The 72,089-nt window shown below is 38.1% G+C and overlaps 1 pseudogene; it reads right to left on the reverse strand.

The window, feature by feature from the left end:
* Window positions 1-1,535: 1,535 nt before the first annotated feature.
* Window positions 1,536-35,468, reverse strand: LOC129640861 (protein LTV1 homolog; annotated as a pseudogene).
* Between the last annotated feature and the right edge of the window lie 36,621 nt (window positions 35,469-72,089).

Raw genomic sequence — 72,089 nt, forward strand, 5'->3', positions numbered from 1 at the left:
TGTTTTTCTTTCTGGCTTACTTCACTCTGTATAATAGGCTCCAGTTTCATCCACCTCATTAGAACTGACTCAAATGCATTCTTTTTAATGGCTGAGTATATGTACCACAGCTTTCTTATCCATTCATCTGCTGATGGACATCTAGGTTGCTTCCATGTCCTGGCTATTATAAACAGTGCTGCGATGAACATTGGGGTACATGTGTCTCTTTCCCTTCTGGTTTCCTCAGTGTGTATGCCCAGCAGTGGGATTGCTGGATCATAAGGCAGTTCTATTCCCAGTTTTTTAAGGAATCTCCACACTGTTCTCCATAGTGGCTGTACTAGTTTGCATTCCCACCAACAGTGTAAGAGGGTTCCCTTTTCTCCACATCCTCTCCAGCATTTATTATTTGTAGACTTTTGGATTGCAGCCATTCTGACTGGCGTGAAATGGTACCTCATAGTGGTTTTGATTTGCATTTCTCTGATAATGAGTGATGTTGAGCATCTTTTCATGTGTTTGTTAGCCATCTGTATGTCTTCTTTGGAGAAATATCTATTTAGTTCTTTGGCCCATTTTTTGATTGGGTCATTTATTTTTCTGGAATTGAGCTGTAGGAGTTGCTTGTATATTTTTGAGATTAGTTATTTGTCAGTTGCTTCATTTGCTATTATTTTCTCACATTCTGAAGATTTCTAAAGTATATCCAATTTCTAGAATTAGATTGTTCCACAGGCAGCCCTGTTAAATTATTTTTCTCAGATTTTGTTGTTTACATTCAGAATTGTTTCTTTACCTTAAGAAGGTGAAATGTTCTTTTATGACAGCTTCCTCCAGTTTTAGTTGTTCATTAATAAAATCTATCACTCTTCCCTTGGTGAAATAATAGTTTGGGTCACTGATGTCTAAACCTATGATCAGATTCTATGCACCAAAGACAGGCTGTGTTACAGTGGTGAGAGGGCAATGCTTGAGGCCATAGGCAAAGCTGTATGGCTCCTGAAGTGAACCCTTTCACAGATTTCTTTCAGAGATTTCTCCTTGGCCCTGAATATAGTGTAAATCAGAATAAGAATGAAAAGTATTCAGGGCAGCTGATCTAATTTGCCCATCAAGGGCCTGACCTAGGAATCTAAAACTAGAACTCCATCCATTACTATTGAGCCTCTATCGAACTTTGTGGTCTTTGGGTTTTTCTGCAAGCCATGATGATGTTTTCCAATAATTTATCAACACATTTCACATTTATGAAGTCATTTTAGCACTGATGTAAATTTATAGCACAACATTAAATTTAATTAAACATTTAAAACAATAAGAATAAACATTAAATAAACATTAAAAATTTGACACTATGTATGTGATGGTCTGCAGGGGAAACTTGTTCAACAGTTTTATAATTGAGCTATAAAATTAGTTCAAATACTATACTTGTTTTATCAGTACCTGTCAATAAAAATGGCAGAGTCTTGTCATTTGAACATTGCAAATCATCATTGAACGTAATGAGGCATCCCTAGTAGGGGGTGTGCTTTTTCCTAAAAGTCCCATTTTCATAACTTCGGGCCCTTAATATTTAACTGCAGCAGCTCTTTTTCCTGCCTTCTCCAGTTTGCAGGATGATTTGTTAGCTAGTTTCTCCACCCTCTGTTCTTTTATAACTTGATTTCTTGTTCTTTTATTTGCTTTGCTTTCATTTTCAGAATGTGAGTGAGTTGGTACCTCAGGCAGATCACTGCCATTAATCGTCTGCACTTATTAACTTGCTTTGCTTTGAGTCTTTTCTTTGATAAATCATTGAGAGGTATTCCTGTTTTATTAAATATTTGAATTTGTTTGGGCTTTGGTTACCTGACAAACTAAGAATGGTTAAATTTGAGCATGTGCTACAAATTAATTCACAGTCCTGCTTCTCTTGCTGCTGGTAAACTACAGAAAACATTTCTTCCTCCTCAGACTCATCAATCTCATTTACTGGCAGACCTTCATCCTCAGAGTCTTAGGTGTATTCAGCTTTACACAATTCTCTACCTTCTCTTTCATGTAACCATTTGCTTTCTACACTAATGGAACCCTCCAAATTGGCATGATCCAGAGCTCCAACCATTCTTGGAGTCCAGAATGAAGCAGGGCAAAGGCTAATAGAGTTTTGCCAAGAGAATGCACTGGTCATAGCAAAGACCCTCTTCCAACAACACAAGAGAAGATTCTACACATGGACATCACCAGATGGTCGATACTGAAATCAGACTGATTACATTCTTTGTAGCCAAAGATGGAGAAGCTGTATATAGTCAGCAAAAACAAGACCAGGAGCTGACCGTGACTGAGATTATGCAATCCTTATTGCCAAATTCAGACTTAAATGGAAGAAAGTGGGGAAAATCACTGAACCATTCAGGTATGACCTAAATAAAATCCCTTACGATTATTCAGTAGAAGTGAGAAATAGATTCAAGGGATTAGATCTGATAGAGGGAGTGCCTGAGGAACTATGGATGGAGGTTTGTGACACTGTACACGAGGCAGGGGTCAAGACCATCCCCAAGAAAAAGAAATGCAAAAAGACAAAATGGTTGTCTGTGGAGGCCTTACAAATAGCTGTGAAAAGAAGAGACGTGAAAGGCAAAGGAGAAAAGGAAAGATATACCCATTTGAATGTAGAGTTCCAAAGAACAGCAAGAAGAGATAAGAAAGCCTTCCTCAGCAATCAATGCAAAGAAATAGAGGAAAACAATAGAATGGGAACTACTAGAGATCTCTTCAAGAAAATTAGAGATACCAAGGGAACATTTCATGCAAAGGTGGGCACAATCAAGGACAGAAATGGTATGGACCTAACAGAAGCAGAAGATATTAAGAAGAGGTAGCAAGAATACACAGAAAATCTATACAAAAAAGATCTTCATGACCCAGAAAATCACAATGGTGTGATCACTCACCTAGAGCCAGACATTCTGGAATGTGAAGTCAAGTGGGCCTTAGGAAGCATCACTACGAATAAAGCTAGTGGAGGTGATGGAATTCCAGTTGAGCTATTTCAAATCCTAAAAGATGATGCTGTGAAAGTGTTGCATTCAGTATGTCAGCAAATTTGGAAAACTCAGCAGTGGCCACAGGATTGGAAAAGTTCAGTTTTCATTCCAATCCCAAAGAAAGGTAATGCCAGAGAATGCTCAAACTAAAGCACAGTTGCACTCATCTCACACACTAGTAAAGTAATGCTCAAAATTCTCCAAGCCAGGCTTCAGCAGTGTGTGAACCATGAATTTCCAGATGTTCAAACTGGTTTTAGAAAAGACAGAGGAACAGAGATCAAATTGCCAACACCCACTGGATCATCAGAAAAGCTAGAGAGTTCCAGAAAAACATCTATTTCTGCTTTATTGACTATGCTAAAGCTTTTGACAATGTGAATTACCACAAACTGTGGAAAATTCTTAAAGAGATGGGAATACCAGACCACCTGACCTGCCTCTTGAGAAATCTGTATGCAGGTCAGGGAGCAATAGTTAGAACTGGATATGGAACAAGACTGATTCCAAATAGGGAAAGGAGTACACCAAGGCTGTATATTGCACCCTGCATTTTTAAATTATATGCAGAGTACATCATGAGAAATGCCGGGCTGGATGAATCACAAGCTGAAATCAAGATTTCCAGGAAAAATATCAATAACCTCAGATATGTGGATGACACCACCCTGTTGACAGAAAGCAAAGAAGAACTAAAGAGCCTCTTTATAAAAGTGAAAGAGGAGAGTGAAAATGAAATGTTGGCTTAAAGCTCAACATTCAGAAAACTAAGATCATGGCATCTGGCCCCATCACCTCATGGCAAATAGACAGCGAAATAGTGGAAACAGTGAAGGACTTTTTTCTGGGGGCTCCAAAATCACTGCAGATGCTGATTGCAGCCATGGAATTAAAAGATGCTTGCTCCTTGAAAGAAAAGTTATGACCAACCTGCTGCTGCTGCTAAGTTGCTAGTCATGTCCGACTTTGTGTGACCCCATAGACGGCAGCCCACCAGGCTCCACCGTCCCTGGGATTCTCCAGGCAAGAACATTGGAGTGGGTTGCCATTTCCTTCTCCAATGCATGAAAGTGAAAAATGAAAAGTGAAAGTGAAGTAGCTCAGTCGTGTCTGACTCCTAGCAACCGCATGGACTGCAGCCCACCAGGCTCCATCCATGGGATTTTCCAGGCAAGAGTACTGAAGTGGGGTGCCATTGCCTTCTCCCATGACCAACCTAGACAGCATATTAAAAAGTAGAGACATTACTTTGTCTGTCTATTCAAAGCTATGGTTTTTCCAGTAGTCATGTATGGATGTGAGAGTTGGACTATAAAGAAAGCTGAGCACTGAAGAATTGATGGTTTTGAACTGTGGTGTTGGAGAAGACTCTTGAGAGTCCCTTGGACTGCAAGGAGATCCAACCAGTCCATCCCAAAGGAAATCAGTCCTGAATATTCATTGGAAGGACTGATGTTGAAGCAGAAATTCCAATACTTTGGCCACCTGATATGAAGAATTGACTCATTCGTAAAGACCCTGATGCTGGGAGGGATTGGGGGCAGGAGGAGAAGGGGACGACAGAGGATGAGATGGCTGGATGGCATCACTGACTCGATGGACATGGGTTTGAGTAAACTCTTGGAGTTGGTGATGAACAGGGAGGCCTGGTATGCTGCAGTCCATGGGGTGGCAAAGAGTTGGACAGTACTGAACGACTGAACTGATCTGAGAGCTCCAATCTTACCATTGTAACTGCTCATAATACTCAAACTGCTCATGCTGCCTATTTCTTCTCATGACTGAGAAAGTCATAGAATTCTATACAAGGTGACTTTTTATTTTTTCTTCTTAAAAAATCAAAACAAAACAAAACAAGGAAAAAACCAGCATCCTTTGACTTCATGAGGTTTGTCCTGACAGCCAGATTATCTTCATTTGAGATTGGCATTTATAAATCAGTCATCATTTCTCCCTATCTCTTTTCTTCCCATCCATATCTTTCCACTTGCTGACATTTTCATCTTCAGATTTCTTTCTATTCATTCCCTCTTCCTCTCTTGTTCCTCATTAATCTGAAGGATAAAGTCACCTTCACATAGACTTTCTGGGTAACAGAGTTGAAATCATCACCAAGAGCCACAACAATGTCAGGATCTAAATCCAGATGAGAACCCAAAATAGGAGCTGGTTTTGTTACCAATTAATAACTTCCTTACATTCTGTTTTAAACTCTGATGAAGGCAAATTAATTCCAGGGCCTAGAATTATCAAAGTCTCCTCTTTCTCCTCTCTCTTGTTATGTGTACTGAAGGTAATTTGGATTTAAGTATGTAGGGCCCAGATGCTTCTTTCAAATGCTGTAGGTGGTCATAATCATCATCAAAGCAGTCTTCATAACTTCCTCTGTTTTGTTCACATTCTTCATCATTTATTTTCTTTGGAGGCAACAGAACCCTCTGGGGTGATTTTACATCTGTTTGCTAAAGACTCTGACTTGAATGGACCATGTGAAAAAGACACACTTTTCCTCTCTGTAAAGGACTTTTTGCCCCCATTCTGTTGAGGTGTGGGGCTAATATCAGGAACAGTGACCTGAGGGTCCCAGAGCAGGTGACCCAGCTTGGAAGTGGACAAAGCCCAGATAGTACATTTCAAGGCCATATCACACATCTGTTCTTGAGCTTCAAAGTGTAGGCCTGAAGAATTGGCTCAGAAACACAATAAAAGCTACAAATATTCCATGCAGGAAGGTCTAAAAACACCTAATCCCTACCTCCTACACTTGCAGGGTTAGCCAAAGCCATCAGGAGTCCTAAGTTAACTGACTGTGTACCCCACTCAAGCTTAAAAGTCCACACAGCCCACAAAGCCCATAAAGCTCCAGCCTTGACCCAAACACCGATTTCCCCTGCTATTTTGTTCCCTCCTTCATCCATTTCTTATTTATTTCTCAAGGTTCCCTGTCCATTCACCAAGATGTTGGCATCTGAGTGATTTTTCCACTCCAGTTTGAATTATAGAACAGGAAGTGGGAATGACCATTTGTTAGCATTCTTCATGTTCCAACCAAATTACGTGAGGGTAGTTGTAGATACATGTTTTCACTTCATTTTATAGGCACTGACATATATTTCTTAATTTTTAAAGTTTTCTATAGAGATAACAATCTGAGAATTGGTTGAGAATGTTTGAGAATAATGAAAAAAAGAAGAATCTTTGGTTTGATTTGGAAACAAATATTATAATTTAAAATATAATGTAGTCCATAAAAATGTGTTGATATACATGTTTAAATAACTGATTGTGAAATGATTATTGTATAAGCAGATAGAAAATTTTATTGCTATAAATACAAGTCAGTGTATTAAGAGCAAGAAGTTAGTATTATGAAATTCTAAGATTTGTTTTATACACACACACACACACAATATTCTTCTTTCTTATGTTGAGATAAACCTTGAGTTTATCATGCTTTTCTTTTTGTACTTTGAAGATGTTGCTGCACTTATCTTCTAGCTTGCGTTGTTTTCTGCAAGAAATCTGTCACTATCTTTATGTTTATATATTATCTGTGTACTCAGGTTCCTTTTAAGATTTTTCTCTTTAGCTGCTGCTGCTGCTGCTAAGTCGCTTCAGTCGTGTCCAACTCTGTGCGACCCCATAGATGGTGGCCCACCAGGCTCCCCCATCCCTGGGATTCTCCAGGCAAGAACAAGCACTAGTTTTAAATAATTTTGTTATAGTATGCCTTGATGTAATTTTTTTCTTTTTTTCTTGCATATTCCTTGTTCTTGGGGTTTTCTAAGTTTCTTGGATCTGTGAGTTTATGATTTTAATCAAATTTAGTACATTTTCAGCTGCTACTGCTTTATAAATATTCCCACCTCCCACCCACCCTTTTGGAGACTCCAGTTACATGCATATTTGGCTGCCTTTAGTCATCTCACAGTTAATGGATACTCTACTAATGTTTTCCATCTTTTTTTCTCTATATGTTTCATTTTAGATAGTTTCTGTTGTGGTAGCTTCAAGTTTATTTTTACTTTATTTTCAGTTTGTAATTTATTAATTTCATCTCATATGCTTTTCCTCTTAGACATTGTAATATTAATCTCTAGACATTCCATTTGGGTTACATTTATATCTTCTATATTTTACTTATTTTCAAACTTTTCTCTTACTGCTTGAACATATGGAATACAGTTGTAACTGGTTTAATGTCCTTGTCTACTAATTTTATCATCTGTGTTGGTTATGATTGATTTTTTATCATTATAGATTATATTTTCCTACCTCTTTGTATGCCTGGTAATTTTTCAGTTTGATAAAAGACATTATGAATTTTACCCTGGGTGTTTAATGTTCAATGTTTTTGTTTTCTATTAAGGTATTCTTGAGCTTGTTTTAGGATAGAGTTAGCTGGAAAATATTTGATCCTATATGGATCTTGCTTTCAAGCTTTGTTAGGTGAAACTAGAGTTGTATTTAGTCTAGAGCTAACTCACCCCCATTGGTGAGGCAGGATCCTTCTTAATACTCTGAACTAAGAGTATAATGAAATTTTACACTTTGATGGCTGTGGTGGTTTAGTTGCTAAGTCATGTCTGGCTCTTTGTGACCCCATGGACTGTAGCCCACCAGCGTCCTCTGTCCATAGGATTTCCAGGCAGGAGTACTGGTGTGGGTTGCCATTCCCTTCTCCAGGGGATCTTCCCAACCTAGAGATTGAACCTGGGTCTCCTGCGCTGCAGGCAGATTCTTTACCACCTGAGCCACCAGGGAAGCCCTGATGGCTGAGACAGACATTCCTGACCCTGCTTGGCTGCTCACACTGGTCCCACTAATCTTTCTTCTCTTGACCTCAGGTAGTTTCCTCACTATGTATGTACTGATCAGGAGTCCACTAATACACAACAAAGACTTCTGCAGATCTCAGTCTGCACATCTCAAGAGTTCTCTCTTTGTCCCTTCCAGTACTCTGTGATGAAAATTTTAGTATCTTAATTTTCCTGGACACCTAGCTCTGTCTCATAACTTAAGGAGATACCTGGGCTCCATCTGACATTCCTCTCCCTGTGCAATACATCGGAAGTGTTCTTTCAGGCAGTAAACTAGTAATCAAAGGGCTTACTTGAACTTTAACTTTTCCCTGTCTTTCATTTCCTGATATCCAATGTTTTGAATACTGTTTTTTTCATATATTTTGTCTGTTTTTTTCCCAGTTGTTTCAAGAAGGAATGTAAATTTAACCCCTCTTATTCAGTCTTAAATGAAGTAGAAGTCCTGTTGCTTGATTATTTTAAATCTTGTACCAGCCTTACGTGCTGGTAAGGTATAAACTCCACTTGGTCATGATGAACCAATCTTTTTATTGCTGGATTGGGTTTGTTAGTAGTTTGCTGAAGAATTTTACATCTGTGTCTGTGATGGATATCGGTCTGTACTTCTATTTCCTCATAATGTCTTCATCTGCTTTTGGTCTCAGGTAATTGAGACCAAAATAAATGAGACCTTCATAAAATGAGTTGGGAAATGTTTTCCAATCTTTTAGTGTCTACAACAAGCTGTGGATAATTTATAATTTTTCTTTATTAAATGTTGAGTAGAATTTCCCAGTGAAAATATTTGGAGCTGGAGTTGTCTTTGTTGGAAGGTTTTAAGGACAAATTCAATCCCTTTAATAGATATAAGACTGTTAAGATTCCTTTTTTCCTTTAGAGTGAAATGTGATACTTTGGATCTTTTAAGGAATTGATGAATTTCATCAGAGTTGCTAAGAGCAATTTCTGTGGAATGGTGCATGCAAAAGCCAGGCTGGAATGGATTTAAAAGGTCTTTAGAGGAGTTTTGGTGCACAGGATGTGGTAGTTTTTGAAGAGAAGTGGGTTCCAAAGAAGGTTTTTTTTTTTTTAATTATTTAACTATAAATAGGAACAATAGAATATATGCTGATGAGAGTAACCCAGTAGAAAATTCTGGTTGCTCAATGTTTAATTCATATGATTATCTTATCAAATAAGATAAAAGGTACACAAACTGATTTTAAACTGTAGAATGGTATGCAAAGAGAGTTTTACCATGAATCTAGTACACATTTTTCTTGAGCTTTTCTTCCTTGCATCCTTCATCAAGGCAGATTACTGGATAGTGAAGAGCTTCTCCACCAGCTTGGAAAAAACAAGCTGCTAGGTAACTCTTGATCTTCAGGCTTAATCCCAAATGAGAATTATTGTAGTTTAAAGGGGAGATGTTTTAATATGTTATTACTGTCCCTTGGTTCCCCACTTACTCTCCCATCAGTTGACCAGTTGATATTTTGTTTCTAAAATGGGAAATAGAAAATTACGTTGATAATTTTTACTCTGTTGTTAAAATAACCACTGAATGGAACCAGAGAGAGAGATGCTCTAATGGCCTTAGAAAAGGAAGGAGTCTCAACAGCTGGGATGGAAACAGTTATAGAGGGGACATGGGATGAGAGGTGACCCTGCTGACTGAGATCAACAAATTATCTCTGATTTGGAGCCAGTCATCATGCAGAGACGTGGGACAAGAGTGCCGCAGGCAAAAGCATACCATAAGTGCGAAATCTGAGAGGGAAAATGCTTAATGTTATTCAATGTATAATGTGACAGAATACAGTAATAGTGAATGTCACAAGATGAGATCTCCAATATAAGACAGGATCCAAATTATTAGCGATTTGTGGACTATGGTTTAAAAAATTACATTTTATTATTTGTTTGTTATTGAAGAGAGGATTTCTGTTCTTAAACATCACTTGGGCTGCTGCATTAAAAAATGGACTGGAGCAAGCAAATATGCTGGGGTGGAGATAAATTAAGTAGATAGATTTGGAATGTGTTTTGGAGTGAAGGTCAAAATCTGAAATTAGACTGAGGTTAAAATTCTTCTGTGGCTTATCATATGATTTCAGGCAATTTTTAAAAACCTTTCCTACATTTCTTCTCATCTGCAGAGTGGAGATAATGGGAATATTAAAGTAACACATATAAAATATAAGCTTTATGCCGTGATGTCTGACATGTAGTAGTCCCTTAATAAATAGTGATTATCATTCTTACGTTATTGTAGTCTCATAACCGATATTCTTGTGTCCAGTTCTGTCTTCACAGAAACATATCTCCATATTGCCACTAGAATTATCTTTTAAGTTACAGATTACACAATTTCTTTGCTTCAGAAACCCTTTAAGAAATCCTTCAAATCAGTATAAATGTAATGTCGTATGCCGAAGACACACCCTTGTCACTGCATCTTCATCTCTCGCATCAGTCTTCTCCCATTTACCACAGACTTTGGACTGGGACTTAATGAATTTTAATGTGCCTATAGCTCGCTGGGGGATCTTCTTAAAATGCAGACCCTAAATCAGAAGGTTTGAGGTTCTGCATTCCTAACAAGCCTGCAGGGGATGGTGTTTCTTCTAGTCTCTGGACCACACTATGAGAAGCATGGTACTAGAGTACTTTAAGTCCCTGAGAGGTTATATGGTGTCCCTGTAACTTTGGCTCTTCCCATCAGTCTGATCTCATTGTCCAGACTGACCTCGCCTTATTTCTCTGCTTAATGAAATCATTCTCATCTTTCAAGGTCTATCTAGCTCAAAGATCATATTCTCTATAAAATTTTCTTCAAGTGTCCATTTTATTTATCACTGAAACTTCCCAAATGTTTGCTTTCTCCAGTCCCCATAGTATTTTATAATAGTTCTTATTAAGCATACACCATTTTGCACTGCAACTGATACTTAGATCCATGATTTTCCTTATTGTACGGTGCTCCTTGGGGGTCAAGCACATGTCTCTCTTCCTTAAGTTGCATGGCTCCTTGCACAGAGGGCACCTGGCAGTGCCCAGTAAATACTTCTTGAATAAATGAAGCTGATATATATTTTTGAAAAGTGGTGGATCACTCTATATAGCAAATGTTACTTCAAATAAATTAAAAAGTGTTTTTTAAGCTTAAAGTATTGATTTTGCATTTCTTTATGTAAAATACTTCTATACTTCTTAAATTTTCTTCAGTGTTCTAGCTAATCACCCAAAGCATTAGATATCCATAATGTATATCTATTAGTTCTTAACAGAGAAGTATATCTTTTTGAGGTTGTTAAAGCCTTAGGCTTTCTCTTAGCTAATGCCAAGCTAAAATTTATAAAATTATGCACACTGTGACTAAGGATTTCTCTTAACTGTGCTATCAGAGAGTAACGTGATTAAAATTTTTTGCCTGAAGCTGATAAGGAATGAGAAAAAGAGTGAGAATATAACTGCTTTTCTAACATTCCAAGTATATAAAGAGAAGAATAGGAAAACTACTTAATATATATTTTAATATCTATAGCCAACCCCCCAAATTTTCATTTCAAATTTTTTTAGAAATAACAGTTGTCTAATGGAGAAACTTAAGGATCACATTGGATGAGAAGTTTCTTAAGGGCATGTGCAGTTGCGTCAACTTCTCAACAAGTCTTTAGCCTTTGTAAAATTTTCTCAAAGAAAGAAATCAGGTTAGCCCTCCCTCCTCACCTCAACCAGGGAAAATCTCTTTGAAATCTGTTAGAACTCCTTGCTTACTTTGCATCATAAAATGAGAGCATCCCCTAAAATGGCTAAGCTAGAGATATGTACAGCTATCAGAACTTGGACGGCTCTGTTCTCAGGACTGATCAATTGTGTTTTCCACATGCACAACTCTTGGTGTTGCTGATTTCTGTTAAGTAGACTTTCAAATTTTAATTTGCATAGCATTAACACTTTTCCCTGAAAAGCACCAGTTTTATGGAGACATCTCCTTGTTGTTCTCATGCAATTAAAAAAAAAATCCACGGGGCATTCATTAACACTTCTAAAAGTGATAGGCTGTGTTTTTATGCCATTTTCATTTGCACTGCTTCTGCTCTTGCCATAACTAATTAAAGGGGAATTTAAGGTAATATAAACAATGGGTTTTTTTGGCTATAATAAAGCTATTTTTCTTGTCTGGTAAAGAAGAAAAGGATACAAGGTCTCTTGAACAAAGGATAAGGATGTACTCTTCATGGCTTGACTCTCAAGAAGCCTTATAGTCCATAATGTTTGAGCTCACAGCCTTTGTGAAACTTTCTTCCTGGGTGATTTCTACTACTTAGTATTCTGTCCTCTTACCTCAGCCCAGGGAGGGTGCCCTTAAGCAAATATTTTTGGAGGGAAGGTAGGATTTCAACTGAGACTTGAAATAGGGATATAATTATAGTATTCGGAGAAAAGCTAGTTGGTTATGCTTTATTTGTAGAAGACCCAGGTTCAGACCCTGGGTCGGGAAGATTCCCTAGAGAAGGGAATGATAACCCACTCCAGTATTCTTGTCTGGGGAATCCCATGGGAGCCTGGCGGGCTACAGTCCATGGGGTCACAAAGAGTTGGACACAACTGAGCGACTAACACTTTCGCTTATTTAGAAAGAATTGTCAGCTGAAGCCCATATAGAGGGAGAAGGTCAGTAACATTCTGGAGGTAGCTCAGTAACCAGCTTTGTTGGATAATAATAGATATTTTAAAAAGGAAAATTGAGACAGATTTTTAAGAAACTTCAATTTGGAGCATGAATTTGGTACATATTGGGCTTTATAAAATACATATTGGTAAGCTATTAAAGTATTTTTTTTGACTGCCAGGATGATGGCCATATTAAATTTGGATGGACATAGTTAAGAGATATCCTGGGACTACAAGTAATTCTCAACTAATTAGGAAAAGGAGAAAAATATAATAGATGAAACTGAGTTTTGGCAAACTGACCTGCATATATGATCTTGTCCACGGCAAGCTCACAAACTCAAGCAGTAAATGGGCAATTTTAGTAACAGGAGCACTTCCCTTGTGGCTCAGACAGTAAAGAATTTGCCTGTAATGCAGGAGTCCTGGGTTTGATCCCAGGGTCAGGACAATCCCTTGGAGAAGGGGATGGCAACCCATTCCAGTGTTCTTACCTGGAAAATTCCATGGACAGAGGAGCCTGTGGGCTACAGTACATGGGGGTTGCAAAGAGTTGAACACAACTAAGCAACTAACACTTTCACATAGTAACAGGAATCATGCCTTTTACTGGGAAATAGCAATAGAGAACACTAATCAGAAATTTTGGAAGTCAGGGAGGTGACATGCATGTCACAAAAGCCTCCCATTTGGAAGCTCCCTTGCCAGTGGGGGATAAGTTCAGAGTGCAGTAATCAGGTGAAGAAAGGGTTTATCATAAATGAGGCAGAGAATTAGGGACTCCTTGTTACTCACTGAGGTTCAAAACAGGATTTCAATTTTATAGTTTCTTTGTGTGTGGTAGGATGGAATATGTGGAATATAGGAGCTGGGATTTTAGACTAATTAATCTGGCAGAAAATAGAGAGGAAGATAGAGCCAGACCCTCAGTCTGATGAATAAGCCAACCGTATCTGTCTACATGATTTCCCCAGGCTTATACCTAGTTCACTGGACCTTAGTTTTGGTTAGTGATGGAGGCGATCGGCTTGAGGAAATCCAGCTGTTAGTGCTGGATCATCATATCTAATCCAACCGTGGTATTGATGTAAACTGCTGTGGGGATGAACCTCCACTCATTGAATCAACTTTGGGGAAGAAGCAGAGAAAATGAATCCGGGTGTAGCAGATGTTTCATTTAATGTCTGTCCCCTCTGGAAAACTCTTTAATGGGCGTATGACAATGTTCAGATGCAATGATCTGTTATTCAAATCCCCATCCAATACAAATTAAATGCCTCTGTCCTATATTATCTCTTACCATTCCCTACACTGAGTTTCCATTGCAAGCAACTTAATTTACACACTATCCTCATATGTCATGCTTCTCATTTCCACTTCTTTTTTTACAGTTCTTTCTTCCTGGAACATCCTTTTTAAAGGTTTTCTCTACTACAAAATTGTGTAAGGTCCAAGACAGTCTTTTTGTGTAGCTTTTGTTTATTTCAGCACAGAGTAACTTCTCTCCCAACATCAATCTTATCCATAAAACGTTTGCTTATCCTTCATTCCTGTGAGAATTCTTAATTCTTGATTCTTCTTAATCCATATTTATTATTGCCAGTTTATTGAGAGTCTACTATGTAGCCTTTGTAACAAGTTCCAACCTTTGGAATTCCTAATCTCTGTCAAAATATATCACTGGGTATATTACTCTGCTCAGTTTATCATAGACTGGGGAGGCTTAAACAATGGAAATTCATTTCTCGGAGTTGGAGAGACCGGCAAGTCCAAGATCAGGGTGCCCTTGTCCTGGCTTGCAGATGGCTGTCCTTTTGCTGTGCTCACACACTGTAGAGAGAGGAAACTGAGATGTCTCTTCCTCTTCCTTGAAGGGCACTAATCCCATCATGGGAGCCTCTCCCTCATGACATCACCTAAACCTAATTACCTCCCAAAGACCACCAACCCCTCATACCATCACTTTGGGGATTCAATATATGGATTTGGGGGGGGAACACAAATATTCAGTCCATAACATTCTACCACAGGCCTCCCACAATTTGTGTCCTTCTTGCATGCAAAGTGTATTCCATCCCAGCATCCCTAGAACTCTCAACTTGTTCTAGCATCAACTCTAAAGTCCAGTTTCATCTAAGTATCATCTAAATCAGATATAAATGAAACTCAAGGTACAATTCATCCTAAGGCCAAATTCTCCTCTAGCTGTGAACCTGTAAAATCAGACAAGTTATTCTTTTCCAAACTACAGTAGTAGGACATACTAAAGGATAGACATTCCCATTCCAACTGGGAGAAAGAGGAAAGGAGGGAGGGGTGATAGGTCCCAAAGGTTCTAAAACCTATCAGAGAAAATCCATTAGCTATGATGCTGCAGGAATAATCCTTCTTGGTTCAATGCTTTAATCTCCAAGCCCACCAGAGTGCAAAAGTCACCTTCCCAGTTCATCTGATTGACCCCACCCCTGGGGCTAGGCAGGGCCAAGGCTTTCTGCAGAGGCCCTAACCACACTGGGGCTGTATGTGGAGGCAGTGGTCCCCTCCTCTGAAACCACAATGGAGGCACCTTTGTCCTGCCTTTTCCCAGGGCCTGTGCACTGGGCCTGTGGCAGGAGTGGGCAGCCTTGATGATCTCTGAATCATCTTTGGAGTCCTTCTTCCCTTCCCTTTTCTTGAAAAATATTCACAGTGTAAAATTCAAGATGTTTGACAGCCTTCCTTCATCCTCTCCCACTTTCTTTGTCCCCTTTTACTTCAGTTGACAGTGCCTTTGCTGATTTAATCCTATCGATATCTCTGGTCTCTGCTGAGATGGCTGATAATTTCATGAGCCATACTCATGATCTCTTTATCAAATGATTGCTCAAAAACACTGAGTGTTCTCTTCAGAACAAGCTTTCTCACTTTTGCAATATGCATAGGCTGTGATTTTTTTTTTTTTCACAGCTCCAAGTTCTGGTTCCTTTTTACTTAACAATTATGCTTCAATTTATTTCTTCCTTTCACATTTTACTGTAGGTAGTCAGGAGTGATCAAGCTACTCCTTCAATACTTTGCTTAGAAACCTATTCTGCTAAATACCCAATTCCATTGCTTGCAAGTTCTATCTTCTATAGAGCACTAGAACATGAATACAATTTATACAAGTTCCTTGCCACTTTATAGCAGTGATCACCTTTCCTTCAGTTTTCGATGTGTTCCTCATTTCCGTCTGAGATCTTGTCAGAATGTCTTTGGCCATCCACGTTTCTACCAAGGTTCTAGTCATGATTATTTATGTATTCTTCAAGAAGAATCTTTTCTTTCTGAGCTTTCATCAGAATCACCCTTAATGTCCATATTTGTATCATGTACCTCAAAATTCCTCTAGCCTTTTCCCATTACTCAGTTCTAAAGTCACTTACACATTTTTAGGTAGCTGTTAAGCCCTAGTGGCTCAGACAGTAAGGAATCTGCTTGCAATATAGGAGACTGGAGTTCAATCCCTACGTTGGGAAAGTACCCTGGAGAAGGGAATGGCAACCTACTCCAGTATTGCCTGGAGAATTCCATGGGGAGAGGAGCCTAGTAGATTGTAGTCCTTTGGGGTCACAAAGAGTTGGACACAACTTAGCAGCTAACTCTTTCACTTTTCACTAAAGCAACATCCTACTTTCTGGTGCCACTGGCACATAACAATTCCAAATGTTTATGTACTTAATAACAGAACTTCCAAATACATGAAACAAAAACAGAACTGTAAGGAGAAGTAGATAAATTCACACTCATAGTTGGAGATTTCAACATTCATTTTCAATAATTAATAGACGATGACAGAATATTAGGGAAATTATACAGTTGAACAGTATCATCAACCAGCTTGATCTAATTGACATTTATAGCACCCTCCAACTAATAATAGCAGAATACACATTCTTCTTTAGTGCACAGGAAGTGTTTATCAAGATAGACTGTATGCTGAGTCAAAAAATAGATTTAAATACAATTTAAAATGTTAAAGTCGTATTAAACATGTTATCAGACCAAAAGGAATTTTATTAGAAATCAGATAAGTCATCAAAAATTAAACACACTGTTAAATAAACCATTTCTCACAGAAGAAATGAAAAGGGTAATTAACCAGTATTTTGGCTTGAATGAAACTAAAACATAGCAGTTAAAATTTATGGAATGCAGCTAAACAGTACATAGAAAAAATTTTGTAACACTGATTTCACATTTTAGGAAAGAAGAAAGATCACCAATGACCCAAGGTTTAACCTTAAGAAGTTAGAAAAGGAGAAGATGAAACCCAGAGTTAGCAGAAGAAAAAGAATAATGAAAATGCTAGCAAAAATCCATGAATTATAATGCAAAATAACATAAAAATCAATGAAACTCAAAGCTGATTTCTTGAGAATATCAATAATATTGACAAAATTCAATATTTTGATCAGGAAAAAAAAAGAGGAGATGCATATTGCAAAAATCAGGAATAAGATAGATGACATCACTGCAGATTATACAAATATGTTAAAGAGATGAGAGAAGAATACATACACATGGCCAGCAGATACATGAAGAGATACTCAACATCCTTAGTCATCAGGGAAATGTGAATCAAAACCACAATGACTTCACATCTGTAAGATGGCTATTATCAAAATGATAAGAAATGTGTGGGCAAGCATGTGGAGAAAATGGAACCCTTGTGTATTGCTGGCAGGGGGTGGGGAGTGTAAATTGGTGCAGTGATTTTTGGAAAACAGTATGGAGATGCCCTCAAAAATTAAAAATAGAACAATCATATGATTCAACAACTCCACTTTTGGGTATATAGCCAAAGGAAATAAAAACCCTAACTTGAAAAGATATCTGCACCTTCATTTTCATTGCAGCATTATTTTAAACAGCTTAGACATGGGAACAATCTAAGTCCATTGACGGATGAAGAAAGATGTGATATATCTTCTTCACATACAATGAACTATCATTCAGCTATAAAAAGGATGAAATCTTATCATTTTTGACAACATAGGTGGACCTAAGTGAAATAGTCAAATAGAGAAATACAAATATTGAATGATCTCACTTATATGTGGAATCTAAAAAGAAAAAAACAAAACAAAACTGAACTCATAGAGAATACAGATTGGTGGTTACCAGAATTAGGGAGTGGGAGGTATTAGAGTGGTGATATGAGAGAAGATGGTCAAAAGGTACAAACTTCCAGTTATAAGATAAATAAGTTCTGGGGATGTAATGTACAATATTGTGACTATGGTTAGCAATACTGTGAAAGCTAAGATAGAGATAGTGAAGTCGCTCAGTTGTGTCCAACTCTTTGTGACCCCATGGACAGTAGCCAACCAATCTCCTCCGTCCATGGGATTTTCCAGGCAAGAGTACTGGAGTGGGTTGCCATTTCCTTCTGCAGGGGATCTTCCTGACCCAGGGAGTGAATCCGGGTCTCCCGCATTGTAGGCAAACGCTTTACCGTCTGAGCTACCAGGGAAGGCCTAAAGCTAAGATAGTAAATCATAAAAGTCATCATCAATAGAAAAAGTTCTTTATCACTAGTGCCACCTGGGAAGCCTGTACCTAAACGTGGTTGGCTAAATTATTGTGGTGATCATTTTGCGATATGTATATATATGTGTATGTGTATATATATATATATATATCTCAAATCATTGTGTTGTATGCTTAAAACTAATTCAGTGCTATATATCAGTTATATCTCAACAAAGAAAGATAGTAGGAGAATATTATATACATTTTCACACTAGTAATTTAGATAAATGACACAGACCAAGTCCCTAAAAGCTATCAACCCTCATTCAAAAATTCAGCCCTATATATTAAAGTAATTGAATTTTTAGCTAGAAACCTCCCCCGCTCAAAAAAAAAACAAAACCAAAAAACAGAAAAAAACATGCCCAGGTGGTTTCACTGGTTAATTCTAATGTAAAAAGAAATAATACCAAATTTGTGTAAATTCTTTCAAAATTTAAAGAGGAGATACTGCTTGCCAGATGATTCTATAAGGCAGGAATTCCCTGATATCAAAAGCAGACAAAGACATTACATGGAAAGAAAATCACAGACCAATGTCTGTCTTTAATGTAAATGCAAAAAGTTTAACAAAATTTTTAAAAATCAAATACAACAATGTGTAGAAGTGATAATACATCATGACCAAGATAAACCCAGGAATGCAGGGATAGTTTTAACATTTGAAAATTTGTCAATTTAATACACCATGATCAGCTCAATATATGGAGACAAAAGCATTTGACAAAATCTAGTATCAATTCCTGATTAAAATCTTGCAGAAAAGTAGAAGTAAAGAGATACTTTCTTAACTTGATAAAGAGTTAGAAGAAAAAACTACAATTAAAATTATACTCCATGATGAAGAGTTGAGTATTTTCCTTACTAAGATCATGAACAACAGAAGGTTTTCTGCTTTTACCACTTCCATTCAATATTATAGGTTCTAGACATGGAGGGAAGGAAAAAACCCAAAGGCATACAAATTGCAAAGGAAGAAGTAAAACTGTCTTTATTGACTGATGGCAGGATTGTCTCTGTACAAAATCCAGTGAAATAATAAAAATAAAACTTATTTACACTAATTCAAAATGTATTAAGTGAATTTTGCAAGTTTGCAAGACACAAAATCAATATACCAAAAAAAAAAAAATCAATTGTGAAATGGCCTCTATCAGTAGTTTTGTTAAATTGAATCATATTAGGATTAACAAAAGAAGAAAGATAAAGACCCTGTTGATAACTGCTCTATGAGTGTGTGTCATCTTTCATGGATACCATGTTGTTGATAGCCTCGGAGGACGAAAAATGCTTCGTTTTCTCCCTTCAGACTATTAAGTATGTCCTCTGAAGCAGCAAGGATTGGAGTTACACTTAGGACTCTGAAACTCTTCAACTTTTTATTCTATTTAATTCTGTTCATTTGTCCTACCTAATTCTTGCATTCCACCCTATTGTATTGGCAAATATATGACCCCACAGAAATCAAGAATTGTTATCTCATGTAGAGATGCATGATGTTCTTCATTCTTCAGTCTTTTGTTTTGTCTAATTAGTTACTTTACTCAAACGTTCTAAATAGCCATATTCAAGGAATTTCTGTGTTAGATATTGAAACCTAAAATAAAATTCCAAGAAGTAAATAACAATTTTAGCTGCATCACATAATTCCTACCTCTGCACTGGTTCCCAGGGTTTGATTTGACACAGGTGGGGCTTAAAGAGTTGGCCCATTTCCAAGCCATCTCCTATATAAACATTGACGAAGAAATTGGTTGCAGTGTGCTTATGGTCCACACAGGTGATTATGCTTAACTGACATCAAAAATATTCTTTTTTCTGTATTTCCATCCAAATGGTTAAAAAATATGTGACAGATTATCCATGCATTTGAGTGAGAATAATACTAAATGACTATAGTTTTTAGGATAAGAGAGGAAGTTTTTTGGTTTATTTGATGGAAACATTTAATATTATAAAATGTTGCAGTGTGTTAGAAAATACTGAGTCAAAGGGTTGAATAATTTAGAAGTGTATGTTTCTAAAAAATAAAAATGAGAAAAGTAACATATATATCAGATAAACATAACTCTATGCCTATTTTAAAATAGCTTTCATATTCTTTGACCTGAGAATTTAAAAACTAATGACAAGAATTCTTATAGAGTAAAATATTATATAGTAAAGCAAAGATGTCCCAATTATTCTAGCTTTCTGGTATTACCTCTCTTTTTTTTGGTATATATTCAATCTTAGTAGACTAACCTCTATCTTAAATATTGTGAGAGGCATACTGTTTTGCCCAATACTTCTACTGATTCTTGGTTTAAGGTGGGTGATTTTTAGTCTAAACTCCGGCCTCTGTAGATTTCTCAACTCCTATTTTTCATTTTCTCTAGCTTCTGTCATTTTCCTGCTCTGCTCCTTTCTTAGGTATAAACTTGGCCATGCTTTTTTCCCCCCATTTCTCCAAATCATACCACAAGAAGACTGCTGTGTGTCTTAGATTATATGGTTGATACAGGAGGATTGATGGTTGATACAGAAAGCAAAAAAGGCAAGTTAAATTAGAACTAAACGTCCTCTGCTCATGCTGGCTGGAATTCCTCACTGGCCATTTGTCTTTTTATAATTTTTCTGAGTTCCTTTTCTCTCCCTCTACCAGATTTTTCTGCCCTCGCTAGTAATTCAAGTACCTGGTCACCATATCTGCATCATCCTTTGCCCATTAATGAAAAAGGTTCACAATTTTTTTCTGAACAAATAAAATCAGAATTTTCCCCCTACATTAACTGATCAGTCCAAAGGAATTAAAAAAAAATATCTTCTGGTAAAGTAAACAAACAATAAATAACTTAAATGTTTCATTTATTTATTTTGTATATTAAGATACTGAGTAATTTTGTGGAGAATATCTCATGTCAGGGCTTCCCTGGTAGCTCAGCTGGTAAAGAATCCACCTGCAATGTAGGAGACCTGGTTCCATTCCTGGGTTGGGAAGATCCACTGGAGAAGGCACAGGCTACCCTCTCCAGTATTCTTGGGCTTCCTTGGTGGTTCAGATGGTAAAGAATCTGCCTGCAGTGCAGGAGACCTGGGTTGGATCCCTGGGTTGGGAAGACCCCCTGGAGGAGGGCATGGCAACCACTCCAGTATTCTTGCCTGGAGAATCCCATGGACAGAGGAGCCTGGTGGGCTGCAGTCCATAGGGTCGCATAGAGTTAGACATGACTGAAGTGACTTAGCATGCATGTATGTGCCCAGTAGATATTAAACACTTTGAATATCACTCGTAACTACGTCTGCTTTCCTACTTGAAATAAAGGAGACCATTAATGTAGTTTTATTTTAATGTTTTATAGTTATTATGATTCTCTTTTTTTGGTTGACCCATTTCAGATTACTTTCCTTTCATGCTTTTAATCAAAGATTGATAATATCTTAAAGAAATGATATACTTATAAAGAAAAGTGTCTAGCAAAGCATATTATTTTCTGTTTGCTTTTTTCCTAATCTTACCTCAAAATCTAGATGCAGTTATATGTGATTTTCCCAGTGGTACGTAGATCAGAATTTAGCTTTTAAACACATTTTAACCTGTAAATTCTAGAAAACATTTCACTATTTCACTGTTTTCTGCTTTATGGGATTTTTGCTAAGTTAAAAAAAATGTCTAAGTTGATCTGTGTTGTTACTATTATGAAAGCTGAAAGATTAAAACTTCAGTGTATATAATATATTCAGGCATAATATTTATTTAGATTCATCTTGTAGCTGATTTTCTCTGGTTTAAGTATAAACTTCCAAAAATGAACACAGCAGTGCCTTAATCGTATGTATCATACTAGTCTGACTCCTAGGATGTTTACTTCAGGAGTATGTGCTTGGCCCAGTGTTTATAGCTCCAGAAAATTTGAACCTAATCTCCAGAAATCAGCCTATAAACTTGATTTGAAATGAGAAGACACTATTTTCTCACAATAAAGCCGTCTCTTTTAGATTTACTTATGACCGCTGAGAAGCAAGGACTTTTTTGAGTCTTGGGAGTGTGGGAGTGGGATGATTTCAGTTCTGTGTAGACGTCATAGCCCCTAAGACGGAAGCGCAAATAAAACAATGGCTCTGCGGCGGCTGGTAAAAGTGCGTGGTGACACCATCACTACAGTGACACGAGCAGTAGAACGGCTGCTGCTTCCTTTTTTTCAGCTCTAACTGAACCCTTTTAAGGTGAAGATAACAGGTTTTCAAATTCCAGATTTATATACTCAGATGAACAGTGAAGAAATTCCAAGATGCCTGTAAGAACCTGGAGCTGTAGACCAAATTTCTTTACAAATCTTGGCACTTAAGATACATCACAATTCGAAGATTCCAACACTTACATTTTTTCCCTCATGCTTTAACATCTCTGGAAACAGGTTGTATATCTTGTGGTAGTCCTGATGGATTTGTCCTTGCTTGTTTGTGTGCATGAAAACATGCAGAATGAGTATCAGCAACTTGCAATATAATTTTAGAGACAGTACAGCATCACCAGCACATTTGATGGCATAGATGACAGTATGTGCAGAAAAACATGGTCACCCATGTGCCCCGTGACTTTTAATTAACTGTATTTTGAAAGACTGGTCTTCTAATGGGAGTGAGCTTTCATTTCAGTTCAGTCACTCAGTCATGTCTGACGCTTTGCGACCCAATGGACTGCAGCATGCCAGGCCTCCCTGTCTATCACCAACTGCTGGAGTTTACTCAAATTCATGTCCATTAAGTTGGTGAAGCTATCCAAGCATCTCATCCTCTGTCATCCCCTTTTCCTCCTGCCTTAATCTTTCCCAGCATCAGGGTCTTTTCAAATGAGTCAGTTCTTCACATCAGGTGGCCAAAGTATTGGAGTTTCAGCTTCCTCATCAGTCCTTCCAATGAATATTCAGGACTGATTTCCTTTGGGATGGACTGGTTGGATCTCCTTGCAATGCAAGGTACTCTCAAGAGTCTTCTCCAACACCACAGTTCAAAAGCATCAGTTCTTCAGCACTCAGCTTTCTTTATAGTCCAACTCTCACATCCATACACGACCACTGGAAAAACCATAGCTTTGACTAGGTGGACCTTTGTTGGCAAAGTGATGTCTCTGCTTTTTAATATGCTGTCTATGGAGCATATTCCTTTTCTTCCAAGGAGCAAGCATCTTTCAGTTTCATGGCTGAAGCCACCATCTGTAGTGATTTTGGAGCCCAAGAAAATAAAGTCTGCCACTGTTTCCCGATCTATTTACCATGAAGTGATGGGACCAGATGCCATGATCTTAGTTTTCTGAATGTTGAGCTTTAAGCCAACTCTTTTACTTTCCTCTCACTTTAGTTCTTCGCTTTCCTCCATAAGGGTGGTGTCATCTGCATATCTGAGGTTATTGATATTTCTCCTGGCAATCTGGATTCCAGCTTGTGCTTCATCCAGCCAAGCATTTCTCATGATGTACTCTGCATATAAGTTAAATAAACAGGGTGACAATATACAGCCTTGATGTACTCCTTTCCCTATTTGGAAGCAGTCTGTTGTTCCATGTCCAGTTCTAACTGTGGCTTCCTGACCTGCATACAGATTTCACAAGAGGCAGGTCAGGTGGTCTGGTATTCCCATCTCTTGAAGAATTTTCCAGTTTGTGGTGATCCACACAGTCAAAGACTTTGGCATAATCAATAAAGCAGGAATAGATGTTTTTCTGGAACTCTCTTGCTTTTCAATGATCCAACATATGTTGGCAATTTGATCTCTGGTTCCTCTGCCTTTTCTAAAACCAGCTTGAACATCTGGAAGTTCACAATTCACGTATTGCTGAAGCCTGGCTTGGAGAATTTTGAGCATTACTTTACTAGCGTGTGAGATGAGTGCAATTGTGCGGTAGTTTGAGCATTCTTTGGCATTGCCTTTCTTTGGGATTGGAATGAAAACTGACTTTTTCTAGTCCTGTGGCCACTGCTGAGTTTTCCAAATTTGCTGGCATGTTGAGTGCAGCACTTTCACAGCATCATCTTTCAGGGTTTGAAATAGCTCAACTGGAATTCCATCACCTCCACTAGCTTTGTTCGTAGTGACACTTCCTAAAGCCCACTTGACTTCGCATTCCAGGATATCTGGCTCCAGGTGAGTGCTCATACTATCATGACTATCTGGGTCATGAAGATATTTTTTGTATAGTTCTTCTGTGTATTCTTGCCACCTCTTCTTAATATCTTCTGTTTCCATTAGGTCCATTCCCGTAGAAATTCTTTAACCAACTAGTTTTTCTTACATTTTCATTTTTATGTAGGCTTAAGAATGACATGTTAAAAACCTACACCTTAATAAATATTAAAAAGTCTTATCAATAAGTATGCCGTGAAAGTTCTGAGTTACCGAAAACGTTGTATTGTTACTTACATAGCAGTATTTGTTTTCCTATCTCTGTGGTACATAAAGTAAAAGCATCCTTACAATCAATTTGGTATTATGTTTCTGAGATGGATATTAATTGTGGGATTATAGAATTTTTGAATTACTAAATTTTGTTTGTGAATTGCTGATTTTAACGAAGTTTTTGTTGTTGCCGTGTTTTAAAAGGGGTGTTATGAATCATATCATATCAAAAAAGTCATTAAAGCATTTCTCAAAGAGAATTAAAAATAAAATTTTTAAAGGATTTAATATAGCTTTTCATTCTCATAAGTAACATTCTTTTTGAGAACTACTTCCAAATATGTTCTTTAAAGGCAAACTTCAAAATCTAATTCTGAGTCCTAAGTAAACTATTTTGGCTTGTTTATTGTGGACAATCATCTTTGAGGGTTTTGAAGTTTGTTTTGGAAGAGGATTTAGCACTCTGCATGTTTATATTTGAGGTTGCAGTATCAACTGACTATCTTTCCTAAAAGGAAATAGACATCATAAATAGCTTGCAACACTCAGTATTTTGAGAATGTTTGCCATTGTGGTACTTGATGATTATTATTTTTTTTAAAAAATCTCTCTGATCCCTTTTCCTGAAGAGGAAATCAAAATTACCTTTCAATCACTTCACTGTATATGTATGTGCACACATGCTACGTTTCTCAGTCATATCTGACTCTTTATGATGACATGGACTGTAGCCCGCCAGGCTCCTCTGTCCATGGGATTTTTCAGGCAAGAATACTGGGATGGGTTGCCATTTCCTTCTCCAGGGGATCTTCCTAACCCAGGGACGACCCTGTGTCTCTTACATGTTCTGCATTGGCAGGTGGTTTCTTTGTCACTAGCACCACTTGGGAAGCCCATCTATATGTAATCTATGATTTAATATCACTAAACCAATGAGGAGACACCTGATCTTCCTAGCATTGTCCAAGACAGATCATTTTATGTCAGTGAGCTTCTCAAATAGTGGAGGCATAGACAAATAAATGCCAAACCTAAAATTTTAATTTACTATTTCTGATAGAACTATTTCTGCAAAACACCTTTGTATTATTTCAAAGAGTACTGGAAATTGAAGCCTTAAACATATGTGTCATATAGCAATCTTGGGCTTTCTTGGTGGCTCAGATGGTAAAGAATCTTCCTGCAACGCAGGAGACCTGGGGTTCGACCCCTGGATTGGGAAGATCGCCTGGAGAAGGGAATGACAACCCACTCCAGTGTTCTTGCCTGAAGAATTCCATGGACATAAGAGCCTGGCAGCTATAGTTCATGGGGTCACAAAGAGTTGGAGATGACTGAGTGACTAGCACACACACATGGCAATCACAGGAGGGAAACCGCCTTATTTGTTGATGGGTCTTTAGCACACAGTAAACAATGAGATAAGAGGAATGGGCAGATTCTTTACCAGCTGAGCCACAAGGGAAGCTTGAGAGTGGACTATACTCAACACTAAATGAACATTCACTCTTTGTAGACTTGTTATTCTGGATATCAGTTACAGCAGATGATGTGTTTTGGCCCCTTGGGCTGTGTGCCCAGCGCAGAGGTCTCTGTCTCCAGGGGTCTGTTATGACCCCAGAAACGGGACTCTCAGATATGTATTTTGATTTCTCCAGACAGGTGGTTTCATTATCTCATGCACTATTTTGTGTGTGTATCAGATATTTAGTGTAATATAAATCAACACGGCAATAATAACAGTGGACTTCTGCTGCTAGATGAGCTGGGATTCTAAGCTCTTGGTTCTCCAGTCTTCCCCAGCATCATACTGAAAGCCAGAACCACCTTTATTTTTTCCATCTCTCCCTGAGAGTCACTGCACTGTTTTTGACAGATTTTCAATATTCTGATCAACAATTGAATTAAGCATCACCTTGCTAGATACCCTGGGTTGGGAAGATTCTTTACCCACCCTAATATTCTTGGGGCTTCCCTGGTGGCTCAGAGGGTAAAAAATCTGCCTGCCGTGCAGGAGAGCAGTGTTTGATCCATGCAGGAGACTGGGGTCAGGAAGATCCCTTAGAGGAGGGCATGGCAACACGCTGCAGTATTCTTGCCTGGAGAATTCCATGGACAGAGGAGCCTGGAGGGCTATAGTCCATGGGGTTGCAAAAAGTCAGACACAGCTGAGCAACTAAGACTTTCACATTCAGCCTAGAAAATTGTAGTTTGCCATATGCTTGATCTTTAGGCCTCCAGTTTGTTCAATATCCATTGTATTAGATACAGAATTGACAGCATTTCCCTGTTTAAAAATCTCCAGTGGTTCCCTATTTTTTTAATTAAATTTTTTTGCCAACTATTAAAATACAATTGCCAACAGAAGCTTAGTTCTGTAATGTCACAGATGGATGAAAGGATATCAAATTATTTTGACTTTAAGAATCACATTTCCTTTCCCACCAGTCATTTGTATGACAGTCTACTGTAAACTCTCCTTGAGCATCAGGATTGAATGCATCAGTATATCCATCTTGATGTGTCCCCAGTCAATTCTTGGGAAATCTCTACACACTCTTCTGAAAACACTCACTGACTATTTTAAACTTATCTACAGATACTTCAAGGACATACTTGTACATTTTGTCAGCAGCTTGAGATGCCACTGAGTCCTTTTAAAGTACTTGATCCTGCTTTAATTTCTTTTCCAATTTCGTTGAGCTATAATTGACATATAACACGGCGTAAGTTTAAGGGGTGCATGTGTTGATTTAATATGTTTATATATTGCAAAATGATTGCCACCATAACTTTGGCTGGCACCTCCATCCTGTCACAGAGTTACCATTTCTTTTTTGTGGTGAGAACATTTAAGGTCTAGGCTCTTAGAAACTTTCCAGGGTATCATACAGAATTAGTTACAATCACTGTGCTGTACCTTAACTCCTCTAAGTTCATCTTACAGCTGGCATTTGTATGCTTTGACCAGTATCTCCCCATTCCCCCACTGGCCGTCTCACCGAGTCACTGGTAGCACTCTTTATTATTATGTATTCATTTCTAAATGCGTATGTTTGTCACTACCTTAGCTGAGATACCATGATGTGCTGACGTGCCAGGCGCTATAGACATGGTGGTACACAGAAGTGGATATGGGTTTTATCCTTACCTAGCTTATAAACTCGGAGAAGGCAATGGCACCCCACTCCAGTACTCTTGCTGGAAAATCCCATGGATGGAGGAGCCTAGTAGGCTGTAGTCCACAGGATCGCTAGGAGTCGGACACGACTGAGCGACTTCATTTTCACTTTTCACTTTCATGCATTGGCGAGGGAAATGGCAACCCACTCCAGTGTTCTTGCCTGGAGAATCCCAGGGACGGGGTAGCCTGGTGGGCTGCCATCTATGTGGTCGCACAGAGTTGGACACGACTGAAGCGACTTAGCAGCAGCAGCTTATAAACTAGCTTTTTTCACCATTTGGAGCTGAAATCTACATACTTCCATTGTATATTCTGTTTTTAGAACTTGAAGATCATTTTTGTTGCTGGAGGAAAATGAAATTCTATTGAATGTTAGCAAATTGCTCTCTTTTCCTGCCTTTTCTTTCCTCATTGCCTAAAATATGATGGAAAAGTACTTTATATTGTCCTAAGTATTTTTCACAATTCTCAGTTCATTTTGAACATAGCACTTTTGACACTGATGTAAAACATATTGTATGTATAGCTGTGTATTTTTTTTTAACTTTACAATATATTATATGTATTTTTCCATTTAATTAAGTATATTCTGAAAACATGTTATTTAATGTCTGTTTAACAGTCAATCTTATTTAACCATCCCCTATTTTGTGCTATTTGGTTTGTGTCCAATATTTTTTTCTTTTTTTGGCTTGTTTTACAATTTTGAGTAATGCTTCTGTGAACATCCTGGTACATAATTCTTTGCCTGTATTTCTGATTATTTCCTTATGCTGTTCTCCAGCCTCCAAATACTGTCCATTTCTTGTGCCCAGGGACTATGTAGATGGACTGTTTTTTCAATCTATGTCCAGTGAATATACTTTTCACTTAATGATTTTTAGGCCTTTTTTGATGACCAGATGGAGTGTTGCCCATCTGCACCTGAAGATCTTCCACAGTCTATTCCAACATACCCTCTTAGAGCAAGCTAGGACACTGTAAAGACAGGAGAAGGAAGGTAAAGGCCTGTATACCTTGCTGGATGATGCCGGTGGGGGACATTGACTCTAGTACTCTCTCTTAGGGCTGTACCCATGTGCGTGTCTGTGTGTGTGATGGGAGGAGAGATGGAGTGGGCTGCTTGCTATAGACTAAATGGTGACATTCCTCCCTCACCCCCCACCCCCCAAGAATCCTAATTCATATGCTACAGTCCTAACCACTCCCTCCCCAATGTGATGGTATTTGGAGATAAGGCCTTTGGGAAGTTTCTTAAGTTTAGATGAAGTCATGAGGGTGGGGCCTTCATGATGGGATTAGCACCCTTATAAGAAGGGGCAGCAGAGAGCCTGATTTCCCCCTCTCTCTACCATAAGACAGTGAGAAAGAAACCATCTGCAAGCCAGGAAGGGAGCTCTTACCAAGAACTCATTTGGCCCACACCTCGATCTTGGACTCCCCAGCTTCCAAAGCTGTGAGAAAATAGGTTTCTTTTCTTTGTTACCCAGTCTATGGAATTTTGTTATGGCAAATGTGCTGTTGAAGACAACTAATTTATGATTCCCTAAAGGTGATGGCACCCCACTCCAGTACTCTTGCCTGGAAAATCCCATGGACGGAGGAGCCTGGTAGGCTGCAGTACACGGGGTCGCTAGGAGTCGGACACGACTGAGCGACTTCGCTTTCACTTTTCACTTTCATGCATTGGAGAAGGCAATGGCAACCCACTCCAGTGTTCTTGCCTGGAGAATCCCAGAGATGGGGGAGCCTGGTGGGCTGCCATCTATGGGGTCGCACAGAGTCGGACACGACTGAAGCGACTTAGCAGCAGCAGCAATGAGCTGGAAAAATGGCAATACACAGATGTTTTAGACTGACACTGAGTATTAGCTTTAGAAAACCTGAAACTGCAAACTTAAGTGCTTAGCCAACTATAGTAAAATATTTTGTCTCATTTTTATTACTTTCTTTAGTTTTGCTTCTTTTTTCTTACTTTTTTTCTTATGTAGTGTATTACAGATGAGCTGCACATTACAGCTCAAACTCATGTCCACTAGGCATGTATATTATACATGCTATTTCGGCTTCAATGTTTCATTATGCATTTTAACCAGTAGTTCAGATCAGGAGAGAACTGACTGATAATCATTTCAAAGAGGGTCCTTTTTAAAGGCATATAGCCACTCATCTATAAAAGTGCTACTTTCAATCCTCGCTAACTAAAAAAAAAAGAAAACGAATACAGAAATATCCCTTTTAGTTCCTCTATTTGGTTGACTCTTTGTTAAGTTATGATATTGTAACTTTCATTTTTATGAAATTTCTGAAATGTAATGTTTCAGCTTTGTTTACTTTGTGATAGAGGAGTTGTTACTGTTCAGTTGCTAAGTCGTATCTGACTCTGTGACCCCATGAACTACAGCACACCAGTCTCTTCTGTCCTTCACTGTCTCCTGGAGCTTGCTCAAACTCATGTCCATTAGGTCAGTGACACCATCCAACCATCTCATCCTCTGTCACCCTCTTCTCCTTCTGCCCTCAATTTTTCCCAGCATCAGGGTATTTTCCAGTGAGTCACCTCTTTGCATCAGGGGGCCAAAATATGGAAACTTCAGCTTCAACACCAGTCCTCCCAATGAATATTCAGAGTTGATTTCCTTTAGGATTGACTGGTTTGATCTCTTTGCTGTCCAAGGGACTCTCAAGAGTTTTCTCCAGTACCACAGTTTGAAAGCATCAATTCTTTGGCGCTCAGCCTTCTTTATGGTCCAACTCTCACACACATACCTGACTACGGGAAAAACCACAGCCTTGACTACATGCACCTTTGTTGGCAAAGTGATGTTTCTGCTTTCTAGCTGTCTAGATTTGTCATAGATTTTCTTTCAAGGAGCAAGCGTCTTTTAATTTCATGGCTGTGATCACCATCTGCAGTGATTTTGGAGACCAAGAAAATAAAATATGTCACTGTTTCCACTTTTCCCCATCTATTTCCATGAAGTGATGGGACTGGATGCCATGTTACTTACGTGTTATCAGTGGATTGTAAAGAAGAATAATTTATATTGAACCACTTTTCTGTCTTTACGTTGACTGTTTTGCCTTGTTAGACATGCTGTTGTAAATAAATTGCTGGATTTAATCATACCAGGAAATATTTGTCTTTTGTGATCACTGTGTTATGTGGGATGTGTGAGCTGAATAATTTGTTGGGCTGCACATTTTCCTTTGAAATGTTTGAAGGACCCTTAAGTGCTGTTGAAAGTGAAGGATAGAACTGCTCTCAGGAAAACAAAGGTTCTGTTACATTTTTCTCAAGTAATAAGGATATTTAGATAAAATAAAAACAAAGCAGTAAAAATCGCACACACAGTGCCATTTGCCACTAACAGAAAATATTTACCAAACAGAATAGTCCCTGGTGGGACCCTGCTAACTTACATTTACTTTCTCATGAAGTAGTGGGGAAATCAAATGCCCTGACTCACACCAAATATATGTCCCCCTCCTCACTATGAATCCAGACTCCATTTTCAAATAGAGTAGGCTGTCTAGGTAGGAAATGAAACCTTGACTGGTATCAAATGATGTCTCAGATGATCAACAAAGCTACGTCATAGTCATTATTATTCTCATCTTATTTTACATTTAAAAATTAAAAGTGATATTGGTTTTGCCATATATCATTTTGATATATGGCAAAAGCAATACAATATTGTAAAGTTAAAAAATAAAATAAAATAAAAATTAAAAGCGACAATGGCCAAATATCACTGGTGGTTATGGTGATTATGTGAGATATATATATCTAGAGAGAAAGAGAGAGAGAGAGAGGTATAGGTATTGAGTCCAGGATTGACACCAAAGCAGATGCTTCCAAATTCTTGGGTATTTTTATTGGCTGAAAAAGCCTGGCAGACTTAAAGTACCATGCTACCATGATAGTGTGATGCATCTATGTTCCTCTGGAATGGCAAACGGATGGAACTATCAAAGATGGAACTGAAGGGGAATTTTGGTCGTTATGGTTTGCGGAATATGGAGGCAGTTAGGCTTCCTAAGATGCCAAGTTGAACATTTTGGATATATCTTAAATATTTGAGAAAATAAAGAGTATGTTTAGGATTCTGCTTAATGGACTCAATTAACTCAGCCTTGTAAATGACTCTTTTTTTTTTTTAATTAGTCTCCTCACTCTTGTACTTGGATTAAGATTAATTTTTTTCCCTTTCAATTCTACTGGAGAAATACGATACTCTGGAGACTCAGCAAGCAGTCTAATGGGTGGTGTATGTACTTGTATTTGTACTAACTGGCTTCAGTAGGAAACACACTGAAATAAGTGTGGATGAGATGGAAATTCTAATCTCATTTAACTGGCCACTCACTGAGGATGAAGCTGAAGGTCCAATACTTTGACCACTTGATGCAAAGAGCTGACTCACTGGAAAAGACTGTGATGCTGGGAAAGATTGAGGGCAGGAGGAGAAGGGAGTGGCAGAGGATGAGATGTTTGGATGGCATCACTGACTCAACTGGACATGAGTTTGAGCAGACTCCATCAGTGTTAGTGCTTAGTCATGTCCAACTCTTTGCGACCCCAATGACTGTAGCCCACCGGGCTCCTCTGTCCATGGGATTCTCCAGGCAAGAATACTGGAGTGGATTGCCATGCCCTTCTCCAGGGGATCTTCCTGACCCAGGGATCAAACCAGGGTCTCCTACATTGCAGATGGATTCTTTACCATCTGAGCCACCAGGGAAGCCCAGGAGATAGTAAAGGACAGGGGAGCCTGCCGTGATTCAGTCCATGGGGTCACAGAGTTGGACATGACTTAGCAACTGAACAACAACAACATAAAGTCCAACTTCTCAGTGTAAAAAAGCAACTTGTGATTGTCATCAGAAAACACAACTTATTCTCCTGTGCACTTGATTGTTCTTCATCAAAGTCTTACTTCCTAACAAAATGCAGTAGAAGGTATATTTTCCCCTGCACAGGGGCTACTACAGCAGAGTTTGTGGTATATACACATTTGTGTAGTTAACTGAGTGGAGTTCTCAGATTAGACCATAAGTTTATACATTCTTGGTAAAGTCTCAAGTTACAGAACCCCATCAGTTATTTTTATGAATAGACTTGTCCCGCTTTAAGTTCTGAACTTCATCAATTGTTTCTAGGAGAGTGGTGTTCTTTTCCAGTATCCTTTGTCAATCTGGTTGTTCTCTTTTTATGTGTAAATTCTGCGGTGGTTCAGTTAGGAGAGCTCTTGCTTGGTCTGTTACCTTTGAAGGTTGTGGATCTCTGTCAGGATTCATATGTGGCAGAGCCACGGTGAGGGGAGAGATACTTAAAGTCCCCTTGGTGGGAGTCACTTTGCATTTGAAGTCTAACCTGAAATGTCTTCACCGGTTGCCAGCACCATGACGCTTTCTGTGTTAACGGCAGTAAACTGCCAGAAAGCGGCAATGCTGGGCAATGCTGTTTCAGCGCTTGGGGCCCACACCATGCATGCTATGTTAGTGCCACTAGTAGCTTTGTGAAAAAGACACTGGGATTTGCACTGCGTTTAAGGTACCCTTACCTAGGTAGAGGAAAATTGGAAAAGTGACTGATGCAATTTTAGAAAGACTCTGGGACCATTTATTTACAGTCAAAGGAGCAGGTGAGGAAGCTCACATTTCAAGATTCAGGAGATAGTTTGATGAACAGCATGAAGTACTTTCATAGAGAAGCAACATTATAGATTTTTTGGCATCAGGGTCAAGCTAAATATGTTTCCAGAAAGAGTAGCTAGGTACCAGACAAGATCAAATCCTAACGAGGTAAGTGAAATCTGTATCAAGGAACAGAGTGGGTACTATGAGATGCAGGCTATGTAGTCAAGGATGGCTCTGAGAATCTAGTCAAAGTGTGTGCTACTTTCCTAGTCGGGAAGTGATGCATGGTCTCCATGGTCAGGGAAGCGGGACACTGATTACAGTAGTTCCCCCTCACCCACAGGGAGCTTTGAAGATCTGCAGTGGATTCTGAAACCTCGGATAGTACTGACACATATTATTATATTTATATATGGACATATATTATTTTTTCCTCTGTATTCATACCTATTATACATTTTAATACAGTTTAACCGTGAACTTCCAGATGTTCAAGCTGGTTTTAGAAAAGGCAGAGGAACCAGAGATCAAATTGCCAACATCCGCTGGATCATCGAAAAAGCAAGAGAGTTCCAGAAAAACATCTATTTCTGCTTTCTTGGCTATGCCAAAGCCTTTGACTGTGTGGATCACAATAAACTGTGGAAAATTCTGAAAGACATGGGAATACCAGACCACTTGACCTGCCTCTCGAGAAACCTGTATACAGGTCAGGAAGCAACAGTTAGAACTGAACATGGAACAACAGACAGGTTCCAAATAGGAAAGGGAGTACGTCAAGGCTGTATATTGTCACCCTGCTTTTTAACTTATATGCAGAGTACATCATGAGAAATGCTGGGCTGGAGGAAGCACAAGCTGGAATCAAGATTGCCAGGAGAAATATCAATAACCTCAGATATGCAGATGATACCACCCTTATGGCAGAAAGTGAAGAAGAACTAAAGAGCCTCTTGAAAGTGAAAGAGGAGAGTGAAAAAGTTAGGTTAAAGCTCAACATTCAGAAAACAAATATCATGGCATCTGGTCCCATCACTTCATGGGAAATAGATGGGGAAACAGTGGCTGACTTTATTTTTTTGGGCTCCAAAATCACTGCAGATGGTGATTGAAGACATGAAATTAAAAGATGCTTGCACCTTGGAAGGAAAGTTATGACCAACCTAGATAGCATATTAAAAAGCAGAGACATTACTTTGCCAGCAAAGGTCTGTCTAGTCAAGGTTATGGTTTTTCAAGTGATCATTTATGGATGTGAGAGTTGGACTGTGAAGAAAGCTGAGCACCGAAGAATTGATGCTTTTGAACTGTGGTGTTGGAGAAGACTCTTGAGAGTCCCTTGGACTGCAAGGAGACCCAACCAGTCCATCCTAAAGGAGATCAGTCCTGGGTGCTCATTGGAGGGACTGATGTTGAAGCTGAAACTCCAGTTCTTCGGCCACTCATGCGAAGAGCTGACTCATTTGAAAAGACCCTGATGCTGGGAAAGATTGAGGGCAGGAGGAGAAGGGGACGACTGAGGATGAGAGGGTTGGATGGCATCACAGACACAATGGACATGAGTTTGGGTGAACTCCGGGAGTTGGTGATGGACAGGGAGGCCTGCTGTGCTGTGGTTCACGGGGTCGCAAAGAGTCGGACAAGACTGAGCGACTGAACTGAACTGAACTGATATAGTTTAATTTATAAATTAGGCAATATAAGAGATTAACAACTACCTAAAATACAACATGGGCTTCCCAGGTGGGGCAATGGTGAAGAATCTGCCTGCCAATGCAGGAAATGCAAGAGATGTGGGTTTGATCCCTGAGTCAAGATGATCCCCTGGAGGAGGAAATGGCAATCTGCTCCAGTATTCTTGCCTGGAAAATTCCACACACAGAGGAGCCTGGAGGGCTAGAGCCCATGGGGTTGCAAAGAGTCAGACATGACTGAGCACACATATACACAGTAATATAATAGAAAAATTATAACTGTGTACTATAATGAAAGTTATGTGACAGTCCTTTCTCTCCTCAATCAGCTTCTTCTACTCTGTTGCAAATGTGGTGATTTCTTCATCTGCAGATGTAGCCGCTCTAGTAATTTCTGTGTTTTTTTGTCTAAACCTATTCCTGAATCTGTGTAACTTGCAGTTAATGGCTTGGTGTCACTCAATTCAGGGGATTCCTCGCTGAAGTTTCTGTAGAGTTTCCGTGCTTTCTGGAACAACATGTTGCTGTCAGTTGGGCTATGTTTTCTGCTTATGTCCTTCACCCAGAGCCTTAATGTCTTTTCTGTCCTCATTAAGCATTCACCATGCAACGTGGCTGTAACTTTTGCAGTTTGAGGTGAGACATCAAAACTAGCGCAGATTTCTTTCTCCTTTACAGTTTCATGCACAGGGGAAGATTCATGCCTTCTGTAGATCTTAGTAACTTCAGCCTACTACTAACATTATTTTCTTTCCCGATTATGTTGAGAACTTTGACATTTCATTTTAAGGAAGCTCTTTGGTATATCTGAATGGCCAGCCTCATTACTCTTGTGCTTTGGTGCCATTGTTAAGTAAAATAAAGGCTACTTGAACACAAGCACTGTGATACCACAACTGTTGATTGGTCGAGCTGATAACGGAGAAGCTGATGAGTGACTAATGCGTGGGATACGCTGGACAAAGAAATGATTTGCATCCAGGGCAGAACAGAGTGGGACAGTTGATCATGCAATTCAGAATGGTGCCAAAAATGAATTGTTTGTTTCTGGAATTTTGCAGTTAATATTTTCAGGCGTGTGTGTGTGTGTGTGTGTGTGTGTGTATTGGCAGGGGGTGGGGTACTGGAACCTCAGAAAGCAAAACTGTGAAGGACTTGTTTATCCTGCTTAACTGAATATGGTCAATTCTTGTTAAACAAGGATGTGGAGATAGTTCCATTGTGAAAAGTAATTTTTGTAAAATTTGTAACAAATGGTGGTGGGATAACTGTATATTCAATGCAAAAGAATAAAGATGAAACTCTACATCATAAAAAAAAAAAACAAAACTGTGAATAAGGAGGAACTACTGTAACCATTTTTTTTTTTTTTTTTTTTTTTACTGGCCATGCCACAGCATGCAGGATCTTAGTTCCTTGACTAGGGATTGAACCTGTGTCCACTACAGTGGAAGCATGGAGTTTAAACCACTGGACCGCCAGGGAAATCCCATGTAACCATTTAAAAAATTCATTTTGATGCAGTCATTTTGACTGAAGAAAGATATCCCTTCTACTAATTGTCTCCTTATTCCATGCTTATTAGGAAAATTTTTACTTTCTGCTGTATTATTTTTAGACTTTTTATATCTATGTTTTACTGGTATTTCAAATCTTCAACATGTTTTAAATTACAGAAGTAATATATGTTCCTGGAGGCACATGAAAAATACAAAAATGTAGACATATGGATAGGAATGAAGTAGAAATCTCCAATCCCCTGCATTCCTACCTCCTTGAGTTAACAATTAGTAATTTACTACAGGTATCCCAGGAATAGTCAGGGGAAATTTCTTGTGTACCTTTGAAAAATAAAGTTTAAGTCAAGTCCTTAGGAGAAAACCTACTAGTGAAGTCTTTAGTAAGTTGTTTTGCTGCAACTGTGTACAAAAACAATTAAAGTTTGATTGAAATTTTTGGCTTATGCACTGGAGAACACACTGTTCTCCAAAGTGAAGTCAGAAGAATCTTGATGCCAAATTTTCAAAGGATGTGTCATAAACCATTTTAATGTTTTCTCACCTCTATCAAAAATATTAAATATTTAGGAGAGTTAAAGATTAAGAGGAATATTTGAGAGGAAAGTATCCAAATGCTGTAATAACTCTTCCAACTTGGCGGGTAGGAAGAATGGAGATTTTTCCTTTTATACCCATTTGAGAGAGAGAACAGCCCCTTGAAAAGACATTTCAGTACTGGATATATGCTGGGCATAGTGAACTGGGTTCTGACCTTTACCTGAGAAATTCAGTGGATGAGAAATTAAGTTTAATAAATTGTATGTCCTGGATGACTTGGAGTTAGTAAATAATTTTTTTTCTAAAGTGATTTAAAAATTAATGATTTCATAATGAATAATATCACATTCATTGCTTAGCAATACAGAAAGTTCACTTTATTAATGTTTTTAATTTTAATTTTTTAGCTTAATTCTTTTTTAATTCCCCCATGTAGCTTATCTTCTCTTTCTCTAGGGTAAAGCTCTTAATGGGCAAAAGACCTATGTGCTTTTCAAAAGTCATAAAAAGAAATTTTTGATATGTGAAATTACAGTTCATATAATTTTTCTTTTTCATAAAATTTACAATTCTATTTTGAAGGAAAAATATGTCAAAATTGCATTATAAGTAATTGAATTACATATTTAAAATTGGGTGAATTTTACTATATATGATTTATATTTTAATAAAGCTGATTAAAAATGAATTATCTGGAAAAACTGGTTGAAAGTTACTAGAGTAGAATAATGTAAGTTCCTGAAGCATAATTCAGAAATACCCAGTAAATGTGTGTTCATGATATTCATATATGAAAACCTTGATAACCATGTTACAAACTGTAAACTCTCCTCTTGCTTTGGGCCTATACTAATCATTTATGCTGGCTGTCTTTTATGTTTAGTTTCCCACTGAGTTAACATTGAATCCTGGCACATTGTGTTTGGAAACTGAGTGATCACTTTTAAAATATATGTCCTGTGCTTGCCAGATGGGTTTGGAAGCTCTCCCAGTAAGGCTTTCATTGTCATAACCCACTTCACAACTCTATCATGAATGAGGTCATTAGGGAATGACATCATTTTCAGTACCTCCCAGCTTGCAATTAAAAAAAAATGCAATAGCTTTTAAAAAAAAATTGTGTCTCTTACGTAATCATGTCTTAAGCAAGACATAGCTCCTAAATCACACACATGTGCACGCACACTCACACATGCAAACAATGCCCCTTGAAATTGTGCAACTAGCAGAATTTCTGAGACATGTTTGGTTGTGGGTGGTCATGAAGTACTACAGGTTCAGGAAATACTAAGGAATATTTAAGGTAAGCCAACAGGAAGAGGCCACCAAGAGTGGGTAGATGAATTCAGAGGGGAAGTGAGAAAGCACTTAGGACCTTTTCTGCCATTTTTCCTCCTTCAGGAGGCTATGTAGAAAGGTGCTGCTCTTTCTAAAATGAATTGTGTAGCAAGAATTTATAATAAAATTCCCATTTATATATTCAGTCACACAGCCATATATTTGACAAATATGTGATGGTAACCACATAGGATAACCATCTGGTATACAGTTGTGAAGAAGTCAGATGTGGTCTCTGCCCTTATGGAGATAAAAACTAGCTGGAGAAACAATCAATCACTAACCAATTACAGAAATAATTTAAAATGTTCAAATATGGTCAGTGTTAGGAACAAGAAGCATGTGTTTCTAGAAAAGTCTACATCAGAAGGTGATAGACTAATCTAGAGGGTCATGAAAATCTTTCCTCGGCTTAGCTTTATAAGATAATTAAGAATTAGTTATTTAAGGAAGGGTGGAGTGTGGAAGAAAAAGCTCTAGGAGGAACCTCATGTGCAGTGTCCCTGGGATAGAAAAGAACACCCTGAGCAGGTAGCAAGCTGTTAAGACAAAACTCTGAAACCGAGAGGGAAAAGCAGCTTTCTCTCAACATGTTTTCCCTTACCAGAAAAAACTTTTGAATAAAAATGTTTCCTCTTTGAAAATAAAATGTCTTTTGAAAGGATGAAATCAAGTCCATCTTCACACAAATTATTTTTGAAAGTAAACAGCATCAATATATAATTAGGTTCTAAGGCAGTTGTTCCAGAGAGAGAAGGTAGTGAGGGTCACAGTGAAATTATGTTGCTTGTATGCTCAGACTCAGCAGATAGGCCTTACGGTGGGGACCATGTAAAGATTCTATCTCAGTAATCTTGTCTGACCTGCATAGAAGCTAATACCATGGCATCAGCTTTTGAGAAAAGAAAGAGCTTTGTTGTGAGGTCAAGGGGTAAGGAGACAGAGGCAAGGGTCTCAACTCTGTCTTTTTGGTCCAGGATTTGGGGGAAATTTTTAGTAGTTAGAGGAGTTTCAAATTTGGGAACTAATTAGCTAGTCTGAAATCAGTTCATATAAGCTAATTTTGCTGCTGTAAGTCAAATGTTCTCAAAGAGGTCTGATGGCAATATTTCTCTTCTTTGAGTTCCATAGACTGATAATTCTTGGCTTTAAGATATCCTGGAGATACAGTTCCTATCCTGCACGTGTGCAGTGCTTTCTCTGTAAGATAATTGAAGGTTTAATTAATCGATCCACCTGTTTAAAGAGGCAGAACCAGTTTAAGCTGGTCAGTGTTTTACGTGCTATTTCTATCTGGTAATGTTAGATAATTTAACAGCATTCAAGAAATGGTGATAGAATGCCTGTTATGCCCCGGCCACTGGCTGGCCTCGAGGTCCTGGCATGTCTCACTGCAGTGCCTGTATTGGTAATGACAGTGATACCATAAAGATTCGAATGAACAGGAATGACAAAGTTATGACCCCTGAACTCCTTTCTCTTTCCTGCTTGTTGGCCCTCGTCTTCCATGTGTGTGCCAGAGATTATTGTAAATACGGTAATTATAGTTGCAGCTGTTCTGATCTGGCCCAACTGAGGTAGGAGAATGGGAGGTTTTCTTGAGCAGAGAAATAACTTCCTAAACAGTTCCTACCAATGAGAGAAATCTAAAACAAGGTTTAATACCGTTTTTTAAAACAGAGGTTATGTTTGAAGCTCCATAAATGATTTGATTTTCTGGGAAAGTGGAATGAGTCTTATTTTTACTGGGGGTGTTTACATAATAGACCATGTTGCTGCTGCTGCTGCTGCTAAGTCGCTTCAGTTGTGTCTGACTCTATGCGACCCCAGAGATGGCAGCCCACCAGGCTCCCCCATCCCTGGGATTCTCCAGGCAAGAGTACTGGGGTGGGTTGCCATTGCCTTCTCTGATAGACCATGTTAAGAAACTGCTAAACTATAAATCACTGCAGATGGTGACTGCAGCCATGAAATTAAAAGACGCTTACTCCTTGGAAGGAAAGTTATGACCAACCTAGATAGCATATTCAAAAGCAGAGACATTACTTTGTCAACAAAGGTCCATCGAGTCAAGGCTATGGTTTTTCCAGTGGTCATGTATGGATGTGAGAGTTGGACTATGAAGAAAGCTGAGCACCGAAGAATTGATGCTTTTGAACTGTGATGTTGGAGAAGACTCTTGAGAGTCCCTTGGACTGCAAGGAAATCCAACCAGTCCATCCTAAAGGAGATAAGTCCTGGGTGTTCATTGGAAGGACTGATGTTGAAGCTGAAACTCCAATACTTTGGCCACCTCATGCAAAGAGTTGACTCATTGGAAAAGACCCTGATGCTGTAGGGATTGGGGCAGGAGGAGAAGGGCACGACAGAGGATGAGATGGCTGGATGGCATCACCAGCTGGATGGCACCACTGTCTCAATGGACATGAGTTTGAATGAACTCCGGGAGTTGGTGATGGACAGGGAGGCCTGGCGTGCTGGGATTCATGGAGTCGCAGAGTCGCACACGACTGAGCGACTGAACTGAACTGAAACTGCATTTGGTAGGTTGTATTTCTATGCACAGTTATACAATGTACCCCTTCCTCATATCAGTTTATGTCTTCCAACCTGTTGCCATGGGGCTTGCATGCTTCCTATTGTGGGTAATATATATTTTCCTTCCCTCTCCACTGATTTTGAATTTAGCCATGCAATTTTCTCTGGTCGTTGGAATGTGAACAGATATGACTACACTATATACAGTTAGAAGCTTTAAATGAAATTCTAAGGAAAAAGCCTTTTGCTTTTCAAAATGTTAGTTTGAAAAATGGTATGCTCCACATAAAGGTTTCAACCTCAGGCCGAAACCTTCCAACAAGAACCACAGAGCCGAGCCAAGCAGAGCCACTGTAGCTCCATCCATCCAGCCGCTGCCTCTTTGAACCATTAAGAAGAACGAGATGCTTGTTTTTGTAAGCTCATGAGATTTTACAGCTGTTACGCAGAAAAGTTGAAAAGTACAGAATCCGATACTTAGACAAGGAGTATTCCCATATAAAAACTTAAAATATGTGGCCCTGGTTCTGGGGGCAGGAGACCTAGCCATGAGGAAACTTGATGGAGGCTGGAAAATCGGTGACACTTTGTATTCAATAAATAAATATTTGGTAAAACGTTACCTGAGGTAACTTGGAAGGCAAACATGAATATCAGGTTCTCAAGGCTTTCTGTAAAGAAGATTTGAAATATTGCTAATGTGACTCAATTGTTAGAAGCTGTGTTTGATAAGATAACACAAGAAGGAAAATGATCTCAAGCATAAGTGACTTATTTAGGATGAACAGGAAATTAAAATGAGAAGCTACAGGATTCACAGAGTTAGAAAATCAAACTCTTTCTCATCTCTAACGGGTTAAAATAGAAACACTTTGAGTCACAAAGGCTAATTAAGACTCAGATTAAGACTCAGTTTAGGGACAAAGCCCAAATTATTGGCATGTGCACAAAAGCTTTTGATTGGATTAAGATGTCCCTCAGTAAATCCTTTCAATTGGAAAAAATGGTTCAGGAAAAAGAAACCAAAGGAATGATCTCTTGAAGCCAATATGTGTGCTTCAGTTTAGAGAGAAACAGATTGGTAAAAGAATAGTGAACATGTCTTTTAATATATGGAGCAGAATAGATGAAATAAATAGAAGAAAAGAAAAGATACAAAAAAAATTGAGACGAGTTTTAATGCAGAGTATCTCCAGCCTGATATAGCAGTTGAGTGGCTTTTTTTATATCTTAAACTGACATGTGGACCTCCAGCTTTCTCTGAGAATGAAGCAGGCTTTCTCTGGGAATGAAGCAGGCCAAAAGTGCTGCTCAGCTCCAGGGAGGGCATGTTTTCAAATGTTCTGTTCAGGTGTGGTCAAGGAAGGCAAAGGAAAAGGGAAAGAAGAGGTGGTAGCCAATAGTGCTGGAAAAAATTCATGTTGTTCAGTCCCTCAGTCGTGTCTGACTCTTTGCAACCCCATGGACTGCAGCAGGTCAGGCTTCCCTGTACTTCAATACTGCCTGGAGTTTGTTCAGACTCATGGGCAATGAGTTGATGATGTCATCCAGCCATCTCATCCTGTCACCCCTTTCTACTCATGCCCTCAGTCTTTCATGAGTAGAAGACCCTGATCTTCTTTTCCAGTGAGTCAGCTCTTCGCATCAGGAGGCCAAAGTATTGGAGCTTCAGCTTCAGCATCAGTCCTTCCAATGAGTATTCAGGGCTGATTTCCTTTAGCATTGACTGGTTTGATCTCCTGTGCAAGGGACTCTAAACAGCCTTCTTCAGAAGCACAGACTGAAAGCATCAGTTCTGCACTCAGCCTTCTCTGTGGTCCAACTCTCACATCTGTACATGACTACTGGAAAAACCATAGCTTTGACTATATGGAGATTTGTCAGCAAAGTGATGTCTCTGCTTTTTAATATGCAATATGTAATACATAGTATATAATATATAAAAATAATATATATTATATAATTATATTATATTATACATTATTATATATCATATAAATAATTATCAATATTGTCATTAATTATATTATTTATATTAGATTAGATTATAATATAAATATATTTATATTTATAATTTATATAAATATAATGACTATAAACATATTTAAATATAAATATAAATACAAATACAAATATATATTTAAAATATAAATATATAAATATAAATATTTATTTATATATTAAATATATATAATTCAAATATATTCTTAATATTAGTTAAATGTATACTTTAACATTAAATATATACTATATATAATATAAATTATAATTATATCATTATATAATATAATAAGAATGATAATAATAATAATGAATATAATAATAATATGAGATAATAATACAATCTAATTATAAATATATATCAATATTTAAATATAAATATAAATTTAAAATATAGCATTACTTATTAGTGTTATTAATTATTCTAATATACTTAATTATTAATATTAATAATATCATGTAATTATTATATATAGATTAAAATATATGAATAATTATATAATACATAACATAATATCATATTAACATATTAATAATAATATATGAATATAAATATATAATATAATATATCATATATCATTGCATATGTTATGTACATTACATAATACATATATTATGCATATGTATATTATGAAACATGTTATATATATGTTATACAATATTAATTATAATATTATATATCCAAATATATAATATTTATATATTATATTTATTAGTAATATTATATATTATATATAATATATATCATTATTCTATATATAACAATATATATAGTTATATATAATTATTTATATTATAATTAATATAATAATTAATATAATTATATTATAGTATATCATATAAATATTTATTTATATATTTATTTAAACCATGTCTCCTGTGTGTGCGTGCTAAGTCACTTCTGTCTTGTCTGACTCTGCGACCTTTTGGGCTGTAGCCCGCCAGGCTCCTCTGTCCATGGGATTCTCCAGGCAGGAATACTGCAGTGGACTGCCATGCCTTCCTGCAGGGGGATCTTCCCAATACAGAGATCAGACCCGCGTCTCCTATGTCTCCTGCATTGGCAGGCCGGTTCTTTAGCACTAGGGCCACATGGGAATTTAAATCCTGATTATTGAGATCTAAAAGAGAGACATACAAAAACTAAGAAAATACCTTGACTTCACTAGCAATGTATATTGATGGCCTATATGCAGAACATTGTTTCTAAGGGTAAAATACAGTCTTATGGTCAGAATGGCTATCCTCCATGCTTTGGTTGATGTTAAATGTCAGACTGTCTAAGGCCATTTACCATCTCCAGGAGCTCTCACTGAGTTGTAGTAAGAGGTACAGAATGTCACTGATGAAGTCCACCTAGAAACTTCAAATTGCTTCTGTCTCCTTTGCTGCCTTTAAAATCTCTGACTAACTGCTCAGGAGAGATACCAGAATAAAAAGATATGAAGAAACAAATGTGGGAGATAGACACAGAGTGGAAGTCAGTGAGTAATAAACAATGTATTTATTTGGGATAAGCAAAGAAAAGAGATAACAGCTAATCATTTATAATTTTAATCTTTTGCTTTGTGTTTCCAAAATCCAAGCACTTTTTAGTTTTATTTTCCTTCATATTTCTAAAATGTATTTTGTGATATCAGCCAAGTTGCAACTTTTAAAATACTTGTCAGATAATCTTGAAAATTTTTATTTGGCTTAAGGTTAACCCTTCTCTTGTATTATACAATCAAACATAATATATACTAAAACAAATACATAATTCATAATGTGAATCTTTAAAAAATTAAACCTTTCATTCAAATAATAAAGCTTGTTTTATTCAGGAAAATGATACTATGATTCTAATGTAATACAGCATTATTATTATTGTATAGTTTTATAATAATAGTAATAAGCATACAGATGATACTATATATATATTTTAAATATTCAAGATGGCTTGAAATTGATAGGAAAAACTTACAAATTTGGGAAAACAAATGCCATGTTGTTAGAGAGTCATAGAAGAAAATATTTCCATGCTCATAAAAATCTAGTTTTAAAGGGAATATGTATGTATACACACCCACACACATATTTATATTTCCAGGCACAATAAAAAGGCATTGATATTCAGAGGCAATCTTTAGTGAAATTTTTACTATTCTGCCTTGATGAAGATCTTTGTAATATTTGGCCATATTCAAACTAATTGGAGGTTAAATACTGAAGATGCTAATGCCAACAAGAATTACCACTTATCTTTTGTTATAATCTAAAGTTTGAGATATTATTTTCTGGGAATTTGTGGGTCTTCTTGGAAATATGTCTTTTCAGAATTACAGATTTGGAAAGTTAGTATGTAATACCAGTAGGGCATGAACTCATAAAAAGATTTTTAGAAATCTTACATAACTTTGATTCATCTGGTATGCAGGTTAAACATTTTTGGTGGAGGGAAATCATAGGAAAGAATTCTGCTAATCTTTGACATGTATTTCACTCAGTACAAAGTATGGATGTTATACTACATGCTTAATTCAAAAATGAAGAAACCTAAAAATTTCCAGAGACTTTTCAATTTCTACTGCAAAATTTTCCCATGAAACTACTTTATTATTTTCTTGCAGAAAAATATATTTTCTGGAATTAGATTTACTATGTTGAGCCTTCTCAAATATGGTTGTTTCTTACCATTGATGCATCTTCTCACAGTGAACTTAGCTACAAAGCTCCAGAGGCCACTATGGTCTCAGTTATGTGCTATCCATGAATGGTGCCATATATGAAGTGACATTTTGAGAAAATTTTCTAAAGATTTTCTGAGGACTTTAAAGAGATTCAGTGGATCTACAACCACCCAAAATGGGCTGATATATTTTAAGGGTTTATAGTAGCTTTGGCTACTGAAGGATGGGGTTTGATTACCAGCTGTATCATTTGCTAGCTCATTGGCCTCAGGTACTTTCTTGCTTCCTCTAAATCTCAATTGCCTCATCTGAAAAAGAACAATAAAATGTCTAACTGACAGCTCTGCTGGAAAGATTAAGTATTATGCATAAAAGCACCTAATGTGCCTATTACACGGGTTGAAACTCAGTTCAGTTCAGTCGCTCAGTCATGTCTGACTCTTTGAGACCCCATGGACTGCAGCATGCCAGGCCTCCCTGTCCATCACCAACTCCCAGAGCTTGCTCAAACTCATGTCCATTGAGTAAGAGATGCCATTTAACCATCTCATCCTCTGTTGTCCTCTTCTCCTCCTGCCTTCAGTCTTTCCCAGCATCAGGGTCTTTTCCAATGAGTCTGTTCTTCGCATCAGGTGGCCAAAGTATTGGAGTTTCAGCTTCAACATCAGTCCTTCCAATGAATATTCAGGCTTGATTTCCTTTAGGATTGATTGGTTTGATCTCCTTGATGTCCAAGGGACTCTCAAGAGTCTTCTCCAACACCACAGTTCAAAAGCATCAATTCTTCTGTGCTCAGCTTTCTTTATAATCCAACTCTCACATCCATGCATGACTAGTGGAAAAACCATAGCTTTGACTATTTTTGGGGGGGTTTATTTGTTTTTTTTTTCCTTTTTTTAAAATTTAAATTTATTTATTTTAATTGGAGGCTAATTACTTTACAATATTTTATTGGTTTTGCCATACATGAACATGAATCCCCCATGGGTGTACACGTGTTGCCCATCCTGAACCCTCCTCCCACCTCCCTCCCCATACCATCCCTCTGGGTCATCCCAGTGCACCAGCCCCGAGCATCCTGTATCCTGCATCGAACCTGGACTGGCAATTCATTTCGTATATGATGTTAAACATGTTTCAATGCCATTCTCCCAAATCATCCCACCCTCTCCCTCTCCCACAGAGTCCAAAAGACTGTTCTATACATCTGTGTCTCTTTTGCTGTCTCACATACAGGGTTATCGTTACCATCTTTCTAAATTCCATATATATGCGTTAGTATACTGCATGGGTGTTTTTCTTTCTGGCTTACTTCACTCTGTATAATAGGCTCCAGTTTCATCCACCTCATTAGAACTGATTCAAATGTATTCTTTTTAATGGCTGAGTGATACTCCATTGTGTATATGTACCACAGCTTTCTGATCCATTCATCTCCTGATGGACATCTAGGTTGCTTCCATGTCCTGGCTATTATAAACAGTGCTGTGATGAACATTGGGGTACACGTGTCTCTTTCCCTTCTGGTTTCCTCAGTGTGTATGCCCAGCAGTGGGATTGCTGGATCATAAGGCAATTCTATTTCCAGTTTTTTAAGGAATCTCCACACTGTTCTCCATAGTGGCTGTACTAGTTTGCATTCCCACCAACAGTGTAAGAGGGTTCCCTTTTCTCCACACCCTCTCCAGCATTTATTACTTGTAGACTTTTGGATCGCAGCCATTCTGACTGGTGTGAAATGGTACCTCATAGTGGTTTTGATTTGCATTTCTCTGATAATGAGTAATGTTGAGCATCTTTTCATGTGTTTGTTAGCCATCTGTATGTCTTCTTTGGAGAAATGTCTATTTAGTTCTTTGGACCATTTTTTGATTGGGTCATTTATTTTTCTGGAATTGAGCTGCAGGCGTTGCTTGTATATTTTTGAGATTAGTTGTTTGTCAGTTGCTTCATTTGCTATTATTTTCTCCCATTCTGAAGACTGTCTTTTCACCTTGCTTATAGTTTCCTTTGTTGTGCAGAAGCTTTTAATTTTAATTAGGTCCCATTTGTTTATTTTTGCTTTTATTTCCAATATTCTGGGAGGTGGGTCATAGAGGATCCTGCTGTGATGTATGTCAGAGAGTGTTTTGCCTATGTTCTCCTCTAGGAGTTTTATAGTTTCTGGTCTTACGTTTAGATCTTTAATCCATTTTGAGTTTATTTTTGTGTTTATTGAAACTCAGTAAGTAGTAGCAATTATTTGTTTTCTTAGTTATATCTTTAGGTCTCATTTGTTTATTCAATGCTTATGGTTAGTTGTTTAAGATCTTAGAAGAGTAGTTATAAACAGATTACTTTTGATGATCACTTAGCATGTTGCCCACTAACATATATTCTGTATATCATTGGGTTAGTAAGTAGCAGAAAATCAATTTAGACAAAGGTCTTTCTATCTCTAAACCTATGTGCTTTCTTCTATTCTATGCTGCCTCCAACTTCAGATATGTGTGTGTGTGTGTTTATATATATATATCTTTAATTGCATTGACATGACTATCTCATAACCTATAAGTTTTCTGATTGAACATCTATAGTAAGTATTTATAAGACAAAAGCTATGAATTTCAAATGCCGGAGAGGTTGCAGAGAAAAGGGAACCCTCCCAAAGTGTTGGTGGGAATGTAAATTAGTGCAGCCACTATAGAGAAAGGTATGGAGGTTCCTCAGGAGACTAAAAATGAAGTTGCCATATAATCCAGCAATCCCACCCCTGGGCATATATCCAGACAAAACTATAATTCAAAAAGACACATGCACCCCAATGTTTACTGCAGCACTATTTGCAATAGCAAAGAAATGGAAACAACCGAAGTGCCCACCAGCAGATGAATGGGTAACAATACTTTGCTGCGTATATACAATGGAACATTACTCAGACCGAAAAAAAAAATGCCATTTGCAGCAATATGGATGGACCTAGAGATTAGCATACTTAAGCAAAGTAAGTCAGAAAGAGAAAGACAAATACCATATGATATCACTTATGTGTGGAATATAAAATATGACACAAATGAACTTAACTATGAAACAGAAATCAACTCACAGCTATAGAGAACAGATTTATGGTTGCCAAGGGGGAGGGGGCAGTGAGGGAGTACTGGATTGGAAGTTTGGAATTAGTAGATGGAAACTATCAATTTAGAATAGAAAAACAACAAGGTCCTACTGTATAGCACAGAGAACTATATTAAAAATCCTGTAATAATTCGTAACCTAAAAGAATATAAAAAAGAATATGTGTGTGCATCACTGAACCACTTTGTTGTACACCAGGAATGAACACAACACTGTGAATCAATTGTATTTCAATAAAATAAAGTTATAAATTTCATTATTTATTAGCGACTTTCCTCTTGGGATGGGCTTCCCTGACAGCTCAGCAGGAGGCCTGTGTTCCATCCCTGGGTTGGGAAGATCCCCTGGAGAAGGGAAAGGCAGAGAGAACTATATGCACTCTAGTATTCTGGCCTGGAGAATTTCATGGACTGTATAGTCCATGGGGTCACAAAGAGTCGGACACGACTGAGCAACTTTCACTTTCACTTTTCATCTTAAAATAGACTATCCCTAGAGGAGCCTGGTGGGCTGCAGTCCATGGGGTCTCTGAGGGTCCGACATGACTGAGCGACTTCACTTTCACTTTTCCTCTTAGAATAGACTATCCCTATCTATCATCTACCTGTCTATCTATCTATCTATTTATCTCTCAAGATCTGCCTTTAGTCCAAAGGCTTGTAGATGATTTTACAAGGTTATGGCCAGCTTTTTTTGTGATGTTAGATATTTATCTTAGTAAACAGGAATAAAAAAATAAGTTTTGTTTTCTACTTTCTAAATTATTTCAATGAAAAATACCTTTGGAATCTACACTTTATTTTCAGTTTTTTTTTTTAACTAAATACATTTATTCTACCTTCTGGAATAGCTGTATTATTAAATATTTTAGTGGTTAAACTTGTATTCATTGACTTCTGACTTTTTTATTTTAATTGGCTTTCTTTTCAAACCAAAATCAACATAGGTGTTACCTTTTGTCGCATGTGGTTATTATTGACACCATTTTTAATCTTTAGTGCATCACTATGTAATCTGGCTATCTTATTGCACCTTTTTTTTTTTCTTTCTGAGAATAGGGGCTAATTCAACAACATTTCCAAAAGAAACCCGTGACTGATTCAGCTTCTGGCCCCATAGGATACTTAACAGTGGATGAGAGAACTTCTTCTGTTCTCTTTCCAGTTCCCCCCAAGAACAATACCTCCGATCTTGAGGCTGGCTAGAGCCTTCCTTCCTGACCACCTTCAAGTCTAACCTCAAGTGCTGACAGAATTATATAACAGTTGCCAAAATTATGTGATTTTATGGACTAACAAGTCATTTGTCATAAAAAAGAGATTGAGAACCTCAGTAACAAGGGGAAAGACAGGAGCCCTTTGTCATCTGAATATTTGTCCCAGACAGGGTTGAACTACTTGAAATGATGAATATTGAAGAGTTTTTACAGCAGTCCAGGGCCCTCTGCTCAGTTCCAAGTAGGCAGCATTGTCCCTTTGAGGGGTAAAAGTTTTTGATACTTTCCCAGTGATAGCCTTAGCATTTTATGGTGAGGACAGTACAAAATTTTCTTAGATTTATTACATACTGTTGTCCTAGAATGTTTGTTATACATTCTTTTTCTTTTAGGGTAAATTCTCTCTTTCTCAGAGACCTTATTTTCCTTGAGTATTTGGCTCATTTTTGGAAAGTCAGAAATTACTTCTGAGGAATGATTTTATTAGAAAAGCAAACCATTTGATCATACCTCTAAAGATGTAGCAGAAAATGGATGTTTCTTCCAGGGAAAAGGACACTGTATAAATGACTCCATCCACATTAGATAAAACATTTCATATAGCTACTTTTCAATTATTAAACTACTAATTGTTGGCAAATCTCTGTGTCAATGTATAAACAATCGGTGAAATGTTAGAGCCTCAGAGAGTCAAAGAAATGACCTAGGTCAAAAAGAATTTAGACTGGGAGAATGTACAATTTGAATGACTGTGGCACTCACAACAGTATTTGCTGATGCTAGCTTCCATCACTGGATGCTGCTGCTGCTCATCCAAGGCAGAATGGCACGGTGTTTAGATAGGTGGACTCACGATCTCACGTCACCCGGATTCGAACCCTAGCTGTGTCACCGAGAGCTGTGTGTCCTTGGACAAGTTACTTATTCTCCCTGTCACTCAGTTTACCCATATTTAAATAAGAGGTAGTAATATTATTTACCTCCAGAGAATGTTTAGTTATCATAAAGTCAGATCAAATAAGATCAGTCGCTCAGTCGTGTCCGACTCTTTGCAACCCCATGAATCACAGCATGCCAGGCCTCCCTGCCCATCACCAACTCCCAGAGTTCACTGAGACTCACATCCATCGAGTCAGCAATGCCATCCAGCCATCTCATCCTCTGTCGTCCCCTTCTCCTCCTGCCCCCAATCCCTCCCAGCATCAGAGTACTTGTGACTAAATTTTACACAACACAAGTGCTGTGTGAATGTGTAACAGGTTCATACCATATCACCAATCAATGTGCAATGTTTGTAGGCCTACTGTATTCACAGATGCTGATCTGCACTGGTGCTCCCTGCTGAGAAGGACAAATGGATGCCATTTCGTACAGAAGAGTGGAAGCTGCATGTGCGCTCTTGGAGGTAAGGATATAAAATTTAAACTTTAATTTTAACTAGAAAATTTTAAATGGTTACTTTTTGTTGTAAACTCCCTAAGGGCATAGACTGGCCATTTTATATATATACTCTACAGGGCAGAACAGAGGATTACATATAATTGTTGTTGTGTTTTAGTCGCTAAGTCCTGTCTGACTCTTTGTGACCCCATAGACTGAAGCCTGCCAGGCTTCTCTGTCCACAGGATTTCCCAGGCAAGAATACTGGAGTGGGTTGCCATTTCTATCTCCAGGAGATCTTCCCAACCCTGGGATTGAACCCACGTCTCCTGCATTGGCAGGCAGATTCTTTACCACTGAGCCACTGGGAAGCCCATATATGATAGTGAGGAACAATTAATAGTTACTTTTTAAAATGAATTAAAATTTGGTCATACGGATATCAAGCTCCCTTATTTTGTTTTATAAGTAGAGTAAATACAGTCCCTGGAATGAAGACATGACCCTTAATTCTCACATATTCCATTGTTCTATAGTTCAGGTTATAGGGGACTTGTTAAAAATGAAAACCAAAATGCTATATGTATGCTGTCTAGAACTAGAATAAAATGTTAACAGTTTATGCATGAGTCACATTTAAATAACCTATATTTATAAAATAATGTCTTAAGAATTATAATTCTACCAAGTTTCAATGGAAGCAACTGCATATTCACTTAACATCAGTGAAACAAAAAATTTACAAGATTATTTTAAAAGATAGGCAAAATAAATTTGAAACAGAAGCAATTTACTCTTAAGACTCAAGCTTAAAAATTCTACATTTGTAAAATATTACCTGAGTTGTAATTCTGTTAAGCTGCCATTTGAACAATGGTATTACACCCTAATGCTGGGACAGATTGAAAGCAAAAGGAGAAGATGAAATGGTTAGATGGCATCAGTGACTCAGTGGGCATGCATCAGAGCAAACTCTGAGAGATAGTGAAGGACAGGGAAGCCTGGTGTGCTGCATGCAGTCCACGAGGCCGCAAACAGACATGGCTGAGTGACTGAACAACAGCAAATACTCACTCAACAGCAATGAAGGCAAGAGAAAGCAACTTCCTTAGAAAAAAAAACAAAAATAATTTTGCTGTGGTACAGGATCTTCAGAAGTTGGCCCAGTTGGGGGCTGGATTATTCAGCTTTCAGGATGTGGGGTGGGAAATATTTAGTGCTTGGTATAGACATTTCTCATTGCTGATGGAGAGTGATCTTAATGATCAGTATTCTTCGCGATGTCCATACTTCCCTTGCACAAACTGCCCCCTGCAACTCATATTCAACATCTGACTAGAGGATGCAGGAGAGAAAGAAAGGCTGAAGCTGAATCAGGTTGCATAAATGGCCAAACTTGTCTTCAGTGTCATTTGTACTGGATTCCATTTTTGAACATGTGTAATACAATGGCATTAACAAAAGTGCTAAGTTGTGCTTCAGTCGTGTCCAACTCTTTGTGACCCCATGGTCTGTAGCCTACCAGGCTCCTTTGTCCATTGGAATTCTCTAGGCAAGAATACTGGAGTGGGTTACCATTTCCTTCTCCATGGCATTAACAAAAGAAGGCATAGTAAATCTTTAGGTTCTGTTCCAGAGTGAGTCTACCAAATTAGGCACATGAGGATACACTGCATATGGCATTTGTAGTGAAATTATTGAAAAAGTACAACAAATCAATGGAGGGAACATGCTATGAATTTGATCTCATGGAAGTGACGTTTGGTCCCCAGAGGATACCCTTAGATACTCGATCCCTCAGCCATTGCAACTTAATGCTCTTTTTATCAGATTTTATGATCTGGTAATCCAGTAGAGGACTTGGTGGTCCTCTCAGACCTTTGGCACATGCTCTTCTTTTAACATTGGGGTGTAAGAAGCTCCTTTTCATCTGACAGATTAGATTTAAGCTCTGCCTAACTGAATTTTTCCTGTCATATGTATTTTTTTCTTATTCTTGAGTTTTCTCTTGGCCAATAGAGTTTTTGACCAATTATTGTAAGTTTTGTTCCTCGTGGGAAATCATTTGGCTTTAAAAAGAACAAATGCTTCTTTCTCCTTTTTCTATAAGGATTTTCCCTTAGTTTCTGTAGGTGTGCAGCTGTTCACAATTACAACTGATTGTTTCATCTGCTTTGGACAGTTTCTCCTCTGTGGTTAAGGGGTGAATTCTCTATTAAATGGACAATCCAGTATATTTAACTTCATTTCCCCAATGAAGGTCAGAAATGACTAAGTTTTTGAAATTTTCAAATATTACTTTCAAACTATGTATTTTCTATCTTCAATGAAGTCAGTTTTCACCTTGAAGAATTTAATTTTGATCTGTTAATTCCTTATATGTAATTTCTTATATTTGAAGAGGTGAAAACCATGGAAGAAAATAGTTTCAATAAATGCTGAGTTTTCAAAGAGAAACTTTGGAATTCATAGAGTCTTTCTAAATCAGCTTAATTTTTTTTCATATAAATATAGCTGAAGATACTTGCTCAAATGTAAACAGGACTTGGATAATTTTCCTGAAGTCTGTGTGTAAGCTTTTCTTTCGTATTTTGCAAAGTAGTTGATTGTTAGTAAACCATCCTCGAATGACTTAAGTTTATATGCCTTTGTGAACTAGCTGTGTGTATGAGTATGTATATTTGGCAAAAGGCTTTAATATCTTTGTTATCAATCTCACTGTCAATAGACCTGCTTTAGTCAGTTGAATAGTGGCAGTCTCGTCATCTTAGCTACATCTGCTGGGAAAACCAAGTAGCATTGCTTATCAGAGTCTGGCGTCGCCGTAAGATTAACTTTTTGCTTCTCTTCAAATATGATGAAATATGGCAACAATAAAACACTCTTGTAAAATGATCCCTTGTTCTAGTGTGTTTCATTATGGGAAAGAAAAATTTTAAAGACATTTTCAAAAGTCTATGATATATTTCACCTAAATAAGTCCCTCTATTCAAAGATATGTATATACAGCATATGTATTTATGTATAAGCAGAATTTTTGTTTATGTTTGTGTACACAATATCCTTACCTCTTTTCATTATAGGATAGAATGCAAATCTAGGAAATCCTCTAAAGGGGATTATCTTTTAACATATTTGAGTCAATTTTAGGAAAATAAACCACAAAACCTGATTAAATTACCAACTTTATTTGGTTTTGTTTATTTTTAATGAATTCTTTAGTGATTTCTGTCTAGATAAAATTCAGACTATATACTGTATCTTTTGGAACATACCCATCAACAAATTGCAAACTTCTGTAACTTCTACCATTTTGGAATTATCTTCTTTTGTTAAACTTTTTACAAAAATCACCAAAGAAATCAAGAAAATATCATCTAATATGCTCTCCATATAACTTATATGTGCTTATATTTCTTAATGCAAATATATCTGGGAATAAATAGATTCCCAGTGTAAACCAAAATATTTTTTATTAAAAACGTGATTCTGTTAGTTTGAGGTCTTGTCCATTTACTTACCACTATTTTCTCAGACTCTAGAATAACATATATGAGTAGAAGAGGAATAAATACTATGTCTTCATAAAATCATAGTAACTTGGGGTTTTGAGTCGTCACTGCCATTGTCAGCATCAACATAAGCATCTATTATTGAACAGCACTTTATACTCACCATATGCCTTTATGTACAAAGTAGTCCTTATTAAAAACATGAGGCATGAAAAGAACAACACCCAGAATGTGTCTGTTTTATGATGATGATGCTAGTTAACTGATGGCATAATCAGGCCACTACTTCTGAGCTGTGATTCACTGCACTATTCCTTAGACTGCATCTCAACAGACATCTGTACTTTTTAATATTCAAAGTCTTAATTGACTTTGTAGAACATGCAGAGAAGCATACTTATCATGGTGTTCAAAACCTTAAATGATCTAACTCAGTGTGATTAAGTGGTCCCAAGGTCCATGGCATCTAGTCATTTGTAATTTTGTTGCAACATATATTTGTACTGCAAGAAATATTAGCTGGTGTGACTATGAAAAAAGCACCCAGACAGTGCAGTTTTGTATCCACTAGACCCAAGTGTGGGTTTCCCAGGTGGCTCAGTGCTAAAGAATCCACCTGCCCATGCAGGAGATGCAGATTCCATCCCTGGGTTGGGAAGATCCCCTGGAGCAGGAAATGGCCACCCACTCCAGTATTCTTGCCTGGAAAATTCCATTGACTGAGAAGCCTGGTAGGCTACAGTCCATGGGGTTGCTAAGAGTCAGACACGACTGAGCAACTTTAATTTCTTTTTCTTTCTTTAGGGATTCCAGTGTATATGTGAATAAAATAAGATCAAATTCCAACCTTTACTACCCTATCAATTTTTTATTCATTCTTTTTATATGCACCAGTCTGCATTCATCACAGGCCTACTGTGCATTCACCAGGCATTCATACCAGATTCTGCTATGTAAGCGTATAATCTAGTGGAAAAGGGCATACATTAAGTCCGTTGCAACAAACATAAATGTATGACTGAAAAATGTGAGAAGATTTTGAAATACTTTTTCTCATTGCTTTTTATTCTTTGGATGTTATCATTACTTTATTGAGATATAATGGGCATATAGCATTATATTAGCTTCAGGTGTACAACTTAATGATTCAGTATACCTGTATATTATGAAATGATCACCACAATTAATCTAGTTAGCATTCCTCACCACACATAGTTGCACATGTTTTCTTGTGATAAGAATTTTTACCATTTACTCTCCTAACAAGTTTCAAAATACAGTATTATTAACTACATTCATCATGCTCTACGTTACATCCACAGGACTTCTTTATTTTACAACTAGAAGTTCGCACCTTTTAACCACTTTCATTCATCTGCTCTCCTCCCAGTCCCTGCCTCCAGCAGTCATCAGCCTGTTCTTTGTATCTTTGTTCTTCTTCTTTTTAAGATTCCACGTGTAAATATTTATCATTCTAGGTCTGACTTAGTTAATGGCTTCAGGATCCATCAGTGTTGTTAAAAATGGCAAGATTTCTGCTTGTTATGGTTGCATAATTTTCCATTTTGTGTATCACGTTTTCTTTTGGATATTGTCTTTATTGCCTGTTACATGCGTTTACTTTTATTAGTATTTTTACCTTCACTTTGTTATCTGTAAAATAACCAGTAAGAAATGATTGTGTAGAAAGAGGAAATCATGAAAACATCACTAGTTGATCTGGGTTCTGGTTTCAGGTTTGGCACCAACTAGCAATATTATTTTAATAAGATATTACAGTTTTAGTCTTACATTTCCCAGTTGCAAAATTGGTCAGTAGTCTAAAGTCCCATAACTAGTATGCTGTATGCTGTTTTTGAGTAGGTAATCTGCACTGGTTTTCACAAGAATGATGGAATTATTCTGTGACATCATTTTAATTGTATTATATTTATTTCAACCTATCAACCCATGAGAGTACAAGTATCCTGAAGGCCAGTCCCTGAGTCCTTGTCATCTTGTGTTCCTAGAAAACTCAATACATGCTTTGTTGAATGTTTTATGACTTTAAAAGTATATTCGTGATGGCAAATATTCCAAGATGACTTTTCATTATAATCTGTCCCAGAATGACAAACTGAAACATAGGTCTGAAGATAAATATTTTTCGGGTACATTAAAAAGAATAATGAGTGTTTTTACAAAGATTACATTTTTAAGAACAAAGTCTATAGTTGTTAAGACTTTATGCAGAACAGCAGTTATGAGTCTGTAATTTTATTTGTGTCCAGCAGATGCCACCAGTGCCTCAAATAAAACTCGTGGCTAAATTTAGAAAGAGCCCACATTTAAAAGTAAGCAGATGTCATTAAATTCCAAGAGAATATTACACAATTATTCAGATCTTCAGTTAAATGCAAAATAAAACGACATGTTTATCTTTCTAAAAATGTCTTCAAATTTTCAGTTTGTAGTTCTTTGCAGTTATTCTAGGAAAGTAAAGACTACATAGAAAAAAGTAACACAAACTGGGAGATTATTTCAGCAAAAAAGCTTCCTCTAAGGTCAGGATGAGTTCCAAGATGCCTTTTTGAGATGTGTTTTCCCTGAAAAGATTATAAAAACAATCAAAAAAGGAATAACGATGATTGCTTTCTCCTTTTCCTAAGCTGTCCTCTGCCTCCATTGCAGCTGGCAGCTCACTGGCTGTTCGCAACTAAAGTTAACGTTGTTCAAAGCTTCTTGGCATCGAAAGCTTCGATTAGTAATCATAACATCCTCCTTCCTGAATTTTGTTATGTTCTTTTTCCCAATGGACTGATTAACAATTTTTCTTTCCTTTTAAAATTAAAAATGAACAAATGTTTACTCACAAGTTCTTGAAATGTCTTCTGTTTTTCTTTGATTTTTTTTAAAACCCCTTACTGCCTTTCTTTTTTAATATAAGAAACTAGACTATCTTAGATGTTAACTATTTACAACTTAACTAATTTAGATTCACCGTTTCCTTTATTTGAAAGCTTATGCTTTATCCAAATTTAATGGATTTTGTTAATGGATTAAAATTCACAAGTCATATTAAAAAGTAGGATTTCTTAATATTTTTGCGAGTTATGATAACATATTGTTTTAACATGTTATAGTAACTTTTCTTACTTTAGCTAATTTGATCAAATTAACGATTTGAAACACATAACATTAATTTGTCATTAAATAGATCTTTAATATATCACCCTACTTAAGAGATTTAAGAAAGACTCTGAAAAGGTATTTGTTTAGAGAAATTTTATGGTTCTAGAATGCATTTGATGAAATATGTAATTGTTAAGGATTAACATTTAAAGTGCATGTGTGAAAATGACCGAGTTTTAATTTTTAAATTGCATAATTTAATAACGGAGTTCAAACAAAGGAACAGTGTTGCCTGTTGTGACTCCCCTGGATCTCTGAGAAAGCACTCCTTCTCCTCATCCACTGTGACTCAGTACTCATCCATTTCCTCATCCATGTCTGGTGTCCTCATCCTAAGTATGGAGAGAACCAAGGGAAGGGAAACCAAGAATGAGGTTCTCGGCGTAAGAACCGCATACTCTGATACCGAAAAGTAAAGCCACGTAGACTGTGAGCCGATGCAGTCATCTATGCGGCGCGCAGTTACAGGCTCTACATTTGCTCCTTGTCTCGCAGTCATCCAAAGAAGAATTTACTCGCAACAGTGCAGCGTGGTTCTGTGCCCTGTTGGCCTCATCCATATAGACATGTATGCTTTATGCTTTTCTTTGAAATCTTGAGTTTTTCTAACTTTTTTCAGCTTTGATTTGTCATGAAAATAGACACATAATCATGGGTTCAGTGCTTTAAAGAATCAAGACGGAGCTCATGAAGAAAGAGGACTTTGCCGTACTCTGCCTCACCCTGCCCTGTGTGTGTGAAATGGGGCGAATCCCGTGTGTCTGCTGCATGTGAGCAGCTACCTTGGAGGGGGCAGTTATAGAAAGAAGAAGGGTGGTTGGGAGGAGCTGGAACTAGCCCTGGGAAATGTGGGTAGAGCTGGTACAAATTTTGTGAGGTAAGTAGAATTCTGGTGGTTGGAATGTTTTTTCAAGCTATTGTAGAAGTTGATTTACATCGTTTACCAGAGTAAGTTCCATCCCCATTCCATCTCCCTCTTAGATGTCTTAAAAATTATTTTTCTTCATTTCACTACTTGATCTGTTAAGCAATAGTAACGCATTTATGACTTTAACAATGTTTAGTCACGTGAACTAAAATTGTTTTACATATCTCTCTTTTTTTAAAAGCAACTAAGATTTTTCAATACAGAGGACCTACCTTAAATAATTTAAATAATTTTAAAAACTTACTATCTAGGGTATGCTACATTTGCATAAAAATCTTGGGCAGTAAGTAAAAACTGGATTCATTTTAAAAGTGTCTTTGCTTCAAGACACATCTTATCCACTGGGGCTGTTTATAGCCTACCTTGTATTTCACTGCTTCCGAGCTCTGAGCAAACAGAATTTGCTCACAGGGTGAAACACATGTTTATGGTCCTGAATAAACTGCTCAGATTCAAAAACTATTTGTGTGACAGTGCTAGACAAGGAATGCTGGAGCCAAATGGGATGTTTGTAGCCTGTATTTGCATATCAATGCCCAGGCTCCCCTTTAGGAAGACTACTGCTTCGTGACAATGCTGTTGTCTGAGGTCTGGGGCAAAGAAAAACCATAAAAGTTGGGACTCACTTTTCAGTGCCCTCGATTCTTTTCTTGTGCTTTGGAAAACTGTGAAACAAGGTCACCAAGTTCCATTCTCCATAGTTTTATTATGCTTTCAATGAAGCAATTGAACCTGCACGGAACCCAGACAGACGGACATCACAAGGCCACTTTGTAGAAAGGCAGCTTGTTTAGAACGTGAATGCTGAAGCTCGATTTGTGAGTTTCATGGGTTTGGGGCCTGTATACTGTTTAAAGAACCAAAGGGAACCAAACCTGTAAATAAAATATGTAGAACCCTTTTGCCTGCAGAAAAAAGTATAAAATTAAGGATTCTTTTAGCCACGAAGACGTCAACCTAAGAATGTAATAGCTATTTGGAAATCTGGCCATGGGTACTGAGGTTATTTTGTAAGGTGATGTCATTTTCTACCTGGTTGGCAAACAGAAGTCTGTTGTCAGTCCTTATTTTTTAAATGGGATCACAGAGCCTGTTCATAGTTTTGCTGAGGTTTTACTTGGAGAAAGATTATTATTATTGTTTTTTTTTTTTTTTCTTTTTCTGACAACACTTTGGTCTTCCTGATGGGAGTTTTAGTAAATTTTACCTTATATTTTAGAATGCAGTTGATTAAACTCTATAGAAACAAAGATAAAAAAAATGCATGTTTTCATATTACTGCCTTTACCCTCTACTGCATAGTTAAAAACACTTTGTGAGAGAGCTATGATTGGAAATGTCAGGTTTAGCAGGATTTCTTCATGGATAAAATTTCCCACACAACTACACTGTATTGTGTTCTCAAACATTTTTTTTTTTGAACCCACTTCACTTTACCAAACATATTGTTTTGCTTTTTGATTTTATCATTAGTTTGCTTTTTCTGTGTGGTCCAGACATGTTTCTCCTGAATATTCTTTTATAGCGATCTCAGGAATGACTTACACCATCTAAAATTGTCTTGAATATAGACAATGCTGCTAACAATATTTCAATTGATTTGTCCAGAGCTCTGAACAATTTTCCTGATTCACCTCCAATTATCGATTCATGCTGTGCTAAGTTGCTTCAGTCCTGTCTGACTCTTTGCAGCCCATAGACTATAGCCCACCAGGCTCCTCTGTCCATGGGATTCTCCAGGCAAGAATACTGAAGTGCATTGCTATGCCCTCCTCCAGGGGATCTTCCCAACCCAGGAATCAAATCCGTGTCTCTTACGACTTTCTTATCCATTTGTCTGCCAAGGGACATCTGGGTTGCTTCCATGTCCTGGCTATTGTAAACACTGCTGTGATGAACATCGGGGTATATGTGTCTCTTTCAATACAGGTTTCCTTGGTATGTATGCCCAGCATTAGGACTGCTGGGTCATCTGGCAGGTTTTTTTTCCGTTTTTTAAGGAATCTCCACACTGTTCTCCATAGTGGCTGTACTGGTTTGCATTCCCACCAACAGTGTAAGAGGGTTTCCCCTTTCTCCACACCCTCTCCAGTGTTTATGGTTTGTAGACTTTCTGATAGCAGCCATTCTGAATGGTGTGAGATGGTACCTCATTGTGGTTTTGAGTTGCATTTCCCTGATAATGAGTGATGTTGAGCATCTTTTCATGTGTTTGTTAGCCATCTGTATGTCTTCTTTGGAGAAATCTCTGTTTAGTTCTTTGGCTCACTTTTTGATTGGGTTGTTTATTTTTCTGGTATTGAGCTACATGAGCTGCTTGTATATTTTGGAGATTGATTCTTTGTCAGTTGCTTTGTTTGCTATTATTTTCTCCCAATCTGAAGGTTGTCTTTTCACCTTGCTTATAGTTTCTTTCATTGTGCAAAAGCTTTTAAGTTTAATTAGGTCCCATTTGTTTGTTTTTGCTTTTATTTCAATTACTCTAGGAGGTGGGTCATAGAGGATCTTGCTGTGGTTTATGTCAGAGAGTGTTTTTGCCTATGTTTTCCTCCAGGAGTTTTATAGTTTCTGGTCTTACATTTAGATCTTTAATCCATTTTGAGTTTATTTCTGTGTCTTGTGTTATAAAGTGTTCTGGTTTCATTCTTTTACAGGTGGTTGACCAGTTTTCCCAAAACCACTTGTTAAACAGATTGTCTTTTCTCCATTGAATATTTTTGCCTCCTTTGTCAAAGATAAGGTGTCCATTGGTGTGTAGATTTATCTCTGGGCTTTCTATTTTGTTCCATATTTCTGTCTTTGTGCCAGTGCCATGCTATCATGATGACAGTAGCTTTGAAGTATAGTTTGAAGTCAGGCAGGTTGATTCCTCCAGTTCTCTTCTTTTTTCTCAAGATTGCTTTGGCTATTTCAGGTTTTTTGTGTTGCCATACAAATTTTGAAATTATTTGTTCTACTTCTGTGAAAAATACCATTGGTAGCTTGATAGTTCAGTTCAGTTCAATCACTCAGTTGTGTCTGACTCTGTGACTCCATGTACTGAAGCAGCCAGGCCTCCCTGTCCATCACCAACTCCCAGAGTCCACCCAAACTCATGTCCATTGAGTCAGTGATGTCATCCAACCATATCATCCTCTGTCATCCCCTTCTCCTCCTGCACTCAATCTTTCCCGGCATGAGGGTCTTTTCAAATGAGTCAGCTCTTCACAACAGGTGGCTAAAGTACTGGAGTTTCACCTTCAATATCAGACCTTCCAATGAACACTCAGGACTGATCTCCTTTAGTATGGACTGGTTGGATCTCCTTGCAGTCCAAGGGACTCTCAAGAGTCTTCTCCAACACCACAGTTCAAAAGCATCAATTCTTTGCTGCTCAGCATTCTTTACAGCCCAACTCTCACATCCATACATGACTACTGGAAAAACCATAGCGTTGACTAGATGGACTTTTGTTGACAAAGTAATATCTCTGCTTTTTAATATGCTGTCTAGGTTAGTCATAACTTTCCTTCCAAGGAGTAAGCATCTTTTAATTTCATGGCTGAAGTCACCATCTGCAGTGATTTTGGAGCCTCCCAAAATAAAGTCAGCCACTGTTTCCACTGTTTCCCCATCTATTTGCCATGACGTGATGGGACCAGATGCCATGATCTTAGTTTTGTGAATGTTGAGCTTTAAGCCAACTTTTTCACTCTCCTCTTTCACTTTCGTCAAGAGGTTCTTTAGTTCTTTTTCACTTTCTGCTCTAAGGGTGGTGTCATCTGCATATCTGAGGTTATTGATATTTCTCCCAGCAATCTGGATTCCAGCTTGTGCTTCATCCAGCCCAGCATTTCTCATGATGTCCTCTACATAGAAGTTAAATAAGCAGGGTGACAATATACAGCCTTGATGTACTTTTCCTATTTGGAACCAATGTGTTGGTCCATGTCCAGTTCTAATTGTTGCTTCCTGACCTGCATACAGATTTCTCAAGAGGCAGGTCAGGTGGTCTGGTATTCCCATCTCTTGAAGAATTTTCCACAGTTTATTGTGGTCCACATAGTCAAAGGCTTTGGCATAGTCAATAAAGCAGAAATAGATATTTTTCTGGAACTCTCTTGCTTTTTTGATGATCCAGTGGATGTTGGCAATTTGATCTCTGGTTCCTCTGTCTTTTCTAAAACTAGCTTGAACATCTGGAAGTTCGTGGTTCACATATGGCTGAAGCCTGGCTTGGAGAATTTTGAGCATTACTTTACCAGCGTGTGAGATGAGTGCAATTGTGCGGTAGTTTGAGCATTCTTTGGCATTGCCTTTCTTTGGAATTGGAATGAAAACTGACCTTTTCCAGTCCTGTGGCCACTACTGATTTTTCCAAATTTGCTGGCATATTGAGCACAGCACTTTCACAGCTTCGTCTTTTAGGATTTGAAATAGCTCAACTGGAATTCCATCACCTCCACTAGCTTTGTTTGTAATGATGCTTCCTAAGCCCCACTTGTACCATCACCTCCACTAGCTTTGTTTGTAATGATGCTTTCTAAGGCCCACTTGTAGGAGAAGGCAATGGCACCCCACTCCAGTACTCTTGCCTGGAAAATCCCATGGACGGAGGAGCCTGGTGGGCTGCAGTTCATGGGATCGCTAAAAGTTGGACACGACTGAGCGACTTCACTTTCACTTTTCACTTTCATGCATTGGAGAAGGAAATGGCAACCCACTCCAGTGTTCTTGCCTGGAGAATCCCAGGGATGGGGGAGCCTGGTGGGCTGCCATCTATGGGGTCGCACAGAGTCGGACATGACTGAAGCGACTTAGCAGCAGCAGCAGCAGCAAGGCCCACTTGACTTCGCATTCCAGGATGTCTGGCTCTAGGTGAATACGAAAAAGCTTAATAGGAACTGCACTGAATTTATGGATTGGTTTGGGTATATACTGATTTTCACTATATTGATTCTTCTCATCCATGAACATGGTGTATTTCTCCATTTATTTGTGTTATCTTTGATTTCTTTTGTCATGTTTTACAGTTTTCTATATATAGGTCTTTTGTTTCTTTAACTAGATTTATTCCTAAATATTTTATTCTTTTTGTCTCAATGGTGAATGGAATTGTTTTCTTAATTTCTCTTTCTGTTTTCCATTGTTAGTGTATAGGAATGCAAGGGATTTCTGTGTATTAATTTTATATCCTGAAACTTTACTATATTCATTGATTAGCTCTAGCAATTTTCTGGTGGTGTCTTTAGGGTTTTCTATGTAGAGGATCATGTCATCTACAAACAGTGAGAGTTTTACTTCTTTTCCAATCTGGAAATCTTTTATTTCTTTTTCTTGTCTGATTGATGTGGCTAAAACTTCCAAAACTATGTTGAATAGTAGTGGTGAGAGTGGGCACCCTTGTCTTGTTTCTGATTTTAGGGGAAATGCTTTCAATTTTTTGCTGTTGAAGATAATGTTTGCTGTGGGTTTATCATATATGGCTTTTATTATGTTCAGGTATATTCCTCCTATGCGTGTTTTCTGGAGAATTTTTATCATAAATGGGTATTGGAATTTGTCAAAGTCTTTGTATCTATTGAGATAATCATATGGTTTTTATCTTTCAATTTGTTACTGTGGTGTATCACATTGATTGATTTGTTAATAATGAAGAATCCTTGCATCCCTGGGATAAAGCCCACTTGATATTATCTTTTTAATATGTTGTTGGATTCTGTTTGTTAGAATTTTGTTGAGTATTTTTGCATCTATGTTCATCAGTGATATTGGCCTGTAGTTTTCTTTTTTTGTGGCATCTTTGTCTGGTTTTGGTGTTAGGGTGATGGTGGCCTTATAGAATGAGTTTGGCAGTTTACCTTCCTCAAAATTTTCTGGAAGAGTTTGTATAGGATAGGAGTTAGCTCTTCTGTAAATTTTGGCAGAATTTCACCTGTGAAGCCATCTGGTCCTGGGCTTTTGTTTGTTGGAAGATTTCTGATTAGTTTAGCTTTCCATGCTTGTGATGGGTCTGTTAAGATTTTCTATTTCTTCCTGATTCAGTTTTGGAAGGTTATACTTTTCTAAGAATTTGTCCATTTCTTCCAAGTTGTCCATTTTATTGGTGTATAGTTGCTGATAGTAGTTTCTTATGGTCCTTTGTATTTCTGTGTTATATGTTGTGATTTCTCCATTTTCATTTCTAATTTTGTTAATTTGATTCTTCTCCCTTTTTTTTTTCTTGATGAGTCTGGCAAATGGCTTGTCTATTTTATTAAAGCTGCTCAAAGAACCAGCTTTTAGTTTTGTTGATTTTTGCTATAGTCTCTTTTTTTTTCCCCTTCATTTATTTCTGCTCTAATTTTTTAAGATTTCTTTCCTTCTACTAACCCAGGGGTTCTTCATTTCTTTTTCTAGTTGCTTTAGGTGTAAAGTTAGGTTATTTATTTGATTTTTCTCTTGTTTCTTGAGGTAAGCTTGTATGGCTATGAGCCGTCCCCTTAGCACTGCTTTTACTGAATCCCATAGGTTTTGGGTTGTTGTATTTTCATTTTCATTTGTTTCTATACATATTTTGATTTCTTTTTTATTTCTTCTGTGATTTGTTGGTTATTCAGAAGCATGTTGTTTAGCCTCCATAAGTTTATATTTTTAATAGTATGTTTTTCCCTGTAGTTTACATCTAATCTTACTGCATTGTGATCAGAAAAGATGCTTGAAATAATTTCAATTTTTTTGAATTTACCAAGGCTAGATTTATGGCCCAGGATGTGGTCTATCCTGGAGAATGTTCTGTGTGCACTTGAGAAAAAGGTGAAATTCATTGTTTTGGGGTGAAATGTCCTATAGATATCAATTAGGTCTAACTGGTCAATTGTATCATTTGAAATTTGTGTTTCCTTGCTAATTTACTGTTTGGTTGATCTATCCATAGGTGTGAGTGAGGTGTTAAAGTCTCCCATTATTATTGTGTTACTGTTAATTTCCCCTTTCACACTTGTTAGTGTTTGCCTTATGTATTGTGGTGCTCCTATGTTGGGTACATATATATTTATAATTGTTACATCTTCTTCTTGGATTGATCCTTTGATCATTATGTAGTGTCCTTCTTTGTCTCTTTCCAAGGCCTTTATTTCAAAGTCTGTTTTATCTGATATGAGTATTGCTACTCCTGCTTTCTTTTGGTCTCCATGTGCATGAAATATCTTTTTCCAGCCTTTCAGTCTCAGTCTGTATGTGTCCCTTGTTTTGAGGTGGGTCTCTTGTAGACAGCATATAAAGGAGTCTTGTTTTTTCATCCATTCAGCCAGTCTTTGTCTTTTGGTTGGGGCATTCAACCCATTTCCATTTAAGGTAATTATTGATAAGGGTGATCCCATTGCCATTTACTTTGTTGTTTTGGGTTCAAGTTTATAAACCTTTTCTGTGTTTCCTGTCTAGAGAAGATCCTTTAGCATTTGTTGAAGAGCTGGTTTGATGGTGCTGAATTCTCTCAGCTTTTGCTTGTCTGTAAGGCTTTTGATTTCTCCTTCGTATTTGAATGAGATCCTTGTTGGGTACAGTAATCTGGGTTTAGGTTTTTCTCTTTCATCACTTTAAGTATGTCCTGCCATTCCCTTCTAGCCTGAAGAGCTTCTATTGAAAGATCAGCTGTTATCCTTATGGGAATCCCCTTATGTGTTGTTTCTTTTCCCTTGCTGCTTTCAATATTTGCTCTTTATGTTTGATTTTCATTAGTTTCATTAATATGTGTCTTGAGTGCTTTGCCTTGTGTTTATTCTGTTTGGGACTCTCTGGGTTTCTTGGACTTGGGTGGCTATTTCCTTCCCCATTTTAGGGAAGTTTTCAACTATTATTTCCTCAAATATTTTCTCATGCCCTTTGTTTTTATCTTCTTCTTCTGGGACTCTATGATTCGAATGTTGGAGCATTTAACATTGTTCCAGAAGTCCCTGAGGTTGTCCTCATTTCTTTTAATTCTTTTTTCTTTTTTCCTCTCTGCTTCATTTATTTGCACCATTCTATCTTCCACCTCAATTACCCTATCTTCTGCCTCAGTTATTCTACTGTTGGTTCCCTCCAGAGTGTTTTTGATCTCATTTATTGCATTATTCATTATTGATTTACTCTTCTTTATTTCTTCTAGGTCCTTGTTAAACTTTTCTTGCATCTCCTCAATCTTTGTCTCTATTTATCTGTAACTCCATTTTGTTTTCATGATTTTGGATCATCTTGACTATCATTATTCTGAATTCTATTTCAGGTAGACTCCCCATCTCCTCTTCTTTTGTTTGGTTTGGTAGGCATTTATCATGTTCCTTTACCTGCTGAATATTTCTTTGCCTTTTCGTTTTGTTTAGATTGCTGTGTTTGGAGTGCCTTTTCTGTAGGCTGGAAGTTTGTGGTTTCTCTTTATTGTGGAGCCTGCTCCCTGTTGATGGGCTTGGACTAGTGGCTTGTCAAGGTTTCCTGGTAAGGGGAGCTTGCATCTGTGTTCTGGCAGGTGAAGCTGGATCTCTCTCTCTGAAGTGCAATGAAGTGTCCAGTATTGAGTTTTGGGGTGTCTATGGGTTTGGCATGGCTTTGGGCAGCCTGTCTTTTAATGTATATTCAGGGCTATGTTGCTGGAGAATTAGCATGTTATGTCTTGCTCTGGAACTTGTTGGCTCTTGCTCTGGAACTTGTTGGCTCTTGGGTGGAGCTTGGTTTCAATGTAGGTATGGAGGCTTTTGGGTGAGCTCTTGTCTATTAATATTCCCTGAATCAGGAGTTCTCTGATGTTCTCAAGTTTTGGAGTTAAGCCTCCTGTCTCTGGCTTTCAGTCTTATACTTACAGTAGCCTCAAGACTTCTCCATCCATACAGCACAGATGATAAAACATCTAGGTTAATGGTGAAACAATTCTCCACAGTGAGGGACATGCAGAGAGGTTCACAGAGTATATGGAGACAAGAAGAGCGAGGAGGGAGATAGAGGTGACCAGGAGGAGAAGAGGGGGAGTCAAAAGGGTAGACAGCAATCTAGCCAGTAATCAGTTCCTTAAGTGTTCTCCACAGCCCGGAATACCCAGAGAGATTCACAGAATTAAGTAGATATGAGAAGCCGGAGGGAGTAGATAAGGGTGACCTGGGGGAGAAAAAGGACAGTCAAAAGGGGAGAGAGCAATCAAGCCAGTATTCACACCGCAAGTGAAAATGGATACTGAAGGTTAGATTCTTAAAGGTACAAAACTGATAACGAATATCAAAAAGCAAAGATTAAAAATCTAGAATAGAGGTCAGACTCTCAAAAAATATTAAAAATACAAAACAAAATCAATCATAAAAATTATAAAGGTTTACATATTTGAAGTTTGCTTTAAAAATGGAGTCTTTTTTGCAAAGTAATAGGTTATAAAAATGAAAATTAAAGGAGTAATAAAGAACTTAAATTAAAAAAATCAAAAAGTGATAATGGTAAAACTATATCTAGGAATTTCTCTGGAGCTGTTGTGGGCAGTGTGGGGTCAGGTCAGTTCAGATAGTTCCTTCTTTCAGCTTGTACTTGTTCTCAAGGTCTATAGGCCCCCTCCAATTCTTAGTCATTGTTAACGACAGGGTTTTAACCTGTTGCACCTGTCACTTCCAGAGCGGTTCCCTCTTTGTTTATTTTGGCTTCCTCTTTTTGCAAGTCTCTTCAGTGTCTAATTTCTGCCCTGACACAAGGAGGCGAAGGTGTCAGGCTTGTTTAGGCTCAGTTGTTCAGTTGTGTTGTGGGGAGGGACACTGCAAACAAATATTGCTGGTGTGTGTGGGGACTACTCACAGTGTATGGACCACACTGAGTTTTCCCCAGCTCAAGGTGGTGTGTCCTTCCCGGGTGTACAGTGCTCAGGCTCCCGGGTGCTTTGCAGGTGCTACTGCTGCTAAGTCGCTTCAGTTGTGTCCGACTCTGTGACCCATAGACGGCAGCCCACCAGGCTTCCTGTCCTTGGGATTCTCCAGGCAAGAACACTGGAGTGGGTTGCCATTTTGGGCCCTGTCCAAAGTGGGCCCTGCATTTCGTGAACTTCCCAGGCCTAAAATGCTCAGGTTCTTGGGTACTCAGCAAGGGCACAGGCCTGGTTGGGTATGTGTTTTGCGCACTTCCCAGTTCTAAGCTGCTCAGGTTCTTGGGTACTTCACAAGCACACAGACTCAGTTGGGCATGCGTTTTGTGCCCTTCCCAGGTCTGAGCAGCTCAGGCGACCAGGTGCTTGGTGTGTGCCCTGTCCCAGGTGAGCTGTGCATCTTAATCACCTTCCTGGTCCCAGACACTCAGTTCCCCGGGTGCACCATGAGAGCACCATCTATGGTGTGCTGTGTGTCTCCTCTGGGGAGCTGATCTCAGGCTGCGACCCTTCTGGCAGATGTCAACCATCCAGGATCCCAGGAAGACGTGGTTAGCAACTGGGAGCCTGCTCGCAGTTTGGTGGAAGATGCCGCTCTCTGGGGCTGAGAGTGCAGCAGCCCCTTGCCTTCTGGCCCTGGCTGTCACACGCCTGCCTCTCTGCCTCTGGCGGTGGGGTGGGGAGGGGCCTACATGCAGCCAGCTAGCTCTCCTTTGGTATTCGCTCAATTCTTTGTTCTGTGAGCAGTCCAGGCTGCACGTTAGAGCCTTTCTCGGGAAAGTTCTCTTTCTTTTTTCTCTCTCTGGCAATCCAAGTTTGGGTTGCTGTCTCATGTTAGCTCCCTAAGATTGTCCTCAGGGCATTCAGTCCCGGTCCTTACCCTAAGCACTGAGTATGCAGCCCACGCCTCCCTGCCCAGCCCCCAACTCCCTGGTGGTGGACGCGAGCGAGCATCTGGCCTACTTCTCTGCTGGCAGTTGAGGTTAGGCACATATTCTGTGGTTCCCACCCCGCCCTCTTCTGGTTATGTTGCCCTCTGAGATTCCAAAACTCCCCACAGACCCGCCTGTGAGAGGGTTTCCTACTCTTTGGAAACTTCTCCTCCTTCACAACTCCCTCCCCAGGATGGGTCTCCTTCCCTAACTCTTGTGTCTCTCCTTTTGTCTTTTATATTTTGTCCTACCTCCTTTTGAAGAGAATGGGCTGCCTCTCTGGGTGCCTTATGTCCTCCGCCAGAGTTCAGAATTTGTTTTGTGGAAGTTGCTCAGCATTCAAATGATCTTTTGATGAATTTGTGGGGGAGAAAGTGGTCTCCATGTCCTATTCCTCCACCATCTTGGGACCGCACCCCCCCCATTTTTATAATATTAGTGAATGATGTTTCTTTAGCATTTTATAATTAACATTGTATGTTGTCATCTTTATTCAATCCTCATAAGCTCTTCTTGAAGAATGCATGGTTATTATTTTCTCTGTAAGGAAAACAAGAACCTGAAGTTAAATAGTTTGGTCTGAATCATTGAGCTGTACATGGTGGACCTAAAAGAGAGATGTCATGGGCTGAATTGTGTCCACCCCCCCAATTCATATATTGACACCTTAGTCCCCAGTGTGATGGTATTTGGACTTGGGGCCTTCCGTGAGGTAATAAAAGTTAAATGACGTCGTAAGCATGGGGCCCTAATCTCTCATAACTGATGCTCTTAGAGGAAGAGGAAGGGACACCAGAGTGCTCCCTCTCTGTACACACAGAGGAAAGCCCACGTGTGGATGCAGCGGGAAGGTGGCAGTCTACAAACCAGCAAGAGAGCTCGCACCAGAAACCACCCTGATGGCACCTGGTCTTGGACTTCTAGTCTCCAGGACTGCCAGAAAATAAAACTGTGTTTAAGCTACCCAGTGGGTGGTAGTTTGTTTTGGCAGCTGTAGCTGACTAATACAAGAGCTAAGCTTTTTCACTGCCAGGGTCTCTCTGCTTAACTTCTTATATCTGTTCTGCATTATGTTTGTCAGTAACTCTCTGAGGATAGGAATGATACGTTCATATTCCCTGGCATATCTTATTTGCATAGTAGATCCTCCAATGTTTAATAGGCTCACAACAGGTTTACAAGTGGAGGAGGCCATGATGTCAACTTTAAAGTGGAACTGCTCAGATCCAGAGGGGTCCAAAGACAGCAAACGTGGCTCTGCAGTTAGTGAAGAGCAGGGTCTGGAATTCAGGACCTACCACCAGAGTCTCAGCTACAGTGTTTCCATCACTTCAGTGGTGAATGTGGAAACTGAATGTGCCACCCTCTCTGCTGTTACTGTATCTTATTTTTTTAAGTCATTAAGCTGCATCATAGACATTATCTTATTAGGTATCTATGGTACATCTCATTGAATTTTCAAGATTCATTTGTATGGTCATAGAGCTATTAAGTTAACTGAAATAACATTTTATTGAGAAGTTTATTAATGCCTGAATTTGCCTTCAATTCAGGTCAAACAGTATATTCTTTAAAGTATTAGTTGCTCAATAGTGTCTGACTCTTTGCAATCCCATGGACTGTAGCCCACCAGCCTCCTCTGTCCATGGAATTCTCCAGGCAAGAATACTGGAATGGGTTGCCATGCCCTCCTACAGGGGATCTTCCCGACCTAAGGATCAAACTTAGGTCTCCTGCATTGTGGGCAGATTCTTTACAATCTGAGCCACTAGGGAATCCTCTTAAAACAACAACAACAACAACTTAAAATTCTTTTTTTTATTGGAGGACAATTGTTCTACAATATCATGTTGACTTCTGCCACACACACACATCAACATGAATCAGCCACAGGTATACATATGTCCCCTCTCTCCTGAGTCCCCTCTCCTCTCCCACCCCATCCCACTACCCCTAGGTTGTCACCTTTTTAATAATGTTTTAGAATGGAACCCAAATGCCACAGAAAGGCAACGATTGCAACTAGAGCCAGATTCTAACTATAGAAAGAAAAATGGTTATCACATGATATACCAAAAAGGGAATAGAAATCTAGGATTCTCCGTGTGACAAAACATATTTAACAAACGTATTGTTTTGTTTCTTATTAAGTAAAAAACGTTTAAATGTTATATTTGTGTGTGTGAGAATGAAAATGTGAACATATTTATGTGATTAATCTAATTGTACATACTGTGCTTGTCTTTATTTTCCAGAAAGGAAACCCAGACTCAGGAGTCCCAAGGACACATCCAAGGCCCATACATCTGTTTGTCCATCTGTTAAATCAGGCTGTGCAGGTGATTCGCTGCTCTGTGGTAGGTACACAACGTGTAAATGACTGGAGTTGGAATGGAAACCATTGAAACTACCCCTGTAAAGAAAATGGCAGGGTCTTTTACTATTATCAGGAG

The sequence above is a fragment of the Bubalus kerabau genome, unplaced genomic scaffold (assembly GCF_029407905.1).
Source record: "Bubalus kerabau isolate K-KA32 ecotype Philippines breed swamp buffalo unplaced genomic scaffold, PCC_UOA_SB_1v2 scaffold_50, whole genome shotgun sequence".
NCBI classification, from domain to species: Eukaryota; Metazoa; Chordata; class Mammalia; order Artiodactyla; family Bovidae; genus Bubalus; species Bubalus kerabau.